We start from the raw sequence: 60,948 nt of genomic DNA on the forward strand, positions 1-60,948 counted from the left end.
CCTGTGAATGTACCACAAATAACGTTGCACTACTTGTTTTCTTCAACCTTGAATACCTCTTTTGTACAATATTTTTCCATCTTATGTAAAAGTACTTGTATAGGGAAGTGCGGGGCACAAAGTAGCGCAGAGTTTTAAAGTATTTGCTCAGGCCATGGGATGCTTCCGGGGTTTTCACCACAGTGTCGGCAGACGTCTTTCTGCCAATTATTGTAAAAGTTTGGCAAAATTTGGATGAGAAACACGGGAGAAACCATTTTTACAGAATAAAAGTACTTTTTATTATACTCTCTCTCTCTCTCTCTCTCTCTCTCTCTCTCTCTATATATATATATATATATATATATATATATATATATATATATATATATATATATATTTTTTTTTTTTACTTCAACTTTATTGTGTTTTTAATAAACATGGTTATCAGCAATGGTAATAGCAGAATTCCTTAACGTTGACTTGGTTCAATGTGTATAGCATGGTTGATAATATGAAACAACAAATAATAAATTACATATGTACTCAAACAAACACACTTATATGAATATATACATATATGCACACAGAAACCTGTAAATAAGAGAAAATAACTATATACATAACGTCAGAGAAGTACATAAATGAAAAAAGTGTCTACTAAAATTATTGTAAAACAGATCAAACAGAAAGAAAAGATAGTTTGTTGTCACCTATATCCTGAGACATCATAATTGTTTCTCCTACGTCGTTAAATTAAATCACTTAAGTTTTAATAATTGAGATCAAATTGTCATGTATTTGGTTCCAATGAAGAATTGTTGAAATCTTTGCTCTGTTAATTAAGGCAGTGGACTGTTCTAGTCGAATAATGTCTATAAAATAGTATAATCATTGCTGAACTGACAGGAGATTAGGGGTGAACCAGGAACTGATGATTGTTTTTTTTGCAGCTGTTAATACTGAGAAAAAAAGTTTGTTTTTGATTCAAAGTCAGGGTTACTGAAGAATCATCATTCAATAGGAAAAGGCAAGTTTCAGGATCAATGGTTATTTTCAAAATTTGCGACAAGATGGTGGAAACGTTAACCTAAAAATTGTAGATTGGGAGACATGCAGAAAACATGAAAAAAGCTACCCATGGCCCCAGTATTACATTTAACACAACCAGGTGAAGAATTAAGTTTAATTCTTAAACATTTTAGAGGTGATTAATAGATTTTATGAACTTCATTGTAGTGTATCAATTGGTGGGCAGGATTTTTAGATGAAACTGAAATGTTTTGCCAAATTAAATCCCAATCAAAGCTGTGATTCTGCGCTCCAAGCTCTCTGTCCCAAATCACGGTAATACCAAGACTTCCACATTTCTCTTTTATAAGATTGCCATAAATAAGAGAGACCTTGATAGATTTCCCCCTAAAGGGTTTAAGCCAATAGTCCACTGGATGAGAGGATAAGGGTCTATCCCACGGAATCCCTATATTTAAAAAAAAAATTAAATCTGTGAAAGTATGGAGGTAAAATTTTATATTGTTGTGATTACTAAAAGATGGAACCATTTTGAAAGGTGTAAAAAACACACAGCTAACCAGTTTTGAGAAAAACATGATACAGCGGGGTTAGTTGTAACAGGGTGTTACAAATGAGCCACATACTGTTGGACATCAATTAAACAAAACAATTTTTGAATTAAGAGATTAATGTTGAGAAATTTCTCATGATGGAGTCAGACACAATATTCATTCTGTTTCCACTGCAGCATGACTTTATATTCTATACTGGACATTATTTCTGTTCAGTGACAAGACTTAAGTCTAAGCAAAGTCAGACCTTACTGTCCTGATTAAATCATTAAAAATCAACGCATGATCATTTTTTATTATGGTAAAATAAGCGTAATCTAGAGGCCTTTGCCTTTCATATAAGCCACTTCTGATACCAAATGATCAACTAAAAGTCAACTTATTATTTGTAGTTCCTAAAACCTGGAGAGGCGATGAGACTTTTGTCAGGTAGTTTATATACAATGGTGTAAAAAAAGTGTTTGATTCTTACAGATTTCTTATTTGTTTTTGCATATTTACCACACTTTAATGTTTCAGATCATCAAACTAATTTAAATATTAGTCAAAGATAAAACAAGTAATCACATCAGGCAGTTTTGAAATTAAGATTTTGATTTGTGTGTGTTGGACTTGCCTTGACTAGTTTTGGAGCCTTTAGCCATTTTTGATATTCGGGCAACACTTGATGAAAAATCCACTGTAAGCCTAAAGAACAAACTATAACAATATAAAAGTCAATAAATATGCTTAACTTGAAGTTTAATACACTTTGAAAGAAGTTGTTGAGCAAAAATTTTATTCACTTAAAATTAAAATTAATTAAAATGTAAAATTTTATTTACTTATTAAACTTAAAATGTCAAACTATGGAAATAAATGAACTAACCACCTTGCTAAAAGCAACCAAGATATTCCCAACTTGTTCACATGTCGGACCAGTTCTCTGTTGCTTTGAGGAAGTAGTTTAGAAAATCAGACAGTTAAAACAAGTTAAATATTTACTGGCAAGAAAAAATCTTTTCAAATGACTGTCATGTTTGGACCTTTGAAAAAACTGAAAATGTCCTACTCAAACCTATACAGTAAATCAAGTGTTGCACTGTTTGTTCCCACATTTCATGCCAAGGAACAGGTTTCCATTGTTTTACTTGGGCTAGCTTTGCTTCCTTGAGTGCTGTTTATAAGTTGTTAAACCACTTAGCACAACTGTGAGGTGAATTTCATTGGTCTACTTTCACTTCTATTTACCTTCTAGTCTGAAATTGGACAACAAATACTTGTGCACAAATCAAACACTATGCTTACATCAGAATGTCCATAGAAATGACCAAATATCAGACTTGAAGGCAGCCAACAATTAAAATGAACACTTTAATAATAAGAAAAAGTCTGAATTCTGGTCAATCACATTCTTTATTTTATGTTTTAATTACAAATCACATTTTCACCATTTACAGGATCACCATGATAATTGAAGGGCAAAGATGCACACGAATTTCACCATTTCTTTGTATCTGGCAGATGTATATTGTCAGATAAATTAGACCAATTTTTGAAAGTCATATTTTATTCAAAATAATCATTAAAAAAGTCTTTAGCTTCTGTTTTGTTGAGTTTTACCACAGAGAAGAAATCTTTAGTAACTTGTTAGCAATATGGATTCATCACAACTGAAGTATTATAAACTGCTGATACTATGTAAAGCACACTATGCATATATATATATATATATATATATATATATATATATATATATATATATATATATATATATATATGTAAGATTTAAGTGCACTCAAAAATCTCTTGCTGAAACAACACAATTCTTGAGATTTCATCGGGACAACTTAATTTTTTGATGTTCAATCCACATAAATTTTGTTAAAAGTGTTACGTTAACTTAATCAATTTGTGTTGGGACAACATGAATGAGTTGTGTGGAACCCTGCATTTTTTAATAGTTTGGATTACATAAAAAGTGTAAATCAATTTCATTTGAAGGAAAGCGAAGTTGTTGCTCACTAAACAAAGATTTTATGATACATGACAAATGTGATGTGTTATTTAATGCACTACTGAAAAAAAATAACTAACCATTATTGCTGTTTCTTAAAAAAATGTATAAAAATATGTTCAATTGTTATGAGTACATACAATAATGCCAGAAACAACATGTGAAGTCTTATTACGATAACTGTATTTGATGAATGAATGTAATTATAAAATAGATTATTATGTTATATTCAGAGGTAACATATGTTTAAAAGTGTACCTGACATTGAAGAACAGACATATAATGCTTCTACATATATAAAATGCTTCATATATTCATTTTAATGCTTCTAATTCTGGGCCCCCTATAGTAACTTTCTATTTTCCTAACTCCCCTGGATCTGGAAGTACATCTACATACTGAATTAAAACTTCAGTTTGGAAAAACACTTCGATATGGCAGTCGTGTTTTCACTCAAAAGTAAAAGTGTCCTGTTTGTCTCATTTGAGAGAAGCAGAACTATGGAGCAACTAATAATTTTGAGCTGCTAATAGGTGAGAAATGGTGAGTTTTGCAGATGTGGAAACACTGCCATCTAGTGAAGGCGGGTCACAAAAAAATACATGTATTATGGGAGATAGTTGCAGGGAGGGGCAAGCTCGGTCCAGGAAAGTGCTAAAACTGTCTTCAAGAGCACTAGAAAACTATAGGAAAAACTATAGGAAGGTGTGTTTGATTAGGGTTGGAGCTAAACTCTGCAGGACACCGGCCCTCCAGGAACGAGTTTGTACCTTTCCTGGATTCAGCATATGGTTTAAACAACATGTATGGACTTTTGTTATAATGCTGGGTTTACATTAAATGCGAAGCACTGCATCGCTCTAGATTACTCAGGGAATGTTTTCCGCCTCATGCAAGTTTTTCACTCAAGTTGAGTGAACTTGTGCTGAAGAGAAGACTGAAGTAAATTCTGCTCGTTGGCGGGAAACACTGTGCGTATTCTGCGTTAATTTGACCGCCCAGTTTGCATTGACATTGACATTAGTACTTCAGTTTGCATTTGGTATGAATTATATGCTTTTGCAGGCCACATAAGGTTATACGGTCTTGAGTTTGACACGTGCAAAAATTAAATAAAGTGATAATACTATTTATGTCACCATCTCAGTATAACCGGCCTATTGAGGAAAGTTATTTTATAATGTACTGTTGTACATCATCTGAAAATGAGTCTGTCGAACCCAAAATCAGAAAACATCTAATCAGACACACACTATATCCTTTCATTTACTGTAAGTCATGGTTTAATAAAGCCACATGGTTTCTGTGTATTAGAGCTCACTCAGCTTCCCACAAGCTGTTAGAGCCCTCAGCTTCAATCCTCCAATCTCTCCTCTAATAAGTCCACAATCCCAGCTCCCAAAACCAGGATCCCCTCTCCTCTCCTTCCCACCACACCACACGAAAACCCCAAAACATTATGCAAGCATTTCTGAAGTGTGTCTCACACAAGTGAGTGGACTTTCAAACCACCTCTAGATTCACTGTTCTCACTCCATATGCACCGGACACTTGACTCCATCTTACAAGGACTTAATAGGAAAAACAATGTTTACTTCTTGTGAATGTACCACAAATCATGTTGCACAACTTGTTTTCTTCAACCTAAAGCACAATGTCTTATTGTTCTGTTTTATGTAAAAGTACTTCTATAATCTGTCTTAGGTTATGAGGATATTTTAAATATTTATAAGGTACAGCGGCGGCAGACGGAAAATTTTGAAGCGGTGACATCTGTATGTATAATTAGTAGTGTTACGACCCTGGTCCAGGGTCAAGGATGTTCCTGGTAATGTCCGAGGCTCAGACACACTCTCGCAGTTCAAAACTAGATTAAAGACCTGTGTTTTTAGTAAAGCATACACTCTGTGCATCACATAGCGGTATGATGTATAAATGTGCTCCACGCAGGTTTTTGCATCTCTTTTATATACACTATGAACAGCAGCTAGGCTAATTATTATCTTTATTCTCTATTTCCACCTGGGGATACTCATCCCGAGGCCCCCAGAGATTATGCAGAGTCACTGAAGCGATCCAAGACCTGTGAAGAGATGATCCCAAGGTTTCCATAATCCCGGACCAGGCCGTATCCTGAGCAGCAGCAGCTGTGGTGGTCATGGTGGAGTAGAGAGCATGAGTCTGATTCCTGTGAGACTCCAGGGACAGACGAGTCTTCACTGACATCCAGCGCTCTCCAGCCTCAGGTGACTGCAGCTCCGCACAAGTCTTTTGGCTATAGGGGAAATGGTCATTCCCAACTGTGCGTGGTTTCTCTTGAGGTTTTTATCCTTCACTTTTGCCAATTGGTGAAGTTTTGTTCTTCGCCACTGGCCTGTTTGGTTTGGGACTTGTAGAGCTGCACATCAATGGATTTGCTCTTCAGTGTTTGGACTCTCAGTAGTGATTACTAAACCACACTGATCTGAGCTAAACTGAACTGAACTTAAACACTGAACTACACTTTTTCAATTCACTATAATCTTCTATGTGAAGCTGCTTTGACACAATCTACATTGTAAAAGCGCTATACAAATAAAGGTGAATTGAATTGAAAAAAAGGATGTAACATAATAAAACACTAGAAAATTAAATTTACTTTTAAGAACCCTTGGAGTCGGTCCGTTTTTTTATTGGCTTTTTTTTCTAAACACCCAAAAAGGTGAAGCTAAATACATTGGAGAAGACCCACAGAAAAATAATACACAAAAATATCCCTAAACACCTAAATGAAACCAAATACAACTAATAAAACAACAGAAATAAAAATATAAAAACTACTGTTGTCTTCCTGACTATATATAAAAACAGGAGAAAATATTTGCAGAAAAGTGTGGCTTCCAACTCTAACTGCTTTTCACCGTTTATATACGGAGTAGAGTATTTACAATAACAATAAACAAACCAAAAAAAATAACAAGGGGAAAAAACACAGATGGACAAACGACAAACAAAAGTCAAAATTTACACACACGCACGCACGCACGCACGCACGCACGCACGCCAAAAACAAGAATACCACTTGCAACACCAAATGCCAAACCCACAACAAATGCAACTCACTCTCCCACTCCATTTCCTTTTTTTTTTCCTTTTTTTAATGGAATGGAAACGGAAATTCTTCCAGCTCCAAAGTATCTTAAATAAAGCAAAACTGTAACTGTGCATCTAAAAATAATAATAATTCAGTCACTCTAAGATAAATCTACTTTGTCAATGTTTAATTTCAATAATCCTGTTGTAAGCAGTAGTGTTTCTCTTTACAAAGTGTGGCATCTTTTTTATTTCAGTCTTCGGGTTTTGTGTTCTGGCCTCTCAGGTGTTTGTGTTGTTCCTGATGGTCCTTCTGTCTGTGATTGTCCTGTTGATGAGGAACCCCTTGGCCTCATGACATTGGTCCTTTCTGTTGAAAGGCTGGGTGGTGACCTTGTGGTTGATAACACATTCTCTGTGGTAACACAAGGCTCATCTGTCACTGAAATTGTTGACACACAAGCAAAGAAACAGCACATGTAAAACTTGTAAACTCAATAAATCACAAACACATAAGTGTCTGGTAAATATTTAAAGTTATGCCTTACTGAATGATGGGGGTTGTCCTTCCATACTAGCTTGATGTGAAAACGATTTACCTAATAACATGAAAAGGAGGTAGACAAGCCCCATCAGAGGAATAAATCAATTTAGTCATGTAGGTTTTAAATCTTACTTGAGTACTTTCAGTTCATAGGTTAGTAATAATCTGTTCTTTAGAGTGTGTTTATAGGCTAACAAGCAGTTTGTTTATAATGTATAGAAAAATAATAATCTTCTCTTAGGGACTGTTTATAGACTAGAAATAATTTGTTTTTAGGGTTTGTTTATAATGTAGAATAATAATAATAATCCATTGGGGTTTGTTTATAGGCTAGTAATAATCTGTTTTGTTTATAAGCTAATAATAATCTGTTCATCGAGCTGGTTAAAGGCTAGTAATAATCTTGTGGCTTATAATGCTTTATATTAGACTAAATGTCTAAAACCACTAAGGGCTCTATTATACACCTGGGGCGTAAGACGTGTTTGGTGTAATTTGTTGCTATTTTCAGATCAGCGCAACAGTAATTTTCTTGTTTTGCACTCATTGTTTAAATAGTAAATCCATTTGCGCTACTTTGTGGACTCTTTGGTGTGCTGGTTTAGAAAGGAGGTGTGTTAAGGCGCATTGTTGGTGCTTTGCTATTTTGAGGAACTGAAATAGACTGCGCCATAGACCAACTAAAGCTAGTCTAAAGTCCAGCGCAGAGCATAGTTATGCACCTATGCAGGTCCAAACACTTCCACATCGCTTAATACACAAAAGATATACAACAATACGCAAATATCTTTACATATGAAAAGAATTAAAATGTTACAAAAATTATTATTTATTTCAGAAATATAAAACTACTGCCTCCATGCCTTCTTCACCTCAGGGGGCTTTTTGAGTTCATTCATGATTGCATTTGTATAATGTTATTATTATTAGCAGAAATATTTATTATATGCATATTTATATTTGTTTTAATAAAAACAAGTTTAGATTTGTCTATTTGTCGGGTTTTGGAGACACATACATCACCATATAGGGGATAAGATTAGGATGTGTGTTTGGATATAACTGTGTTTGACCACGCTTCATTATTATTGTTCATTTATTATTATTATTCATACGCTGTCCTCTGTTCACTTTTAGATCTCTCCAGATTTTTATGATCTTACAGGGCAGAAAAGGACAAGATATTCTGAAAATCATGTAATTTAGTATACTGTATCTATTCTACACAAAAACATGGAACAAAATAATAATATACATCAATAATTAAACCACAGTGACTCTACAAATCTACATGTTTACATTAATGTAGAAACGGCTTTGAAATGTTAAAGTAATTCTTACAATTCTACACAAACATATGCAATAATTTAAGAAAGGAGATAGTGTGTGCGTGTGTGTAATTGACTTGCCTGGATTAGTTTTGGAGCCTTCAGCCATTTTTAATATTCGTGCAACTCTTAGACAGATGAAAAATCCACTGTACGCCTGAAGAACAAACTATATAAAACTTTATGAATATCTTTAACCTGAAGTTTAATGCACAGTGTAAATGAAAGCTTAAATTGTTGAGCATGTACGTAATTCAAATCTTTAAAATGAACTTCAAATGTCAAACTACGTAAATAAATGTACTAACCTCCTTGCAAAAAGCTTGGTGTTTGTCTCAGCTTGCTGTCAGGTCTGACCAGATCTCTCTTGCTTTGAGGAAGTAGTTTAGTAAATCAAACAGGTACTTTCCTTTATGATTTGCATTAAACCGGTTTTACAACATCAAGTTAAATATTAAAAAGAAAAAACAGCTTCAAATTACTCTGTCGTTTTTGGAGATTATAGCAAAATAAAACAAACAAAAAAAACTGAAAATGTACTACAGTGTCCTATAAATCAAGTTTTGTACAGTTTGGTCTTACGATTCATGCCAAGGAACAGGTTCTCATTGTTTCACGTGGGCTTGCTTTGCTTCCCAGAGTGCCATTTGAATAGTTGTTGAACAGCTTTGCATAATCATAAGGTAAATTTCATTGAAGTTTACTTTCACTTCTATTTATCTTTAGTATGAAATTGAACAAATATGTCACGATCACCAGCGATCATACTCCCAAGATTGCAGGATCTCACACACATTCACATGGACTACAACTTATGGACTACATATTCAGTCATGCCACACACACACCTGCTCCAAGTTATCCATTGATTAGACTCCCACAGCTGATGCAGCTTCTGGACTGATTACACACACTACTTTAGCAGCACACACTCTCACTTCCTGGCCGAGTCTTGTTACCTGTAAAGTGTCAATTCAACGTGTTTTCCTTGGTCTTGGTTCTCTGTGTTTTGACCTTTGCCAAGTTTGTCTGTTTGTCCATGTTCACTGCCTGCCTTCCGACCTCTCGCCTGTTATAGTGACCACGATTCTGGATTTTCCTTTATTCATCTGTTTGCACCTGTGTTGACCCTTGCTTGCCTGACTACCGAATAAACCTGCGCTTGGATCCTAACGTTGTCTCTGTCACTCCATGTGTTACAAAATACTTGTGCACAAATCAAACATTAGGCCTACATGTTCATAGAAAACACCAAATATCAGACATGGGGGCACACAACAATGAAAATTTACTCACTATTTGCTCTCTCTCAAGTGGTTTTAATCCTTTATGAGTTTCTTTCTTCTGTTGAGCACCAAAGGAGATATATTAAGGAAAGTTGAAAACCTGTAACCATTGACTTGCATAGTAAAAACAAATACTATGGAAGTCAATGGTTACAAGTTTGGAACTTTCTTCAAAATATCTTCTTTTGTTGTTTAACAAAAGTTTTCATAAAAAGTTTTAAACCACACAAGGGTGTGAAAATGATTACAGAATTGACATTTTTGGTGAACTATGCCTTTAATTTTATTAAATATTCACCTGTCAGACTGACAAAACTTACATGATATTACTGTCTATCCATCAAGTGTCAACTGTTGGACTTTCCCCGAGTACCCCAGGTTCAAAGATCAGTCAGAGGCTGCAAATAAGTTTAAATTAATTTAATGAATCAAATGGATAAAGCATACAGGGCCCTGCTCTGCAAAAATGCTTTTATTACTTATTTTTTGTCTTGTTTCCAGTGCAAATATCTAACATTTCTTAAATCAAGAAGAATTTTATAGATAAACAAAATATAATGTCTTGTTTTAAGAAATAATCTGCCAAAATGAAGTGACTTTTTCCTTAAAACAAGCTAAATAATCTGCCAATGGGGTCAGCAAAATAATCTTATGTCAAAAGGAAAAACAAGATTATTTTGCTTAACCCATTGGCAGATTATTTTGCTTGTTTTAGGGAAAAACTCACTTAATATTGGCATATTATTTCTCAAAACAAGACATTATGTTTTGCTTACCTAGAAAATGCTTCTTAAATTAAGAATTTTTAGATATTTGGACTAGAAACAAGACAAAAAAAAAAAAAAAATCTAAGTAAGAAAAGCATTTTTTACAGTATTTATCGCCACCCAGGGGCACTTCAGTAAATAAGACCCTTCATCCAGATCAGCCGAATCATCAGTTGTCAGGCAGAACAAATAATATGCAGAGAAAAAGTTACACACACACATAACAGAAAACACAAGAGAGAGTGAGCCTGCACCCTCCCATCCGTGCAAGATGGAGATAGCAGCGCAGCCTAAAAGAAAGAATTGTAACATTTTACTGATAACAAGTTCTCAGAATTTACTTTCTCGGTTATCAATCACTCGAAGCCACTGCTGTTATAGAGCAAAGTTATATGAGCACACAAAGTTCATACTGTATATTTGATTAAAACAGGATTAAATTATTAATGCATAAAACAAAGTTAGAAAACATCATAATTCCTTCACAACACTAGAGATAAACTCAGACTATATAACAGCCTTATTGTAATATGTTGTTTTTTCATCCAAGAAATAGATGCTTTCTGACAATATGGATTTTATTTAGAGTTTATTTTATGGCAAACACAATGAGGCCAGAAAAACAAGAAGAAAAAGCTCATATACATTGTTGTGTACAACAGATTGAAACCAATTCTTGGTCAAACTAATTCTTTATTTTGTAAGTTTTCATTACAAATCCCATCATCCTCATGATCATTGAAGGGAAAAGATGCACATGAATTACAGCATTTCTTTGTATTTGATAGATGTACATTGTCAGATAAAATTAACCAACATTTGAGTCATATTTCATTCCAAATAATGATAAACTTTTTAAGGAGTATTTAGCTTCTGCTTTGCAACCCTGAGCACTTATAACACAGAAAAAAAAGCTTTCAATAACTTGTTAGCAATATGGATTCATCACAACTTAAGTACCCTAAACCGTGCTTATACTATATACAGCACACTATGCACCCATAATGTGTATAAAATGTAACATTTTACAAGCAGTTTAGTTTACATAAAAAGTGTAAGTCAATTTCATTTGAAAGAAAGCTAAGCTGTTGCTCACTAAACAAAGATCATAGATATATACACTAGATATCACAAATACGGACCCTGAGCATGCATCAATACTGCCACCATATTTGTACAGTGCTCCCCGGACAACAGTCATTCAACCGCACTAGTCAAGCCAACGTGAAGATGCTGGACTTTAGTGCTGTGTTCAGGTGTAATAACAAGAAAACAAAGAAATCAAAGCATAAAGGCAAAACATTTCATATGTAAGATTTCGTTTATGATTCTGAACTTTTGTGCTCAACAAGTCACGCTACTGATGATAATACAGTCACTTACTGCACTGAAAATCTGGCTAAGTAGCTCCAACTTGCACTAAATACTGGGTTTATGCTAGTTTTGTTGAATAAAATAAGCAAACAATGTTATGAAATATGACAACAAGACGCTGCGTGCCAGAAACTTGTATTATTGTCGGCTAAGTGAAGTAATGGCTAGTTTTTGAAGTAACTTACTGTATAAGGGTGCCTGATAACATAACAGTGCCTGCGCCTAAATGTGCATACCGTCCACCAAATTATTGAATATTAAAAATGTTATATACTATTTAAATCAGAAAGGTGGATATGCACATTGAGACACAGGGATATCGATGATTCACAAGAGTCGTTCATAACGGAGTTTAATTCACAAATGAATCACTCTCTCTGTTAGAATTAGAAGTGAAAGCAGGAGAGGGGATCAGGTTTAACAGGGTGGGAGGATAATACATTTCCATGCACACAAGCACACGCTCTTTGTCGGCAATGCCCGTGCGATCACTTATCCATCAATGCAGGAAAATTATGTAAAATTATAATTTTAACAAATATTTGTATACTGATCACCGGGAAACCTCCCGATCATAGATATATGTGTATCAATATCTCTGGCTCTGGATGGCCAGCGTCCTCCACTGCACCTTGGTCCCACATTCGTTTCAAAAGAGTGCTACCCTGTACCAAGATGGCAGCTCTATTGACGCATACCTTTCAATAGTCAACAACAGCGTAGGCGACATCTAATGTAAATATCTATGAACAAAGATTATATTATACATGATAAATGTGCTGCGTCATTTAAAATACATTATTGAAAATAATAACAAACCGTTATTTCTGTTTCTCAAAAAAAGTTTATAAAAATATGTTTGATCGTTATGAGTACCTAGGATTACAATAATGCCAGAAACAAAGTGTGAAGTTTTCATTAGAGCACTGGATTTGATGAATTATTGTAATTATCAACAGATTATTATGTTTTATTCAGTGGTAACACTAAAAGTGTAACTGACATTGAAGAAATGCACATACAAAATACTTCTACATACAGTATATTAAATGCTTCTACATATTAAATGCTTTTACATACGGCATAAAAAATGCTTCATATATTCATTTTAATGCTTTTTCTAACAGTTTTTTTTCCTACTTTATGGCTTTGTGAACAGCAATACTAATAAAAATAGTGAACTGAATTTTCCAGATGAATCCAACATAAAATAATAAGAGTACAAATAAAAAATACCAAACAAATAACCCGTTGACTGTTTAATATACAGTTCATCCCCAATGAATCTGTTGTGAAAAGCAGTGTACGCTTCATGTTTAATTACTCACTGCTCAAATGTTTGTGCTTTCTTGGGTCACACTTTATTTTGATGGTCCGTTTGTGAACTACACTGTTCTAATTTACTATGAGCTGCTTTGACACAGTCTACATTGTAAAAGCGCTATACAAATAAAGGTGAATTGAATTGAATTGAATTGCATCAACATGTCGACTAATTCTCTTTAGATAAGGTGGGGGTTAGGGTAAGTTGACATGTACTTGCAATGCTTCTTATAGTCAGTTAAATGTCTGTAGAAGGAGCAGTATCAACAGATATTAAGCGGACAGTCTACTAATAAGTGGACCATCAAAATAAAATGTTACCCTTTCTTATGTTTATGATGTGTCTGATTTTTCTGTGTCAGTTTTTGCGTCTGTCAAGGATTGCTCTTGCTCTGTCACATCAAGCACATTTTGTTCTTGAGCCATTGCTTCCTCTGAGCTCTCTGGAGCTTGTGCTGTTTGCTGATCTGTCTCACTGTCAGTGTTATCTTCTATTGCGGATGGATTACTGCTCTCTCTGTTCACTGTAATATTGACACAAAGGAAAAAAATAAATAAATAAATGTAAATACATTTATAACGAACCACAATCACAAAAACATTTGCAGATGCATTACATAAGTGTATTGTCCATGTTGACTATTTTGTTTGAGCTCTCTCTCTCCCCCCTTCCATTTTTTTATATCTACATTAGCTAACAATAGCATTTTCAGTCTGAGAGCCTTATGTTAAAGTTTTGGTTGTTTGATTTCCTGGTAACCAGTAGACAATTAATTGTGGGGGGACTGATTTATTTGACCCATATATTGACTAGGGTTTACTGAGCTAATGATATTACAATAACATAAGCCACACAAAAATGAGCAATGATTTAAAAGCCAGAAGCAGTGTTGTGGGTAACACATTACAAGCAACGTGAGTTAAGTAATACCATTACTTTTCTAAGTAACAAGTAATAAATAAAGCAATGTAATGTATAGTAATGTGTATTTATCTAGCGCATTTATCATATATGGCCATACACCCAAAGCTCTATACAATCATAAGGGGTCTCTCTGCACCACCACCAGTGTGCAGCATCCACTTAAATGATGTGAAGGCAGCCACAGGACAATGGTGTCAGTGTGCTCACCACACACCAGTTAATGGTGGAGTGAAGAGACAGTGATAGAGCCAATTCAGTGGATAAGGATTATTGGGAGGCCATGATGGGTAAGGGCTAATGGAGGGAATTTGGCCAGTACACCAGGGTTACATCCCTACTCTTTTTACGAGAAGCGCCATGGGATTTTTAATGACCACAGAGTGTCAGGACTTCGCTTTAACGTCTCATCCAAAAGACGGAGTAATAATATTTGAGGATCTGTTTAGTTTAATTAATTAGCTTTTAGGGCGTCACAGTGGCGCAGTGAGTAGCACGATCGCCTCAAAGCAAGGTTGCATGTTCTCCTATTGTTGGTGTGATTTTCCTCTGGGTGCTCCGGTTTCCCCCACAGTCCAAACACATGCGCTATAGGTGAATTGGGTAAGGTAAATTGGCCGTAGTGTGTGTCTGTGTGAATGAGTGTGTATGGATGTTTCCCAGTGATAAGTTGCAGCTGGAAGGGCATCCAACATATGCTGGATAAGTTGGCGGTTCATTTCACTTTGGCGACCCCTGATTAATAAAGGGACTAAGCTGAAAAGAAAATGAATGAATGAATGATAAGCTTTTAAAAATAAAATCGCTGAATTAAAATTAACGTTGTCGTGTTGAATCCTGTACTCAATGAGAGAATGCAGGAGTGGAAACACACAGAAACCAAGATGGAGGAGCCTTACATTTCTGCAAATTCTGAACACATCAAAGAAAGGGAAAAGGGGATTACAGTCTCAATGGAAAATGATTTTACTTCACTAATAAGACAAAAGGTACAAATGCATTGCTTTAAACTTTCATTAATCTGTATGTACGGCATGTATAGCTCTGGGCTTCTCAGAAGTTCTCAGAAGATAAAATTATCCTACATTTTTGTTTATTTATTCGTGGGTTTTGTAATGCAACACATTACTTGTCATAAAAAAGTAACCAAGTAACGCAAGTAGTTACTATAATGGGGAGTAACTCAATATTGTAATGGATTACTTTCAAAAGTAACTTTCTCCAACACTGGCCGGGAGTCTCTAAATTTGAAAATTTAGACCCCTCGGTTTACTCTTTTAATTGATGCACTGTTTACATGTCCTGTAGAAACGACAGTAACTTCCTGATGGCACTTTGCCATTAAATTACTGTAAATCAATTACAGCAAATTTACATTTACAGCACCATTTATCTGGCTGTTTATGTATTTACAGTATTGTATATCTAGTTTCACAATGTCCTACTGTAAGATGCAGTTCATATTGCAGTTAAATACTGTGTCACTTGTGAAGTTTATTTATAAACTAATTTCAAGAGGATCACGTGCTTATGATTGCTAGCGGCTGGATCCGCATTATCCAATTCACAATGCACCAATCAGACAACTACTAAACTACTACAAATTCCCTGGGTTACATTCCACCGCTATCTTCGTTTTGAAGAATCCCCCCATCCACCCCTACTCCTCCTCCTTCCTAGATGGGTGACACGGTGGCCCAGTGCTTAGCACTGTTGCCTCATAGCAAGAACTTGTCTGGTTCCAGGCTTTACCAAACCAGCAGACATTTCTGTGCGGAGTTTGCACTTTCTCTCCGTGCTCACGTGGGTTTCTCCCGGGTTCCCTGGTTTCTTCTCATAGTCCAAAAAACATGCAACTTAAGTTAATTGACTAATTTAAATCTGCACCATAGACATGCTTCGAGTAAATAGTTATCTCTTTGGAGCTCAAACTCCCCTCCCGCCTTGCAACGGGAGGGAGCTCCGGGCTCGAGGATCTTATGAGCTCAGGGTCTCTCCCGGGACAGCATGCCAAACAAGCTTTATAATCAATCATCAGCTAAATGTGAACTCTTGAAACAAAAATTACCAAAAGATGCTTTTAAAAATTTTTTTTGCTCTTGTATAATTACCTTGAACTCTGTCTAAGTGGATCCTCAGCAGATCTGTTAAAACTCTCAGCTGTTCCATTAACTGTATCACCATTGTATTGTTATCCACTGTGATAATAAATCACAAGATATTAAAACTTGTCATTTAATATAGTATATTAATACGTTTCAAATTATTATCACAATATGAAATTTTACATCTCTGGTTATTATAATGATATAAAAAAAAACATTTCTTTATAGTTACTGAGACATTGTACGATTTTAAGAAGACTATCACACAAACACACACACTCCTCATTTGAAGTCATTTCTTACAGATTGGACGAATTCCTTCTGTACTATTTCTGCGTATGTGTATCCAACCTAAAATTGGAGAAAAGTAAAAAAGGCAAATAAGGACATATGCTTATTGTTTGTTTATAATTTGTAATGTGAAAACCTCACAATGTTTTACAACCTCATTGCAGCCACACCTGAAAATTTAACATTGTTAAAATTTGATCCGCCAAGCTTAGTGTGAAAAGAGAGAGAACTGTACAATGGAACACCCTCAGATATGACCTATATATTTTAGGACCTACTAAACCTTAACCATTATTTATGATTGTGAATTGCATTATGGAACGTTGATCCCTGCTCTGTCGACTTCTGATATTGAATATTCAAATCTACAATTTAACAAAGGGACCTTTATCGACATTTTTGTAGTTTGAAATAAGATGTATGTAGAAAAATAAGTCTGTAAAATAACAGAAAATGTGCTGTGTGAAAATGTGTTTATTACAAGGTTTTTGTAGCGTAATATACAACACCAGCCCAGACAATATATCACTTTAAACTATTAAAAATGTTCATAAACGTCACGTCCCTTTTTTGAACTTTTCAAGATTAAAAATTGCTAGAAGAAACAACAAGGTCCTATAATGTAATTATAGGGGGCCGGATAAAAACATCAATCACAAAATACAGAAAAGTGCAAATTTATGGATATTTTTTTTAAAAGAGTGTGATCAGAAGCGGCCAAAGACCAGTCAATAAACTGCAGAGATTAGAAAACAAAAGCGAGATGCTACTGCTGCAGTTTTAATGTCTTACCTCTGACTTGAAAGTCAACTTTTCCTGTCAACAAATGCCCATCATAAAAAACTCTGCATGTGTATTGTCCTGAATCAGACGGTTGAACATTTCTTAGAGTCAGAGACACATTTCCTCTCTCCAGCTCCCGGATGGACAGACTCACTCGGTTTTCAAAATCATTATTTAATATCTCCGTCCGTCCATTTCTATACTCATAAATGAGTTTTTTCCATTTAAACCATTTGATCGTCATGGACACAGCACTGGTTTCAGGTGAGAGATGAACAGGTAAGGTGACGTCTCTTCCAGGGTCAGCAGATATGGGGCCAATCGAAATTACAAGATTATTGTCTTCAGCTGGAGAAAATATAGAAATATATTCTCAAGAACATGAATAATCCCCATCACAGCCCTTAGTAGTCACTAAAGAGTACTTAAATCACAAATATCTTTTTTTTCAACTTAACCCTTATGTGCTGTTGGGGATGTTTCCATCCACTCTGGAGTGATTTTGAAGCTTAATTTGGCCACAACTTTCTCGGTGTTTCAGCAAATGGAATGATTTTTGGTGACAAATCTTATTTTCAGACAAATTTTGGGGAAATGCTTTAAAACAATACACTCTAGGCAAATTGACTACCCTTTCGTTATGTTAGTGGCAGTTTTTGACCCATTGACTTCTATTATACTAACATTTTTGATTGCAAAGCATTGACAGCATATAATTATGCATTCCTGATTGTTGCTGGTTTTTCCAGTTGGGAGCAGTTCAATATATATACACATAGTAAGTGTATTTCTGCACACACACACACACAATAATCTGCTGTTTTACTCCATATATAAGCCAGAAAGATTTTTGCACAGGCTTATCGAAAGGGTTAATGGTATAAAAATACAAATAAAAGGTCAATACAAATTACAAATTGTACCTCTTCCTAACACGGAAAACCACCAACAATCAAGATGCATGATTATGTGCTGTCATGGCTTTGCTATCAAAAAATGTGATGCTGGAAATTAATGAGGCAAAAACAGCCCTCAACATAACAAAAGGGTAGTCAAATTGAACAATTAACAAGGGTTAAACTATGTAGCATAAGAGTTTTCTATCAAGAGATAATAGTGTCACCATTTAAAAATCAGACTATGATGCAGCATTGTTAGTGTGAGCAATTAAAGCAAGAAATATACTTACAGACGACAGAGAGAAAAATGTGTTTCTTCAGTGTTTGACCTTCATGGCTGACCTCACATCTATAGGAGCCACTCTGTGATGGTTCGACATCTCTAACAGTCAATGAAACATTTCCAATGCCTAATTGTTTAGCTGAGAGTCTCAATCTATTCATATAGTCTACAGACATGGACACCTGTTTATTCGTATAACTACAAACCAGATCATCCTCTCTGTACCATCTGATCTCCATTGAAACAGCACTGATTGGTGGATCAAGATAACATGACATAACAGCATCAGCTCCAGTATGAGATTGAACAAAGTCAGATGAACAAGCTAGAGAAAACTCTGTGGAAGAGATGTTCACATTTGTATATGGGATTTATTTGTATGTAATAGGGATTTATGTACAGTTGAGATAGAGCATTTATTTACTTGCCTTGTTTAGTTTTCGACTCTTCTTTAGTAGCAGCCATTTTTAATCTCTGGACGTCTGAGGTGGAGAATTCACTAGAATGACTATAGCAATAAGTGTTTCCAAAACGTAAAGCTGTAATATCAACATCAACAATGTGAGACAAAATTAACAATATTTATTTGTGCTAATCAATATTTGCCAACCCAAAAATGTGAAAACTTACTTTAGGCTCGGTGGTCTACAATAACAAACCCCCTCTGTGAGCTGTGACTCCACTTGATGATCATGAAAATGCTGCAAATTAAATAGTTTTCTCATTAAAATAGGAATGCTCACCCAAAAAACTTAAATCCTGCCGTCGTTTAATGTCCAAAAACTCTTCACATTTAAATTAGGAGAAGTTTAAATTAGGAACAAGTGTAAGGTGTAAGAGGTTATGACAAAACATGTCTTTTTGACTCAAGAAGATCCATACTGACTCCAAAGGCAGATACTGATAAGATCAGGGCCTGGTGTGTGGACTTTGGGGGTTTTACGATGTGGTCACATGTTGATTGGTCAGTTTGAATGTCTCAGTATTTGGGCTTTAGTCACATGGTCAAGAACGATACAAAATAGGTGGTAAAACGCTGCTCTGGCTCTTTTCTTTTCCTGGCCTGTCTTTTCCTGGTCTGCTTTCCTCCTCTGCCCTCTCCTCCTCTGGAGTCTAACTTCTGGGCCTGCTCTCTTTGTCTCTCTCTCTCCCTCCCCCTGTGTCTCTCCTTCTACATCTGGTAACTTTAATTTTACATTTAAGCTGGGTACAATTTATATCATATGCTTTTATCATTTCATATTTTATCAACGCTCTCCCACATTTATAGCTAATAATACTGCCCTTATTTCCGTTTTTTGGTGTAAGATTGCAGAAGAATGGTTTGACTAGAATGTACAGTTTTTTACCATCAATACTGATAATTTTTTAGTCATTCGGCAGAACTACAGTTCGAACAGCTGTGGTTTAAAACCCAATCCTACAAAGGTGTGTAAATGAAAACTGGATTTTCAAGTAATCATGAATAATTATAGAATTATAGGAATATTTCACCCATTTAATCATTTTCCTTCGGCTTAGTCTCTATTTCAGAGGTCGCCACAGCGGAATGAAGCACTATTCCAGGATATGTTTTGCACAGTGGATGCTCTTCCAGTTGCAACAGGTATATTTCAATAGTATTAATATTATTCAATCATTTATTTTCCTTCAGATTAGTCCCTTTATTTATCAGAGGTTACCACAGCGGAATGAACCGCCAACTTATCCACCATATGTTTTACACATCGGATACCGTTCCAGCTGCAACCCAGTACTGGGAAACATCCATACACATTCATTCACACACACTACGGACAATTTAGCTTATGCAATTCACCTATTTCGCATGTGTTTGGACTGTGGGGGAAACCGGAGCACCCAGAAGAAACCCATGCCAACATGGGAGAACATGCAAACTACACAGACAAATTCCAACTGACCCAACCGGGACTCAAACAAGCAAGCTTCTTGCTGTGAGGCAACAGTGCTAACCATTAAGCCACCGTATAGCCTATTATTATTCATTTAAACAGATAACCAGGATGCGAATTATACATTGACGATCAAAAGAGGCCAAAATTTTCAGTGATATATTAGTTTGTGTAATGCTTTAGTGAATCAAATGCATGTATTTATTTAAATTATCTAATTTATTAATGAAACATTTTTTACGTTTTCTGGGATATTTACCCCCAGTTTCACAAACAAGGTTTAAGGCTAGTCAAGATTAAATTGCATGTTTGCGCTGTCTCAACTCAAAATAACTTGCGATGAGATGTTTCAAAATACGTCAGTGTTATTTTTTCATCTCCAGGTGCACACCGGTAATATATTTTTCTAAGGCCATTTTTATAAATGTGGCTTAAATAACCTAATTTAACTAAGGCCTAGTCCTGGCTTAATCTAAGCCTTGTTTGTGAAACTGGGCCAAAGTGTATTTTGACCTACAGTATCCTCTGATTAGCTATTTCAGAGATTCCTGTAGGTCAAACTATAAAATCTATGTGTCTAATTTGACTACTTTTAGGCTATATCTAGAAACTTTATATCTATTTTAGAAAAAAAGTGTCTTTTGAATACTTACAATGTCCATCGGTGCTCTAAATCTGCCGGTTTCAGACTTATAACCGATTTTTTTCTTGCATAGACTATAGGGGTACTATAGGTATTTTTTTATTATATATTTTTAATTATTAATATTATTATTTAAGATACAGATCAAAGCAAACTATTTCTCACTATTTAAAAGACTGACCCCCTACACATGTTGTTTTGATGTCCTTTAGGGGGATCAAGTATTAATTAGGAGGGTCAATACCCCCCAAACCTCCCTACAATTTGCATGCTGCAGATAAATATGCCATCTACTAGGAAGACATAACTAGACAACAGACAAACTTTACGCCCTAGACAGGAGAGTATGACACAAAATAAAATATGCAGTCATACAGGTTACTGATCCATTTGAACAAAACACAAACTGAATTTCCGTCTCAACGTTTGGCTTTTTTGAAGTGACACAAAGAAAGAGTAATATTTTTATTTGACAATCATTTCAGCTTCACTTACTACACTTTAAATGCTTCTTAATGATTTGGGAAATGTATATTTATCAATATATTTTTTTCACACAAAATCAAGTCAATTAAGTAAAATGGCACTTATAGCATGTATACAAAAACATCCCATAGCATCTGAAATCAAAAGTCTATTTCTACACATGAATCACTTCTGAAAGATTAATCTCAAAACAGCAAAGAGAAGATGTTTTTTTACTTGCCTTGGGTTTTACAATCCTGTCACCAAGTCCAACTGGGGAACTGAACACAAACATGAATGTTACAAACACAGATATCTGCACCTGACAGTGAAACCAGATTTTCAAGTCATGCATTTAACATGAAATGTAGGATTGGTTCTTCTGAAATGGAATTTACTTCCCTAATAAATCCCTGTGCATTAAAAAACTTATCTGGGTTTAGATCTGATGACTGCTTTCCAAAAAGCACAGCCTGCTAGAAAATATGACAAACATGAAAAGAGAAGAAACTGTCTCTGGAATTATCCAGTATAGAGGACATTTAGGTGATTTTCCAAACTTTAAAAAAAAAGCTGCTGGACTCACTGTAAGAGAGATCTAAGGTGTCCTTTTAATGAGGACCAGTGTGTAACTATATATGTTAGAATACTTTCACACCTTTTTCTAATAACAAAATTGCATAACAAAACTATAAATTTATGCATACAGTGAGCAGCATGCATCTGACCTCAGTTCACTTGAATGTAACGTATCGTATTCTTATGTATCATCCGTTTACATTCTGTTACAGTAAAAACAATTCTGGAAAGCAGTAGTACAGGTCTTCACAGCCAAGGCTTTGCAAATGCCAATTCAATTCATCTTTATTTCTATAGCACTTTTACAATGTAGATAGTTTTAAAGCAGCATAACAAAACTTCACCAATTGACAAAAGTAAAGGAAAAAACCTTGAGAGAGACTCAGTTGGGCATGACCATTTCTCCTCTGGCCAATCTTTTTGTGCAGAGCTGCAGTCTAGGCGCTGAAGACTGGAGAACACTGGACTTTCAGCTCATGGAGAAGCTGCAGGTTGAGTAGGTCACCAGCCGGTGTTCAGGCTGGCCCACGGGATCAGTGCAGAGACTCGTTTGGCACTGGTGTCTTTCGGGAATCAGTCTCATGCTCTCAACTCCTCCATGACTGACACAGCATCTGCTATGGAGTCCTCTAGAAGTCCTCTATGTTTGGCATAATCTCAAAAATCTCTAGAGACCTCGGGATGAGTATCCCCAGGTAGAAATAGAGAACAAAGAAAACAATTAGCGTAGCTGCTGCTCATAGTGTATATAAACAAGAGATGTTAAATATCAATGCAAAAAAAGAAGTGCTATAAATGAAAATAACAGTTATATAGACAAACATGTAAAGCATGTGAGTGTTTCTAACTAAATGTCTGGTGCATTAAGACAGGAGGAATGTGTCCTAGGTGGTTGTCAAGTCCTCTCACTTGCATCGAGCACACTCATGCATCATTACGTTATGTGATGCATTGAGTGTGTTTTACTGAAAAGATATAGGTCTTTAATCTAGTTTTGAACTGAGAGAGTGTGTCTGAGCCTCTGATATTATCAGGAAGGCTATTCCAGAGTTTAGGAGCCATAAATGAGAAGGCTCGATCTCCTTTAGTAGACTTTGCTATTTTGGGTGCTACAAGAAGCCCTGAGTTTTGAGATCTTAAAGAGCGGGTTGGATTGTGTGAGACAAAAGCTCAGTTAGATAAACAGAAGCTAGATTATTTACAGCTTTATAGGTAAGAGGCAATATTTTATAACTTATAAATACCACTGGAAAACACAATAACTCAATAGACTTGAACTAGACACTTGATATATGAATATATATGAAGTCAGAATTATTAGCCCCCCTTTGATTTTTTTTCTTTTTAAATATTTCCCAAATTATGTTTAACAGAGCAAGGAAATTTTCACAGTATGTCGGATAATATTTTTTCTTCTGGAGAAAGTCTTATTTGTTTTATTTCGGCTAGAATAAAAGCAGTTTTTAATTTTTTAAACACACTTTTAAGGACAAAATTATTAGCCCCTTCAAGTTAAAAGTTAAACTTAAAATATCTAGTCAAATATTATTTACTGTCATCATGGCAAAATTAAAATAAATCTTTGGGGGGGGGGGGGGGGGTTATAATTCTGACTTCAACTGTATATAAAGAGGGCCTATTAAGAGGCTTGGGATCTTTATTTAGCACATAAAAGTGCATTTTGCTTAACTGTAACCAAGCAAGGTCTCCAACACTTGAACAGTTCAAACAACTTCTGCAATAAACATTATTATAATGAATTGTGATTGGAACAGTACACTTACCACTCAAGAAATAAGGGATGGATGAAGGATTTCTTTCAAAGAATATGCCTTTCTGACCACCTCAAATGTATTTTCATAAAATGTATAACTGCGCTCATTATCACAGCTGGACTTTGATGTTAGCGTATTTACTTTATTTTTATTAAGTTTTGGTGCTTGAAATCAATATATAGTGCATATGTAAGTTCACCCTCACAAATATATCTTTTAAATCGATATTTTCTATATAGGATGCTTTACAATATTATATTTGTGCATATACATTACATTAGTTAGCCAAATCTAGAGATTATAACACAACAACTACAATAACAATGCAAAAGTTCGCACACAGAAATATGTACAAAATTTTTTAAAAGAAAAAAATAGAGAGAAAGAAAACGTATATAAAATGTAGTTGTAATTTCGAAGTAATTTATTTAGTATACTCTGCCTGAGTTTTGCCTGAGTTTTATTGTATTATTCTATTTCTAAAGATGTTCAGTGACTAATATATGATTGAAATAAATATTTCTGCTTAGTAAATCTGTTTTGTTCAAATGCACCAAAATCTATGACCTACATTCACTGAGAAATGGATAAAAATATATTTTCAAAAAGGGGTGAGCACTGTAATTCATTCATTCATTTTCTTTTCAGCTTAGTCCCTTTATTAATCACGGGAATTAACCACTAACTTATCCTTCATATGTTTTACGCAGCGGATGCCCTTTCAGATGCAACCTAGTACTGGGAAACAACCATACACACTCATTCACACACATACACAACTGACAATTTAGCTTACCCAATTAACCTGTAACGTTACCGCATATCTTTGAACTGTGGGGGAAACCAGAGCACTCGGAGGAAACCCACGCGAACACGGGGAGAACATGCAAACTCCACACAGAAATGCCAGCTAACCCTGTCGAGGCTCGAACCAGCGACCTTTTTGCTGTGAGGTGACAGTATTTTAAAAATAATAAAAATATGACATTTAAAATAAACATTTGAAAGTAATTTCACTCTTTACTCTTTTACTCTCTGTGTCGCGCGCTTCTTGTTGCCGAGCAACCGTCTAACAAACTTCAGCTTGTGTTGTTTACACGACACGAGGAGAGAGGCGAGTTCCATAGAGGGCTAGCTTCACTTTCTGTTGAATATATTACAGCCTTTTTACTCTCATACATTCACATCCTTTCCATAAGTAAGTTTTTTCTTGACTAAGAGATATGGTAAATATTGCTGCGAATTAGTATTGACGGCTGCTAATAGCTAACGTTAGCTAACTAGAATCAACATCAGTCCGCTGAAACGAGACAGGAGGAGTGCAGACATTCACAAGCAGACTGCTGATTTCTAAATTCTTATCATTGATGAAGGATGAGCGCTGGTCGGACTGTTGAGGGTGCGGGATGTGTGACCTGGTGGGGATTTGGACCAGCTCGAGACCTGCTGAACACAGGTAACGTTAACTTAATTTAAACAAGACTAAACACCAGACTAATCTCTAACGTTAAACTTAATATACTGTACTACAGTAGTGAGAACTAAAGAACTACTGAGAAAACATCACATGATAAAAAAAAAACCCATAACAAACCATTGATTACATATGAAAAGATGAATATGACTAACGTTAAAGCTTCAGGAAAAAGACCACCTTACTGTTCAGTCAGGTTTGTTTACACACAGGTGTTGTGCCGATAAATGCACCCCCTCACTTTAATTCCCAGTCCACATTTAAAAAATCTAATTAGGCCATAATTGATTAAAATGCAAAATGATTATTATTTTGAAGGATAAAGCGAGGATAAGAAGTGAAACGCATTTTAAAACGCACTAGGTTTACAAATAAATGTAAAATTAATAATATTGACTGCAGTGTAGCCTAAAATGAGGCTTTTTGGTGGGTTTTAATCAGACATTTAGGCCACATGGATCACATAAAATTGTTGTTGCTGTTTTAAACTAAATCACAGATTAAACAATTTACTTAATCTCATCGGTACTGTATTTAAAGTTCATTCATTTATTCATTCATTCATTTTCTTTTCGGCTCAGCCCTTTTATTAATCTGGGGTTGCCACAGCGGAATGAACCGCCAACTTATCCAGCACATGTTTTACGCAGCGGATGCCCTTCCAGCTGCAACCCAGTACTGGGAAACATCCATACACACTCATACACTAAGGACAATTTAGCTTACCCAATTCACCTGTACCACATGTTTTTGGACTGTGGGGGAAACCGGAGCACCCGGAGGAAACCCACGCGAATGCATGGAGAACATGCAAACTCCACACAGAAACGCCAACTGACACAGCCGAGGCTCGAACCAGCGACCTTCTTGCTGTGAGGCGACAGCACTACCCACTGTGCCACTGTGTTGCCCTGTATTTAAAGTCAAACTATTGATTTATATATCTTCTGTAAAGGAAGAGTTCCATTCATAAAACTCACCTCAGTCACTCTCATTGTTGTCATAACTCTGTTATTAATTTTAAAATCATTTTCAGTTAATAGATGCACATTCAGAGGAGGTGCATTTACGGCAGGGTGCGCCTCTTGGCACAACACTGGCATAGATAATTTCATTGACAGACTTCTTTGCTGTGCTTTAATATTACTATTTATTTATTTATTTGAACTGTTATTCACCTGTTTTCTTAAATAAAATGTATTTAATTTACTTACAGTAGATATTTACTTGTTTTATTTTTTTAAACTCATTTTGCTGCTCTGTGTATTAAGCACATTATATTGGAAATAGTGTAGAAAAAGAAAATATGTATTTGTGTTTGTTGGAACTTTGCTTAAACATGAAAAATATGAAAGAAAAAAAAGCAAAATAAAAAGTAAAAAACATCACATGGATTAGCTTAACTAATTAAACTCAAATGTATGAATGTGTGTTTTACATGAATTCATAATTATTTTGTTAATGTATTTACAGACACACACAGAGTGCGGCCACATGGAGAGCTGAATGTTTTGCTGGTGGGTAGTGGAGACCCCAGACACATCCTGAAGACTATCACTGGACTCACACACTCTGATACACTACATGTGTGTAAATTATGAATTAAGTCCCTTTATACCACATAATACCACATGACCTAAATCAATGCTTTTGCTGATTAATAATAAGATGTTTGGCTTGTCGCAGGTTTGGGTGATTGAGAACAGTATGGAGGTTGTTGCCAGACAACTATTACTACTGTATTTATCACTTCTGCCCCCTGATAAGATGAGTGTGCACAGTATGTACCTTTATACGTGACTTTTTTGGTGCTATTTTAACGTTTTTAATAATGTTGCAACTGCAGTATTCCCAATAAAAATAAATAAATAAATATAAACTTCAAAATAATAAATGTATAATAAAGCAGTTAAATAATAATAAATCAACTGAACACTTTACAATACGGTTTCATTAGTTAATGTATTTACTAACATGATCAAGGGATGAACAATACTTATAAAGCATTTATTAATCATATTTCAACATTTACTAATGAATTATCAAATTATACAACATTAGTTAATTCACAGAGTTATCCAGAACTATTAATGAATGTCATTAACTAATGTTAACATACATTCACTGGCCACTTTATTAGGTACACCTGTTCAACTGCTCATTAAGGCCAATTTTTAATCAGCCAATCACATGGCAGCAACTCAATGCATTTAGGCATGTAGACATGGTCAAGATGATCTGCGGCAGTTCAAACCGAGCATCAGAATGGGGAAGAAAGGGGATTTAAGTGACTTTGAATGTGGCCAGACGGGCTGGTCTAAATATTTAAAAAACTGTTGATCTACTGGGATTTTCACACACAACTATCTCTAGGGTTTACAGAGAATGGTCTGAAAAAGAGTAAATATCCAGTGAGCGGCAGTTCTGTGGGCGCAAATGCCTTGTTGATGCCAGAGGTCAGAGGAGAATGGCCAGACTGGTTCCAGCTGTTAGAAAGGCATCAGTAAATCAAATAAGCACTTGCTACAACCGAGGTCTGCAGAAGAGCATCTCTGAACACACAACACGTCCAACCTTGAGGCAGATGGGCTACAGCAGCAGAAGACCACACCAGGTGCCACTCCTGTCAGCTAAGAACAGGAAACTGAGGCTACAATTCACACAGGATCACCAAAACTGGACAAAAGATGATTGGAAACAAGTTGCCTGGTCTGATGAGTCTCGATTTCTGCTGCAACATTCGGATGGTCGGGTCAGAATTTGGCGTCAACAACATGAAAGCATGGATCCATCCTGCCTTGTATCAACCGTTCAGGCTGGTGGTGGTGGTGTAATGGTGTGGGGGATATTTTCTTGGCATACTTTGGGTCCATTAATACCAATTGAGCATCGTGTCAGCACCACAGCCTACCTGAGTATTGTTGCTGACCATGTCCATCTCTTTATGACCACAGTGTACCATCTTCTGATGGCTACTTCCAGCAGGATAACGCGCCATCTCATATCATCTCAGACTGGTTTCTTGAACATGACAATGAGTTCACTGTACTCAAATGGCCTCCACAGTCACCAGACTTTTGGGATGTGGTGGAACGAGAGATTCGCATCATGGATGTGCAGCCGACAAAACTGCAGCAACTGCGTGATGCCATCATGTCAATATGGAGCAAAATCTCTGAGGAATATTTCCAGTAGCTTGTTAAATCTATGCCATGAAGGATTAAGCAGTTCTAAAGGCAAAAGAGGGTCCAACCTGGTACTAGTAAAGTGTACCTAATAAAGTGTTAGATGAATATTTCTACAATAAATGTATTGTTCATTGTTTGTTGAGGTTAATAAATACATTAAATAACATTTACGAATGGAACGTCATTGTAATGTGGTACCAATAAACGTTAAAACATTTATATATTTTCTGTTGTTGCCAAGGGAAACGTGTAGGAAAATATAGGATATAATGCAATAAAAAAACTCAAGAAAATACGAAAAGCCTTTAGTTTTTATAGACCTAACAAAATAAAATAAAATAACACTATTATAATAAACTAACATATTACTTTTTATTAATTTCCTTTTCTTTTTAAAGTTAGGGAGAGCTATAGGTCTGAAAATAACGGAAATATCTATTTCAGTTTTTGTACCCTAACAATGCAGCATCCTGCATATATGTTTGCTTATATAGTCCCGTGAATCTAGTTTTGTGTTGTATTTTCCAGAGAAGACTGAAGTGTTTCTGGAGGTGTTTGGAAACTCAGAGATCCGCAAAGAGACAGAAGAGAGTGTAAAACAGGCCGCAGCTCAGCTCTCCATCTCCATCACTGACTCTCTGTCCACAGACTCTCTCAGTCACTCCTGCCTCGACACCAGCTTACTGAAGGTCCAACACACTCATCAAGCATATCAACAGTCAGCTCAGTGTTATTCACAGGGTTCCCACACTTCTTGAAAGCACTTGAATTTCAGATATATGGATTGAAGGCCTGGAAAAGTACTTAAAAACAAACAGGTCCTTGAATCAAATTTGAAATGAAATTTGTTTATGGTGTTATTTCAGCATTTGTACGGTGCTGCTGTCAAAAACAGAGGTAAAATATTATCAATTATTACATTAAAATCTCGTACAAGAACTAGGACAAATAATGCACATCTTATCAATATTTCAGAAACCCCATTTGAATAATACCAGTAATGAATTAAAAATAAATTTGAGTTGACACATTTAAAACACCATCATTACTCTGACATTTTAATCTAAATATTAAGTGTAAGTGAAATGTTAAGTATAGGAAGAACTTTCATGGTGCTACATATGCTGGGGGAATTTTAAAAAAGGTGCTTGATTTGAAATGAATGGTGAAAGTTCTTGAATCTGCTGTTCATGAAAGAGTGGGAACCCTGTATTAACTCCTCTGCTGTTTCCTCATAGTTTAAGGAGAGAGATGAGCTGGTGCGGATCTTTAAGCTGTGGGAAAGGCCTCCGTCAGCTCCAGGCAGTGTTAGTAAAATGTGGGACGCTCGTGTTCGGCAGCATCTGGGCTCTCGATACGACTCTCGACAGGGAGCTTTCGACTATGATCTCAACATGAAGCTACATCAGAAAGGAGTATGGAACACATATGATGCTATTATATACTGCTTTACTACTCACAGCCAATCAGAGAAGTGCAACAGAGCTCAATTTACTGCAGGTTATGATGAAATTTGATTAAAAAAAAAGTTAAACATTAACAAGTGATAGGATGCAAATAGTTTATCTTTTAGTTAAAATCGTCACTTTAAAATTAAATTATGAAGCAGATTAATTATGAAATAGGAAAAAGAAATAAAACGAAGAGATGAGATTTAAAATGGGTCAAATTAAGTGAAAACTATTTCAATTATTATAAGATAAATAAGATAATTCATTTATTTACCCTTCAGCTTAGTCCCTTATTCATCAGGCGTCACCACAGTGTAATGAACCGCCAACAATTCTGGCATATGTTTTACATCTGCAACCCAGTGCTGGGAAATGGCTATACACACTCACATTCACGCACACCCTTATACACTACGACCAATTTTATTCATTCATCTTCTTTTCGGCTTAGTCTCTTTATGAATCAGGATCGCCACAGCGGAATGAACCGGCAACTCATCCAGCATATGTTTTATGCAGTGGATGCCCTTCCAGCCATAACCCAGTACTGGGAAACACCCATACACTCTCATATTCACACCCACACACACAACGGACAATTTAGTTTATTCAATTCACCTATAGCGCATGTGTTTGGACTGTCGGGGAAACCAGAACACCCAGAGGAAACTCACGCTAACACGAGGAGAACATGCAAACTCTACACAGAAATGCCAACTGACCCAGCCGGGACTCGAACCAGCGACCTTCTTGCTGTGAGGAGACAGTGCTAACCACTGAGCCACCGTGACACCCATAAATAAGTTAATATTTATGTTAAATATAGTATAAAAACATTATGACTTAAAGGGGAAATGAAGCACTCAGTCAAGTTTACCTTATTTTGTACATTGGATTCCACTTTAATGAAAATATATTAAACAAACTCGATTAATGTAATCATTTAGCAGAAAACGGCATGTTTTACTATGGATTTTAGACCTAGGGCGCAGCCATCTTGGAATGTCGCTGTGTCTGACGTCACGGGGTTGGTTGCGTTTCTCCGGCTGAACAGAAACAAAGGAAGTAAAGGAGACTGTAAAGCTTAATTTAACCCAATGCGTGAAGTTGTGGACGTGGAACTGCTGCAAATACAAGCATCAGATGTGTGTCTAATATAAAAGTATATATATTTATTCTATTTTTCCCTTTTAATTATCGATCATTTTATGTGCTTTGATTCATTCTCTGTATTCGATGCCTGACATCCTGTCTGGGTTTCCACAATGATTGTAACGGACTGAACACAGAGACTGGACAGCCTAATTTAACCCAATGCATGAAGTTGTGGACGAGCACCACAGAGCTGCTGCAAATACAAGCATTTAAGTGTCTTTTTCTTTTGTTAATACTGTTCGCTTGATGCGCTGTGATCCTCTCGCGCTGCTCCTGCACTGCCTGATGAGGGCATTTACATTCAGATTAATGCAACAATTAAAGTCATACAAGACTTCACACTTTACTAAGTCACATCTGTGTGGGTTTTGTCAAGACATATTCGCTGATCAACTCGATCTCTCAACGTGTATGAAGGATAAAAACTCGCCAAAAGAAACACCGCGCAGATCTCAGTTTGGTTTGAACCAACACGAGCAGAGGTGAGGGAGGGGCTGCAGTGAAAAGTGAAAGTACCCGCCCAAATTACGTAAGTAGTGATGCTGCCTGGGGTCTCAACTAGGTCTGGTGGGGATGTAATGGGGAAATAATGGGGGGACATACATCTGATTCTTGTATTTGCAGCAGCTCCACGTCCACAACTTCACGCATTGGGTTAAATTAAGCTTTACAGTCTCCTTTACTTCCTTTGTTTCTGTTCAGCCGGAGAAACTCAACCAAGCCCGTGACGTCAGACACAGCGACATTCCAAGATGGCTGCGTCCTAGGTCTAAAATCCATAGTAAAACATGCCGTTTTCTGCTAAATGATTACATTAATCGAGTTTGTTTAATATATTTTCATTGAAGTGGAATCCAATGTACAAAATAAGGTAAACTTGACTGAGTGCTTCATTTGCCCTTTAAGTAAAATATGACATTAATATGAGAAAATTAAGTCAGTTATTACATAAAAGATGAAATTTTGGGATATGGCTAGATAGACATCAAAAATAAAATGTGACAAAGTCCTAATTATAATGATATAACAACTTGAAATGACACCATAAATCATGATCATTAAATAAATGACCTGTAAATGAGGTTTTGTTTAAAAACTGTGAACATTGGCATGTTGATTTTGATATAAAATATTTGAATTAGGACATAAAAATTATTATTTGATGGAAAAGGCAATCATTACTAAGCCATCCATGACAAAAAAATCTAAATAATTTCTTTTTAAGTCATAATTATGAGAAATAAGTGTTAATTAGAAAAATATATTGATTTCACAGTTCAACCTGCAATGAACACATTTTCCAGCAATGATTATTTCTTATCATTTTGAAGTCTTCTCATAATTATTAAGTTTTCATAATAGTATGAAAGCAAGATCTCACTGCTGTTTAACAAAACTCTGTAATTCTCCTCCATCAGTGTGGCGTCATCAACAAACATCAGTATGCCAAATGGAGAGAAACGGGCGTGGCCTTTGAGATGAGGGAGGGGCTTTACCAAACAGCCAATCAGAGTCTGCTTTCAACTCGAGTCTTCAACCATGTGAGTGTTTTGAACATTTTGACTATCTACAGTAGCAGTTCATACACATTCATTATATACATTTAAAGTCAGAATTATTCATCCTCCTTTATATTTTTGCCCCAATTTCTGTTTAATGGAAAGAGGATTTGTTTAATTACATTTCTAAACATAATAGTTTAATAAGTCCTTTCTAATAACTGAATTCTTTTATTTCTTGCCATGATGACATCTATTTATACATCTATTTGACTTGACATTTTTCCAGATACTAGTATTCAGCTTAAAGCAACATTTAAAGGCTTAACTAGGTTAATTAGGTTAAAGTTAGGGTAATTAGGCAAGTCATTTAAAATGAATATTACTTAAGGGGGCTAATAATATTGACTTTAAAATGGTTTTTAAAAAAAAAGTAAAACAGCTTTTATTCTAGTCAAAATAAAACAAATAAGACTTTCTCCAGAAGAAAAAATATTATCAGACATACTGTGAACATTTTATTGCTCTGTTAAACATCATTTGGTAAATATATATATATATATATATATATATATATATATATATATATATATATATATATATATATATATATAAAAAATAAAAATAAAATTCACAGGAGGGCACATTTACACATTTTCCACAAATTTATGAATTCACATTTATTCAACTGTGTGTGTATGTGTGTGTGTTTACCAGAGAGGAAATGGGGTTGCTTTACGAGGATACTGGGGCGACATCGTCTCCAGCCCATATCTGTCCTTCGGCATTGAGACAGAAAACAAAGAGCTGCTGAAGAAACAGAATAATCATTATGTGAAGGTGAAGAACACTAGTTTATTAATTCATATTAAAGTTACAGTACTTGTTTGTGCAACTACAGCTTTTAACATGTATGTTATATTCTGTATGAAATCAAAATATACAATGTTTATTTTGCTAGCTCACATTGTTATTCTTAAGGTGAATAATTACTCAGTCCAAGTTCATCCACTAAAAAATTTAGTTTGTTTAGTAATCTTCAAAGAAAATCTGACCAATTGCTTTCGCGTTTGGAGTGGTGGTCCTTCTGTTGACGTTAACCCTAGGGTTTCCATAGCAATTGCATATAAATACCCCCTTTAGTTTGCTATGAGGGAATGATTTGCAAAAACAAAGCCCCGCACCCTTCTCAATATTCAATTTAAGTTGGAACTGGAAGCACATCAACATTCATTCATTCATTTTTTTTTTTGGCTTAGTCCCTTTATTAATCCGGGGTCGCCACAGCAGAATGAACCGCCAACTTATCCAGCATATGTTTTACGCAGCGGATGCCCTTCCAGCCGCAACCCATTACTGGGAAACCCATACACACTCATTCGCACACGTACACTATGGACAATTTAGCTTACCCAATTTACCTGTACCGCATGTCTTTGGACTGTGGGGGAAACCGGAGCACCCAGAGAAAACCCACGCAAACGCTGGGAGAACATGCAAACTCCACACAGAAACGCCAACTGACCCAGCCGAGGCTCGAACCAGCGACCTTCTTGCTGTGAGGCGACAGCACTACCTACTGCGCCAGTGCGTTGCCGCACATCAATATACTAAAAATAAATATCTAAGCAACTTCCAGTTCACACAGGCTTTAAAAATACATTCCACTAATGTTTAATGAACTGCAGTGATATTTAAATAGTGATTTACCTCTCTCTGGTCATCTGTGTCTCTCAGACGGCTCAGGATATTTCTGAAGTGAATGTGCTGGAGTTGTTTGAGTGTCTCGCCACTAGAGGGAGATCTCCACCAAATGAAGATCCACCAAACACCTCCGGTTCCTGCTCTCAATCCACAGATAGTCTCATAACTCAAAACTCACAGAATGATCCATCTGCTTCTCAAACTCAACCTGAGGAACATCCAGCACAACAGACACCAGAGCTTGGTAATGTCCTATTAATATCAAACCAGTTAAAGGAGTAGTTCACTTCAAGATTAAAAAGTTCAGCCACTTGTCATCCAAAATGTAAATGTCTTTGCTTCTGTGGACATTAAGTAATTATGTTTCTTTGAATAAACATGCAGGTTTTTTCTCTATATAGTGGCTTTTACATGGTGCTCAGTGTTTTGAACATCCAAAGTCAGTTTCATGATGAGGATTAAGGGTCTTTTCTGGTGAAACAATCATTTATTTTCTTTAAAAATTAAAAAGGTAACCACACAAGTTCTGGGATGCAAATGTTTTTACCAAATTCTTTAAAGTACTTCTATTGATACACCTGCAAACAAGTGGACTTGAAACCCCCCTGCTCTCCCCCCACTGAGCATCATGGACAGCATTGTGGCAGCAGTGGAGTCATTCAGGTTCCTGGGCAGCACCATCTCTCAGGACCTGAAGTGGGACACTCACATTGACTCCATTGTCAAAAAAGCTCAACAGAGGCTGTACTTTCTTCGTCAGCTGAGGAAGTTTAACCTCCCAAAGGAGCTGCTGAAACAGTTCTACACCTCCATCATTGAATCAGTCATCTGCACATCAATAACTGTGTGGTTTAGCTCAGCTACTAAATACGACCTCCAAAGACTACGTCGAATAGTTCGGACTGCTGAGCGAATCACTGGTACAACCCTTCCTACTCTCCAAGAACTGTACTTATCCAGAGCGAGCAGAAGGGCTGCAAAAATCACTGTGGACCCCTCACACCCAGCACACTGCCTCTTTCAACTTTTACCTTCTGGTCGACGCTACAGAGCACTGCGCACCAGAACAGCCCGACACAGAAACAGTTTCTTCCCTCAGGCAATCCATCTCATGAACACTTGATGATAATAATTGCGGAACCAACATCACTACTTGCTATACACTTTAATACACATATACACTTATTTAACAACACACTTTACATGCCAATTTGCACATTACAGCTGCACATATAACGTATATAGTAATAAACATGTACATACACTTGTCAATCTGTATATTTGCACTCACTACTTCCATTTAAAAAAATATATATATTTATTATCTGTTTTTTGTCCTGTTTCTGTAATCCTGTTGCACTGTAGAAGCTCTGTCACCAAAACAAATTCCTCGTGTGTGTGAACATACCTGGCAATAAAGCTCTTTCTGATTCTGATTTAAATTAAAATAAATAAGGTTTAAGATCTATATTGTCATAAACTCTTCTTGTTTTTTTTTGTAGATTTGCTGAACGTGAATGGAGTGAAAGTGTCATTTCTGTCTCCAGACTCACTCTGCAAACCTCCTCTCAAACACAAATACAAGAACCTGTTTAAACACCATCTTCTGCTCAGCAAGGTAAAGGCTGTTCATAAACAGGAGATCTGAGTGACCATCATAAGTTATGTGATGCTAACACAATGTGTCTGTGTTTTCTCAGTATGGTTCATCAGCTGGATTCTGCTCTGAGAGAGATCACAGCGCCTGATGCTGTTCTGGTTATAGAGTTAGCAACGTGAGTCAAATCACACAAAGATGGGGAAAAAAAAACACTGATCTAAAATAACTACTTACAAAATGTTTACATTAGCACTGCACTGAATGCTCATGATCTCTGTGTTTTCCTTGTTCAGCTTCCTACTGGATCTTTCAAAAGAGCAAGTGTCTGTTTTTTCTGACAGAGTGAAGGAGATGGCTGAAGAATCAGGATTTCTTCCAGCGCACAACCGCTGGCAGTGACATATATGCAGTATTCACACAGAAAAAGGAATGATGGTACATTTTATATACCTCATTCAAAAATGTATAGAGAATTTAACATTTTTTGCATATATAAAAAAATCTGTAAATTATAGTACAAGCATTATAAAATAAAATAATTAAATGTCATTTGCTTTAAAAAGTACATGAAATTACATTTACATTTAGTCATTTAGCAGATGCTTTTATCCAAAGCGACTTACAAATGAGGACAAGGAAGCAATTTACACAACTATAAGCTTTGTAAGCAAACATCAGAGCTTTGAATTTGATGCGAGCAGCAACTGGCAGCCAGTGCAAACGGGTGAGTAGCGAGGTGGACATTTTGGGTTCATCAAAGACCACTCGTGCTGCTGCGTTCTGAAGCAGCTGAAGAGGTTTGATAGAATTAGCTGGAAGCCCGGCTAGCAGAGAGTTGCAATAGTCCAGTTTGGAGAGAACAAAAGCTTGAACAATGAGTTGAGCTGCATGTTCAGATAGGAAGGGTCGGACCTTTCTGATGTTATAGAGTGCGAATCTGCAAGATCGAGCAGTTCTAGAAATGTGCTCAGAGAAGTTCAGTTGGTCATCAATTGTTACTCCAAGGCTTTTTACCATTTTGGATGCAGTAATGGTTGCCCCATTCATCTGGATTGAAAAGTTATGGTGAAGAGTCGGGTTGGCAGAAACTTTAAGCATTATGAATAACAAATACAAAAGTGGCAAAATGACAAGTGAGACTTTTAAGTGTCAGTCATTTTTTATGAAAAAACACAAATAGGTGAAGGTCAAAAGTAATATGGTGCAAAATACAGAGCCACTTAATATGAGAAATGACTACTTCATCAGCTGAACAAGCATTTGTTTCACAGTGGCGTTTTCACTAATCACAACTCTAACTATTTTATTACTATTACTTTAGTCATTCATTCATTTTCTTTTCAGCTTAGTCCCTTTATTAATCTGGGGTCACCACAGCAGAATGAACCGCCAACTTATCCAGCATATGTTTTACACAGCAGATGCCCTTCAAGCTGCCCATCACTGGGAAACATCCACACACACTCATTCACACACATACACTACAGAAAATTTAGCTTACCCAATTCACCTATACCACATGTCTTTAGACTTGTAGGGGAAACAGAAGCACCCGGAGGAAACCCACGAAACATAGGGAGCAGGGCCGGAGTGGGACTCCTTTTCAGCCCTGGAGTTTCAAACCTTAGACCACAGTTCACGACTTACTATATTACAACAACGTCATTTCCAATTCATTTTCTAATGACACTATCACATATTTTTGAAGAAAACAGCTGCTTTAGAACTTCAAATGTTCCAACACCCAAACAGTATTATATGTCTTAACAATAAAAATGAAAAAATAAAAATAAATTATTTACTCAGGTGAGGTTCGATCACAAGCAGTGTCGTAACGCAATGTGCTGACCACTGGACCACAATGGCTTAATCTTTATTCCCCTCTTGTTTTATTAATGTAGTGAATCATCAGATTTTCATTAAGCAGGTGTAATATTCATTAATATTAATTATTCCAATTCTTATATTCACTAAGGTGCCGCTGTTTGATAGTTACATCATTATTAACCTGCAGGCTGCATTTTGCTAACAGGGCTGAGAGAAAAATAAATAAAAAGAGAGGAGCTGCTGTAAAATAACGAATAAAAATAGTGAGGCTATGGTCAAATGAATGAATAAATAAATGAAAAAAGTGTGACTGCTGAGAGTGCAAGCAGCTAGGGACAACCGCCCTCGCTTGCAAAAAAACGGACCGGCCCACCGGAAATTATCCCGGTCCTCCCGATTAGCCAATCCGGGCCTGAAAGGAAAAAACATGAAAACTCTACACAGAAATGCCAACTGACCCAGCCGAGGCTCGAACCAGTGACCTTCTTGCTGTGAGGCGACAGTGCTAATCACTGCGCCACCATGACGAAAAATTTCATTACTAATCATGTGTTTTCGAAAACTATCGTTAGCCAACTAAGGTCACAAGTTCCGCCGTTACAAACATAGTTTGATGGATTGACAGTTTCCAAATCCAGGAGGATGCCATTTCTGCCTCGCTTATCTGAGCCAGGGCGAGCCGTGTCCACCAGGAGTGAGAGCGCACTCCACTTGGAGCGTGCATCCTTTTGGGCATTAGCACGCAGTGCCTCTCTAACAGACATTGTAGAGCTGCGGGCTGGGCGACACCTAATATATTGCAAGATTTTTCATCTTGAGGGGAGCCGATTTCCTCATGTGTGCGGGAAACCCCAGTATCTGACTTAGCGGAGGAGGCAGGTGCTGGTCAGCCCGCGTTCTGGGTATAGGTGGCCGCTATGTGCGATCCCCGCTGGGCGATCCCATATGCTCACTCAGCCACGATGTAGTCCCCCCCCCCTCCCAGGTGGACCCTTGTCTTCCCTCCTCGCTAACCATCTTTTTCATATGTGTACTCCTACTTCTCAGGGCTAGTCCATATGTCTTCTTGCCACCAGGTTTCCCCAATTGGGCAGCAGGTGGCATCCGCAGCATCCTCCCTATCGGGACTGCACGCTTTCCCAACGTACTGTTGTATTAAAAAATCCTAGAATTAACTAGATGCATTACGACTTCTTAGAAATATATTTATATCTGTAAAACTTCTGTTGAATTGGGATAAGTAAAGGCCAGGGAACACGTTGGAAGACCGCGCCTCTGGTAATACAGGTGCGCTTACGCTCTTGGCTTGGCATAACCTTTCATCAGGGACAAGGTAGGTTCAATCATGTGGCGTTTTCCATACATTTCCCATAGTGGGAAGTTTCCACATAGCATTGAAGTTCCCCTACCGAAGTGGGAACGCTCCAGTTACTAAAGTAACCCTCGTTGGCCCGAGGGGGGGAAAATGCTTTGTTCCTTCGCCACAATGATTGCCCCTTACCTGTTGGCCGTGAAAGTCTCTTCAGCTAGAAAAGGATGCTAAGCTTGGCACCCGCTGCACTTTTAGTCCAAATTGATTGCAAGTAGCGACAGCTACTTGGATGATTGGATTGGATTCTGACGAAATCCCCATAGTGGAAGTTTTCACATAGCATTGAAGCATTGAAGTGTTTCCCAGTTATGGGTTGCAGCTAGAAGGGCATCTGTTGTGTAAAACATATGCTGGATAAGTTGGCAGTTCATTCCACTGTGGCGACCCCTGATTAACAAAGGGACTAAGCCGAAAAGCAAATTAATGAATGATTACATGCTTACCACATGTTAAATCACACTTTTCATCCTTTACACCAGTGTTTCCCAACCCTGTTCCTGAAGGCACACCAACAGTACACATTTTCAACCTCTCCCTAATCAAACACACCTGAATCAACTTATCATAACATCAGAAGACACTCCAACACCTGAAGTTAATGGGTCAGAAAAGGGAGAATATGTACAAAATATGTACTGTTGGTGTGCCTCCAGGAACAGGGTTGGGAAACACTGCTTTAGACACAAAACAGTGTTCTTGAAATAGTAGTGGATCCGGATTGAATTCTCTCTGGGTCTGGACTTGTTCATCAGTCAATATGTTTTAACCTTACAGTATAAAATAGCTACAGAATCTTGCAATCTTTCTCTGTTTGATTAGGCCTCGTTTGTGTTCTGTCTCTTCTTGGCCTCTCTGGTGTTTGTGATGTATCTCCCGCTGATTGTGACGTCCTTTCTCTTTCTTGTGATTGCTCAGTTTGGGGGGGTCTCACTTGCTGAAAACTCTGAGTAATGCGAACAGTTCCTGGTATCCTTTCCTGGACTTCACTTGTTCTTTGATTTGCTGATGTTCTTTCTCTTTGCTGTCGCAGTAATTGAAACGTCAGCTCACTATTCCCTTCTCTTGTTTGTCGTGTGTGTTGAGCTTGGCTCTCTCTTTCCACTGCAAGATGGCACATGATCAAGAAACAAGCAAGGACATTAAACTCACCTGAAAAAAGTTTTGCTTTCTAGTACAATGCAATACCTTTACCTGGGGTACTTAGAGAAACTCTATATTACTAATTCTAACTGGTGCAAATAAACTGGTTTCTAATAGACAAAAATAGAACACTCGAAAATATACAATCTCTAGTTATGTGTTTTGTGTTCAAATTAAAATAAATGTTAAAAAGATTTTTTGTATAAAGATAATGTGTCAAGGAGGTGTCCACACAATCCAGACTACATATATATATCTATATATATATATATATATATATATAGATATATAATATATATTATATATATATACCTAGAATATATATACACATATAATACATACCACATACATATACATACCATACATATATATATACACATATATAGACATATCTCTGTATGATATATATGTAAATCTGATACAAATTATCCGTTTTACCTACTGTTATTTAATTTTACTGTATATGCAGTTCTCAAAGGCAAGGTTAACACACCAAAATTCTGTATGAAAGAATTGGAAGTTCTTACCTTCCAATAACGGTGTCTCTGTTCTGCTTTCTTCTTCTGCCACTGAAATTCACAAGAAAAACCCTTTTAGTTTTAAACATAACCCCCAGCATAAATTACATACAATAAAAATTTTTACAAAAACCTTAATTAACAGTATTCTCTCTCCTCGAAAAAGTCAGACATTGACATTTCAAATATTTACTGAAACATTTCATTGTGTTACAACAAATGATCAAAAATGATAATCATGTAATAATTGTGTCTTACTGAGGGGCCGAATTCCATCATTGCTGTTAGAAAACGTCTAGGTGTAGGACCTAAAATTGAAGTAAAATTTGTATTAAAATAAATCAGTAGCAAGTTGCAGTGTTACATTACATCCATTCATCCATTTAGCCATCTCCAGTAAATTAATTGCAGTTTATTTGCATGTCATATATATGTGAAAAAAAATCCCATTTACACACACACACACACCAATGAACCATTAAATTATAACCACCTGCAGCACAGGTGTCAAATCCAGTTCCTGGAGGGCCGCAGCTCTGCACTTTAGCTTTAACCCTAATTAAACACACCTGATCAAACTAATTGATTCCTTCAGTTCTGTTTGAAACCTACAGGTAAAGGTGCGGTCACACTAGAGTTTGAGCAAGCAAAATTCTGTAGTATTGCGCTGCAAAGAGGGGCAGGATTAAACAAGATGATTTTACATTTTTAAAAAGCGAGCGATTGGTCCATATTTAAATAAATAATACCTGCCATGAGTATAACCACATTCACCATTGGGAGGCGCTATAATCTGGTAAGAAAATTTTGCTTTCACCATCTAAAATAAATAGTTATCCAACATGTGCGCCCGATAGCTCCGCCACTTCGCTTTGTGAGCAAAGCTGGCGGTTTGTTGAGTGCTTTAGTGTCCCACACTCAACACTTGATTTTATCGGCTGAATGGAGTGCGTCATCCGGGGTAATTAAACTGCAATAATTATTTTAGAGTTTGCAGTGTGACGCACTACTTACAACTATTTAGACTATAAAAATGGCGTAGAAATAGTGCATAAGTATGCGATTTGGAACGCAGCTTATGGTGTGGTTTATGTGTATGTTTATGTGTTTCCTCGTTACCATTAGTTGATTGGCTCATCGGAGCAGCTACAGTGTTGAGTTGTTAAGCTGCCTAATAAGGCCACTGTTTTTTATCCTTTATTGCCAGTTCATTGTTGCTCATGTCTTAAACTTCTCCATTCAGGGCTTTCTGCATTCAAGTTCGTCTTTGAACAATCCTGTTACCACTGGATCATGTGTGACTTAAGAGTACTTTCTGGTTTATCTGGTTAATTATCTACAAACTTCATCTACACCTTCTAGCCTCTTCACGCACAATTGGATCCTGTGACTATTTTTTACTGTAGGTTGTACATGACATTTCAGATATTTACGGAAACATTTATTTGTGTTTATAGACCACTTCCTGCCACTCAATCTAGTTAAAATTTTTTTAAATGCAGACACCTCAATGACGTAATGTCTTACTGAGGGGACGAATTCCTTCCATGCTGTTAGAACGTCTAGGTGTAGTTGCAAGTTGCATTATGCATTAAGCATTATGACCACTTACAGTATAACCAGTGAGAACTCCTTTGGCCTCAAAAACATTAGCCATACGCCAAGGCATCATATCACAGAGGTGGTGATAGATTTAGAATATACCATAATGTTAACAGCAATCTTCCAGTTCCTATAGAGTGTGGGGTGAAGATGTTGTGCAAACTTGTGTTTGTGTCTTGTTTGAATTCATGTCAGGTAAATTTGAAGGTCAAGGGAATAGCAAAAAAAAAAATAATAATAATTTTCAACAAACCAATCATTAATAATTCTGGCAGTCAGGCAGTGCACATTATTGTGTTGCCATGAATGTGGGCATTTGGTCCACTACAATGTTGAAATATCTGACAGCTGTCAGGATTTTTATTCCTGTTGTAATAACAAGGCTAAAAATGTCTCAAGAAATTGGAGGGTCGAAATCCAGTTCTAAACTACACCTGTGCCATTGCTTGGTTGCTTGTTTCTCTCAATTGGGGTGGTCATAGACATAATCAAAATAAAGACATGTAACTTTAAGGATCTTTAGCCCACTGCAGAGGGGATGGCGGTGCTGCCTGCCAGGGTCCTCTACCTAAATTACCCCACATTACCTTTGTTAGTAGATCTAAGAGGACTATATAGAATATCCTAGAATGAGTAAATACGATTCTGCCTTCTAGAATTGCTGTCAGTCTCCTCTGTCTAATGACCAGGACTGACCAGCTTGTGAATAAGGCCGGGACACAACAAGCTGACACCAGACAACTAGCGAAAAAACATAACTGTGTAGTTGCCTCGCGTTGGATTGCAAACTGGACCAAAAAACCTGCAAATGAAACACACCAAATGGAGGAAAGCTAGCTAAAACGAGAGTCGCTTTCTGCAGCTGCGCAAGAGGACGGGTCTTTCCACACTACGGGGGTGCAGTATAAACTTTTCTTGTTCATGCAAAGGAAACCGCGACCCTCCGATGTGCACAGACAACAGTGGTAAACAAAGCAGCGGTTAGTACCCATTATCACAGTAAATGTCACTCACCACGGAGGAATTCACTCCTGCAAATATGTCTGATAATCTAATAATCCATATTGTTTGCAAATATTTGAGGAAATGTAGCAAAATTAAAGCCAGCCTCTTTGTGTTGCCTTTTTGACTTGAATTGTTTACTCATACCTCACTTTCATTTACATTCACTTGCGCTCTGATTCATTGCTGAATAACCAGTCAGAGTGGCTTTCGTCAACTGCCGGCAATTCGGACATGCTAAATCGGGGTCATTGATCTCCGAAGTTAACTTGAGAGAGAGACTAGTGGAGTACACCAACCAACCAGCCAGACAAAGCGCAACGGCTGACTATTGACTTGGGTGTGTCCGGCCTAAGAGATTGGAGACTTCAGTCAGTACAAGATGGCGAGCTTAAACAAATTTTTATTCTTAAGAATAACCCCCTTGAAATGTAACATCTCATTTTTCAAGGGGGTCTCTACATACAAAGCTGGTTATAGGAATCCGGAATGAATGAGTTTAATTACAAAGACAAGTTATATTAGAATAATAAATATGAATATAAACTCATTAATCAATAAATAATAAAAGCTTATCCTCGTTAAAGTTAAATTGAAACATTGTGAACTAAAGATCGGTGAACCTTCATCCCACCTGCGTACAACGCCTTTGGACCAACTAGGTGGACCTAAGTAAATATTATTAAAATATTTCCATAAAATGTATTATTTAGCACTTCATTTACTGTATATGCAGTTTTCAAAGCAGAAAACACCAGGGTAGGGTTGCACCAGCTGTCGTAGTTCTTTCTTTCGTACGTCCACACTAAAGGCTTAGTAACTACTACTGTAGTTAGTTTGTAACTAAAATTTGTTATTACCTTTGGTAGCGCCACATGTTCTAAAGCAAGCGTAGTTAGTAGATCGCTACGCTCTCCGTAAAGTCATGCGTACTTGCATTGTAATAACGTAATAGGCAATAAAAAGCATTTATAAATTGTTAAATTATATATATAATGAAAGGACAATAACATTTATATAGTAGACCTACATTACGTTACCGGTCAGTCAGTCACTAACAAGATGAGCAACATACCTGCATCGTTGAGCCCTTGAATGCATGCAAAATACACATGACGTTTTATCAAAACATTAAACTTGAAATTATTTTAATGACCTACACATGAAAGAAAAGGAAGAAAACTCGGTCTATAAAAAAATTACTCGTTTTAATTTATGATTAATAAAGTAAGATTAAGAATTTCTGAAAGAAATGTAACTCTTCTTTTCACAAAAAAAATACAAAACAAAACGCGTAAGATTTGGGAGGAATTCAAGGCTCATTCTTCAAGGAGATCATTCTTTATTATCATCGCGAGCTTAATGTAAACTAATCTCACTGTCATCTCTTTTCTAGTGTTATACATGGGGGCAGAGGGGGGGGGGGGTGCTGCCGTAAATATTTAGTTGGAACATATTGTTACATTTAAATTAGGTTCTGTGGTGTAGTAAGTTGAAACTTAGTGTCCCTTTAAGCCACTACTAGGCTACGTTTTAACTTACACACTGCTGGTGCAACCAGCCCCAGAATTATTTAAAATTCTCACCTTCCAATAACAGTGTCTCCGTTCTGCTTTCTTCTTCCACTAAAATCACAAGAAAAACAAAACCTTTTAATTTGACATGTAAACCCGTCAAAAACAATAAAAATGTGACAAAACTTTATTACATTTTTGGCCCTTAAACCTTTAACACACACACAATGGTTTATTTTTGTGAATTGGGGGGACATTCTAATGATTTTATACTGTCTAAAGTGTACTTTTTTTTGTAATCGCCTCACCCCAACCCTACACATAACCCTAACAGGAAACTTTGTGCAGTTTTTTTTATCAAAAAAAATAAATAAATCATTCTGTATGATTTAGAAGCCGTTTGTAAAATGGGGACATTAGCAATGCAAAGGTAATACCTGTGTCATAACCATGCCATTATACAAGTTTGTGTCCTTATGTCTCAAGAACACACACATACACAACAACGAGCATGTAAATTGATGTCTTACTGAGGGGACGAATTCCTTCAGTGCTGTTTGAACGTCTTGGTGTAGGACCTAAAACTGTAGAAGAGAAAGGTAAATCACAGGAAGTCTTTATTATAAGTTTTACAAATATAAATCAATCTTAAAACTTGCTTTATAACAGTTATAAAAATGAGACTTACCATACATAAGTACATGTTTACACACAAAACAGACTAAATATTGAATGCACTGCAGCATCCATGTACAGTATCAAACTTAGGCATGCATGCATACACAAATTTAATTATATAAAAACCTTTTTGTGCCATGTTTGTATATATATTTATGTCAGTGTGTGTATGTACGGGGTTTGGACAATGAACTGAACACTTACCTATTTAGTGATTTTTAGGTTTCATTCCTAACTGATTCCAACTGAATAATAATAATAAGCAGTGATAGTGTGGGCTGCATCCAGCCATTGAATATTTTCTTCCTAAATGTTTGATTATGTTTAACTAAATGGACCTATAAATTATTACCTGCTAGATCAATGCTTTGAGTCTAATAGTTTAATTTCGTGGCTAGTAGCCATGAAACAAAGCAGGATAATGTACTTGTAGCCAGTGTGTTCTCGCAAACTAAAGCCCTTCAGTCTTATTCACCAGCGCTCATTAGCCTGTCAGGTTCTGTTAAAAACAACTGGCTATACACATATTATCTCTTACATATAGAATATGAAAATATGTATACAATGCTATATTTGAATTGCTGTGTACCTACAGTATAGACCTTTTTCTTGGCTGCATGCATGGAGGGTGCCGTAGCAACCAGCTTCTTCCGGCAGTATGTTTAGAACTTCCGTTTACAGCGTTTACAACTGGCAATTTGCGCTTCGAAAATGGGTTTCAATTGCGTTTTAAGTGGATTACAGAGTGTTTTTGTGACACACAACTTTGAAAGGTGTGTGTTAAAGCCGTTGATCTGTCAGAAGTGTTTCAAGTGCGAGAGAGAAACGGTCCCCTAGTTCACGTGTCTGCTGTCAGAAATACAGTGTGTGTGTGTGTGTGTGTATGTGTTCCCGACCTGTCAGCTGTTAGCTCAGCGGCTCTTTAATTCACACACACACACCACTTCACTGCATTATAGAGCAAACCAGATTATTGGCATGAAACTTAACAGGTATGCAAGTCATGCAATTTACATAAATGACCAATAAACGTGGATTACTGATACTCTGCTGGCTGTTCTGCATGTTGATTCTAATCGGGAGCAGTTTATGTTTCATTTAGTTTGTTTGTGTGTAGTATTTACCACGGTTTGTTTTTTCTGTAACCGAATGTGACTGTTTACACGCATCAGCTGCTGACCGGAAGTTCTTAGCATTCTCCTTGCGCATACACGCAAAGCATAATGGGTAATTTTGTGTTCTAAGAAAAAGGTCTATAAGAAAGTTATAAAAGGCATAATACAGTTTTATCACTGTGTATAATAGTATTGATGAAACTTTCGCCCAATTAGCTTTATACTTAATATTAATCAGGGGGTTGCTTTCAAAAGCTATTTTATATTTGCATTGTCTTTCAGACGTACCAACAGATGTCTCATCCTCTTTCCTTTCATCCTTTTCAGCATTTTCCAGTGCTTCTTGAAGTAGTTTAAGAGTGTCCTCTGGTATGTTTGTTTTTTGTTGCAGATGATCTTCATGTATCTCCCTCAGCATATCCTGCAGGTTCTTTAACCTCTTATCAATCTTTTTTCGATGTTCTAAAATGAACCAGTAGTCAATCAAATTTAAAGGAAAATGAAAAAGGTAACATGTACAACATACATTTATTTAATGGCTCTCAGAAATACATGATTCTGGTTGGTCATCACAACATTCCAAGGTATGTTATTCTTCTTTAAAAGATAAACATTAGCAGTCAAACAATATACATGATTACTCAATGCAGTAAAATGTTTTTCCACATATAAACAACAGAAATGAGCTAGAGAACAGCTGTTAAAGTTACAGATGCAATTATTATATCTTACCTCTCACTTCCAGTTGAACTGTTCCTGTCTGCAGACACCCATCATGAAACACTATGCATAAATAGTTTCCTGAATCAGACCGTTGAGCATTTCTTAGAGTTAGTGAAACATTCCCCCTTTCCAGCTCCTGGTTGGACAGACTAACTCTATTCTCCAAGTCACTGTTTGTTATCTGCTGACGTCGGTTTCTGTAATGGTAAATGAGGTTCATCCTTCTGTACCATCTGATTTCCATGTTCTCAGCATTGATTTCAGTAGAGAGATGAACAGGTAAGACTACATCTTCTCCAGGCTCAGCAGAAACAGGGTCAGGAGGAACCACAAGACTAAAGTTTTCAGCTGGACATAAAATGGTTATTTTACATATGTTGCAAGGTTTCACAAAATAAAACAGATTTGTATGCAGCTCAGCCAACCCAATTTAATGTCTTGAATAGCTGTATATGTTTTATGGTTCTGTTTAAACTGTGGTTAAAAAATCCAAATGAAGCATTTTGGCTTATAGATTATCTTTATGTTATGTAGTTTCGGTTATGCAAAAACAAACAAAAATCAAAATCTGCAAAATACTTACACCTGATATGGAGAAAAATGAACTCTTTCAATGAATGACATTGATCATTGACCTCACAAAAGTAGAGGCCCTTTTGTAAACTTCTGACATCTCTGAGAGTCAAAGACACATTTCCATTGTGCAGTTCTTCCACTGAGAGGCTAGCTCGACCCTCATAGTTCTCCATCACCTGTCCATCCTTATAATGACAGACCAGATCAGCTCTAAACCACCATTTAATCTCCATTGAAACAGCACTGATGGCTGGATGAAGATTACATAAGAGAATAACATCATCACCAACGTGACAAAATACAATGTCATATGGGCAAACCAGAGACAATCCTGAAGAAGAGAAAACAGAAAAACTAGAGATGATTGTTGTGTCACTGAGTGAAACAAACTGATATTATGGGAGGATTTTTTTACTTGCCTTCCACAGACTCTGAAACTTCTTTAGCTTCAGACATTTTTAGAATTTATGCACCTCTCAGAAGGAAACGTCCTTGTAGGCATAGACAATAACAATACGAAAGAATGTGAAATACATGTCCCATATTTTTATGCAACCACTTTAAACCACAAAACAAAATTATTAAAAATAAAAAGATTAGTAAACAAAATTAGATAGCAGGATTAATACAATTCTATAGTCATTAATACTAAAGACATGTTTTCTTTTAAAAATAACATTTATCAACGACACCCATACATACATGAATCAAGCTTGTTTTGCAGGTTTTAGCCACTCAAACTGAAATCTTGGCGTTTCTAGCTTTTACTTTCACTTTCCCATATGCTCAAAAAACAATCGTTTTAACGGTTGTTATGAAGACTAGTTTACTTAAAACAACCATTTAAGGCTTGTATACTTACTTGCTGAGGTCAAAATTCCACAATCTTAAAAAATAAAATAAAAAAATAGGACATTTGTCACGAGGATGAGATTCATGTGCTGTCTAGAAGATGGCGCTCAGAAATCGAAACGGAAGTGGTCAAACTGCTTTTAGTATTATGATTATTGCAGTTCCAGGAACACAGAAAGCAAACGCCCATTTTTCGCACAGAATACAGAGATTCTAACGTAATTCCCCACTTTTTTTCCTGTAACTTATTTAATAAATGTTTTTATCCGCTTCATTTAACAGGGTGTTTATTTTAGGTAAAGGCTAACCGCACTTTCATTCCGTAAGTATATCTTTATGAGTTTATAGCAGGTCAAAATAAATACCCGTGTTATTTGTCCTTGTCCTCTACAGTACGACGTCAAAACTGTTGAATGTAATTTTATATATTGTGATTTAAACTCAGAAAGTGAATGACAGTCATAAATTAGTCCAACCAAATATATCTGTTAGACTGTTACAAATGAATCTTTATTTCATTCCAGAATATTAAAAAGTTAAGTTACTTAATATGACTTCCCATGTACAGTATCCTATGGGATGTGTGACAGACTTTAGACCTGATTTATTATAAGTAGAAAAAAAAAACAATGGTCAGTTTATGCAGTCATTTTACTTGATTGTAAACTTACTTGATCGCCAGTTTTTTCCCCCTGTCTAGGAAAATGTAACTGTGCATATGTATTTTTATAGCTTTTATTAGGACTTTGTTAAAAAAAAAAAATTTACTCAAGCGATCTGTGTGCGAGATATGTGTGTTGGTCTGATGTATTCAGTTCAAGCAATAAAAAAGCAAAAATAATATTAAATTAAAAAAAAAAAGTTTTTTCAGATTGTTCAATCTAAACAGATACCCTGTTAACGACCATCTTCTGTTACAGCAAGAGAAAACCAAAGAGAAAAGATCTGAGCACAATCAGGTGACCATTATAAAATTGATGCACATTCTAACAGAAGCCTTTTAAAAAAATAGTGCAGGGCCTTTAAGTGATTATTCAATGCGGTAAATGCTCTATTGACAAGGAATAACATCAAGGTACAGCAAAGGAGATAAGTTGCAACACAATACCTGGAAACTATGCCCTCTCAGACCATCCTCATGAAAGATTCCTGAATCTGAGTGCTTGAAACTTTCCTCTCTCCAGCTGCTGGAGATAGACAGACCTCCGTTCTCGTTAGTCTTGTGTTTTTGTTCCTCCGGTCTGTTATTAACTGTGGGATAAATAACCTCTGGCCCTTCTGAATCAATCTGATGTTGGACACAGTACTGGTTGTAGGTGGAGAGAAGAAAGCTAAACAGACGAACGGGTTTCTGGCGGGCCAGCAAATCACATTGGAAGCACAACATTAAAGGTCGTTCAGCTGGAGACAAAATAATTGTACATTCATTGTCAAAAATACAAATAACTCAGATGCCGTAACTCAGCTGTAGGCACTGGCCATCTTAAATACTTGAAAAATCAAAAGTTAAGTCAAAATTTGAAAAGTTAAATGTTTATTGATTCAATTTTAAGCAAAATTATGTTTTACTTAATTAAGTTTTAAAACAAATAAATGATCAATAAATGAAAGGGCAAATGGGTGATTCAAGAAAGTAAAAAATAATTATTAAATGCATTAATGAATATTAGTGTACTCAAATCAACACAAAATACCTATTGCTTTGGTCAAGATAACAGAGCAGATCTTAATAAAAATGCAAAACATTTTATAGAAGTAACAAAAAAAAAATATATATTATATATAAACAAAAATAGCAAACAAGACAAAAACAACAACAAAAAGTAAACAAACCACGGACCCACATCATAATCACAACCACTTGTGTGCTTGAAACAGTTTACTAAAAAAGTGACCTGTTGTTGCTTCCTCTTCATTCCATACGTACAAAAAATGGCAAGGAATGACGATTGCCAAAATAAGAGCGAGAGAGAGGAGAGAGAGAGAGAGAGAGAGAGAGAGAGATCAACGGCTGAACATTCATCAGACAGCAAGGCAAGGCAAGGCAAGTTTATTTATATAGCACATTCCTACACAGTGGCAATTCAAGTGCTTTCATAAACAGGAATAAAGAAACAATTATAAGAAATAAAAACAAACATAAAATGGTAAGAATAAAATAAATAAAAACTGATAAAATGTGTTATAAAAGAATTAAAAAGAAGAGAAAAACATAGTAGTCGGACGTAGCACAGTGCTCATTCAGTAAAGGCACAGCTAACACAGATGTGTTTTCAGTCTTGATTTGAATGTGCCTAATGTTGGAGCACATCTGATCATTTCTGGAAGCTGATTCCCGCACGAGGGGCGTAGTAGCTGAAAGCCGATTCACCCTGCTTGACTGAACTCTTGGGATTTTCTAATCTATTGATCCTAAAGATCTGAGTGATCGTTAGGTTTGTATTCAGTGAGCATATCTGTAATGTATTGAGGTCCTAGGCCATTTAGTGATTTATAGACCAGTAATAATACTTTAAATCTATTCTAAATGTGACTGGGAGCCAGTGTAAAGACCTGAGGACAGGTGATTTGCTCTGATTTCTGGTTCTGGTCAGAATTCTGGCCGCAGCGTTTCGGATGAGCTGCAACTGTCTGACGTCTTTTTGGGAAGGCCAGTGAGGAGGCCATTACAGTAATCCACCCTGCTGCTGATAAAAGAGAAACAAGTTTCTCTAAGTCTCACTGGAAACAAAGCATCTAATTCTGCAATGTTTTTGAGATGATAGTATGCTGATTACTACTTGCTTGATATGACTATTGAAACTCAGATCTGACTCCAGAGTCACACCAAGATTCTGACCTTAGTTTTGTTGTTGACCCTTAGAGCCAAGGTACGCATTCACCTTGAGAACTCATCTCTGTTCCCAAACGCAATGACTCAGTTTTCTCTTTGTTTAACTGAAGAAAGTTTTGGCACATCCAATTGTTTAATTTAATCAATGCATTGGCAGAGGGTGTCAATGGGGCCTGTAGTCATTAGGCGTAAGGCTAGGTAGATCTGCAGTGTCATCAGCATAGCTGTGGTAGGCTATTTGGTTCTTTCTCATTATTTGGCTCAGAGGGAGCATGATAAAGGTTGAACAGGAGTGGTGCCAGAATCGAGCCTTGTGGGACTCCACATGTCTGGGTGTCCACCCTGACCTATGGTCACCTATACTGACATAGTAACCTCTTCCTTCAAGGTAAGATCTGAACCATTTGAGGACCGTCCCAGACAGCCCACCCAGTTTTCCAGCCTATCCAGAAGTATGCTGTGATCGACAGTGTCAAATGCAGCACTGAGATCGAGCAGTACCAGCACTGTTAGTTTGCCTGAATCTGTATTTAGGCGGATGTCATTGATTAATCTTTATAAGGGCGCTCCCTTTTGAAAGGATCAGTTTTTAGGTGACGAGACATGATGCTGTTCTGATGCGTCACAGTCTGTCTGTGTTGAGCAGAGGGCCAGCGATAGTGTCTCTATCAACAGTGGGTGTTTTGGCTGCGTGGTGTTATCACTGTCCTTGGGTGATGCGTCAACCCCAAGTCCACTCGGGAGCTGATTGAGGTCCTGTGGTCATCCGGAAGATGCTAGGTGTGTATGTGCCATTTGGATTGAGGTCAGTGGCACATACAGCTGATGGATGATGGAGGGAGAAGAAGATATTGTCCTTTAGCACCTTTGCACCAGTTTGTTTGGGTGAAGGCCGTCTGATGTCAACAGTTGTCTTTGGTTCCAGAAGAGATGAAGTTGTCAATAAAATTCAGTCCTTTCCTGTTACATGCTTTCTGCAGCCATACATTTAGACCAAGCAGCCGTGAAAACATGTTTGTCCCTCTTGCAGGGAGTGGCCCACTGATGAACGGCTGAATTTTCACTCTTTCACTGTTTCCAAGAGCTCACAGAAATCTCTCTTGAGCAGTTCTGACTGTTCCTTTCGAATATCATTCTTCCCCACATGGATGATAATCCGTTTTGCAGTCTTGTGCTTTTCAGAATTTCCTTAAGTTCTTTGTTTACATCAGAAACTGTTGCATGAGGGAAGCAGTATGTCATTGTAGATTTGCTCCTAAAATTCCTGATTATTGAATCTCCTACAACTAGTGTTCTTACTCAGGTGCGATCGGAGCAGAATGCCGCTGTCTAGTCGGCCTGAGCCTCTGTTCCATGCAGAGTAGCTGCTGAGTCATGCGATCTCTGTCTGACTGCATTTGGGGATTCTTCACCCATATTACTCAGTACTTCATATCTGTTCTCAAGCTGTATTTGAGTCCGAGCTGTATTTGGGGTAGAGGACGCTAAGCGGCAGCATATGATCTGACCCCACGAGTACCCTTTGGTCTCGCACCTTGTTTATGCCAATGCTCATTTTCAACAGCTTTAATCTGTTTTTCAGTGCTCGAAATAGTGGTAGGAATAGATTTATGGGACTCACCGGCTATTTGCTGTGAGTGTCCACAATGACGCTGCAGTTCTGGTTGGATCGCAAGTAACTTTGTTTCAAGAACTGCAATCTTTTGTAGAAGTTGTGGCAGTTTGTACAGCAGTGAGAATCTGAATAATCCGATCCAGAGCATTTTCACAGCCGTGTTTTCCCGTCTCAGGAATGTGAGCAGCTGATAGCCTGGTGGCGGTGAGGATTGTTTAGACGATAATTCCCCTCTTTGTTAGTAAAGCTATATTCCAGAAAGTTTGTAGAATCGATGCTGATCTTCAAGCTGTGTCGTTTGAGCACTGTGCTGATAGGCTCAAGTTAAAAATTAGGGTTAAGATATAAAAGCAAGTGAGCAGAGAGCGGAGCAGTAGGCAAAGACGTCCGAACAGTAGCGAAGCAGGAAGTGAAGACAGATGAGGTAAAACACTGCATTACTGAATGTGTACTGAATTTAATAAACAAATGTTAACAAGTCCTTGCTCTCAGTTCGCCCATTTAAAAAATGTATATTTATTACCACCCATGTCTGTCTGTGCACGCATCATGTGCATAACAGTCCTCAGACAAAACAGGCAGATTGTCTGTGAGTGACAGTAGAAGATGAGCAAAGTGTGGATGTGCTGTCCTTAAAGGACATTTTATTTGGAATTTTAAATGACATATTTAGTTTTTTATTCTTAGTTACAAGAGAGTTACAAATGCTAGTGAGTATATAAGCGGAAATAAGTATATCTTGATGACAAATAAAAGACATGGCATTTTTATACAACCTACATTGTTGATTGTTATCTCTCTTTCAGTATGACGACTAGTGAAAATTTAATTATGAGAATGTGGAAACGAGATTAAGACTTAGCAGGAACGGACAGGTCAGGGTGAAAGCTGTTCTAAACGGAAAGTGGGAATAAGCAGTGCGAACAGTCAGTGTGGAATAAAATGCATTGAGGGTGGGACTGAAAAATCAGGTTATGCTATTGAATGGTAATGGAAATAGAAATGTGTAAACCAGCATTTGGAATAAAGAGTCCAACAAAAAAAAAAAAATCACTTTTATCACAAACTGACTGGAGCTGACAAATTGAACATGAAAAATTGTAAATGATTTAAAATGCTTTCCCGGTACTGGGTTGCGCCTGGAGGGGCATTTGCTGTAAAACGCTGTCGCGATCCCTGATAAATAATAAAAACGAATGAATGAATAAGACAAGTTTGTCTAAATATGATTTTTTTTTCTGTTACATGTGTAGACTAAATCAGCTAAATCAGGAGGAATAAGAAGTAGCCTACAGTATACATTTAACTCTCTTTCCTCATATCCTTGTGTTCTGTCCTCTCTTTCTTCTACCTGTGATAGGACAGCCAATTTAAGTATCTCTCTCTTGTTCTTAAGTGAGTTGAAATGTTTCTCCAGCAGTTTCTTGTGTTTGTGGAGATATCTCTGGTGAAATCAGTGGTTTTGGCCATCTTTCTCTGAACTCTCTTAGCCATCCAAATAAATCCAAATGATCTCTCATCTGCAGTATTCACACATAAGAAAATAAGACTTGCATAACTTTTATCAAATTAAAATCACACACTTAAATATAGCTATAACCCATTCAACTCAAAAGCAAACAAAACAAAAACATAATTATAATAGTGGTAATCAATGTGAGTAAAATGTATCATACTGTTTTTATTTTTCTAGTGATATATTGTTAAAATATTTATTTCTATTATAAGTACATAACAGCAAATGCAGATTATACACCCACCTGAGCTATTAAGTGAGTGATGAAAGCCATCATCACTCACTGAAGACACAATCATTAAGAGTTAACATGTTTTTCTTCAGCTTATTAACATAAAACACAACTAAAGATCAACATGAAGTCAGAACAACAAAAGTCAAAGATCATTTACATAATTCACTACTGTTCAAGTAAAGAAGGAAAATATGTTGAGCATCTTACTATGTGCGAGCTGCACCATTACTATGTGTGTGACCTAAAATTGAAAAGCAGCAAACAAAATCAGTCAGAGGAACATTTATTCCAGTGTAGCTTTACACCTTTTCAATTTGACTTTATTTATAGCCTTCGTTATTTAATACATCAAGAGGATTTCATTCTTGCTGTGAATATCTATTATGTAAAGTACTGTACTAAAAATCTGTGAGAAGAGTGTATGATCAAAGAGGGTCTTCACATTGTTCATGAATTGGATTCAGAAAATTATAAGATATCGCTTTTAACCCCCTAATAGTTACTTGGAGCTGCATGTCTTAATCAGTGAGCTATAGTATCTTACCTCTCACTGTAAGGTTAACTGTTGCTGTGAGCTGGCATTCATCATGAAGGACTATGCATGTGTATCGTCCTGAATCAGACTGTTGAACATTTCTTAGAGTCAGAGACACATTTCCTCTCCTCAGGAAATGCTGTTGGATGGACAGACTCACTTGGCTCTTATAGTCACTGTTTGGTAGTTTCTTTTCATTAAACTGATAAATGAACTCTGTTCCTCCTAACCAACTGATGTTCATGGTTTCAGCACTGGTTTCAGGTGATAGACGAACAGGTAAGGTGATGTTTTTTCCAGTTGGAACGGACACTGGTTCAGGAGGAACCACAAGACTGAAGTGTTTATCTGGAAAGAAAATACATCTACTGTCAAATCCCCATCACCACTGCATATATATCAGCATTTTCTTTCTGCATACAAGGACGTTGGTATCACAAACCTATTTTTGCTTTAAAGCATCCAGCTAAATCCTGGACAGGCTAAATAAAATACAATATGTGCATCTATCTGAAGTTGATTTTGCTGTCTTAATTAAACAATACATTACATTGGTGTATAAATTGTCAATATTTTGGTAAAACAATAATAAGTATCTTAACTTGCGTGAAACCTGCAGAACACTTACAGCTGATCTGAACAAAAATATGTTCAGTTATTGTTTGATTCTCGCATTTATAGAGTCCTTTCTGTGATCTTGCAATGTCTCTGAGAATTAAAGACACATTTCCAGTGTGTAGATCTTCCACTGAGACTCGCTCAACCCTCATAGTCTGGATCCACTGTCATCTGACCAGCTTCATAATGACGGAATTGAAACAGCACTGATAGGTGGATCAAGACGACATGACAGAACAACATCATCTCCAGAATGAGAATGAACAAGGTCAGATAAACAAACCAGAGAAAGCTCTGTGGAAGAGAAAAGAAACAACTACCATAAACATTATTTCACTGTAACTTTAGTAACACACACATCACAGATCACATTTTACTTTGCTTACTTTCTGGCACTTTTCTTGTTTCGGCCATTTTTAACAATTCTGGATGTTTGAGATAGAAATCCTCTTAACCTAGAAAAGAAATCATGACAGAAAGATTTTATGAAATGTCACATATTCTAACATAACTACAACTCTGATTCAAGACGAGATGGGATGTTTTTATAAAATGAAATAATGTGATTTGATGATTCTCTTGAACTTTTATTTCATCGCCAAACGCACAAAGAATAGATGCTGATGTTTCACTGAGTAAATCAATTGTTTTCTGTAAACAAACTCATTTTTGATTTCAATGACTCCAACACACTACAAAAATTTTGGGACTAAGACACACTGTTACATCAACTTTCCTTACAAGTTACAGTTTCTTTGTTTGGAAATTATTTGTTTTACAGATTCTTGATTTTTGCAATTTTCAAGTTATGTGGTAAATATGTGGTAAAATAAATAGGTCTCAGCTGGAAAACAAACAGTTTAAGTTTCAAAACTTAGAGCTACTTCAGTGTAGGTGGCAACATGAACGTGTGGCTAAGAAATTATAGTTACCTATTTACTGTTACTGTTTATTTTTTTATATTTGAAATCTAATTCCAGAAATACTACATGAAACACTTGAAAATGCAATAAAAAACAATTTGCATTTACTGAAAATTTTATTAGCGTCACAAATTTATATTCTTAGAAGTAACTGATGTTAAAAAATATACTTCAACTCCACCTCTAACCACAACTCAGTTTTTGAAATATTTAATGGTATTTGAACAGCAGCTTGTTATGATAGTTAAGTGAAAACAACTACATATCTGACTTACATTTAGTGTTCTCTTCTGTATTCTCCATGGGAATTCTTTGGTATTTTTATCTGTAACATTCAGATTCACACACACACACACACACGCACACACACACGCACGCACGCACACACACAAAAGAGAATTAATTGAAAAATGAGAAAATTATGGAATATTAAAACACTCAAATGAATGAAACCACAAACTAAAACACAGCTACAACCCATTCACCTACTGTAAAAGGCAAACAAAACTTATTTTCATCTTGATCGTAAAATCATCATGTGGGCCTAATAACAAATTAGCCATTTGTAAAATTCAAACACATTACTAGCCCTTTTTAGACATCTTTTCTATGAAGTGAAAACTAGGGTATCACATGCTAAGCCCCAAAATTCGTACACTCTCACAAATGTCACTGGAAGCTAACTTTTCAAAAGTTCTAAGGTCTAAAATTTAGGTCTACATAGTAGTATCGAGAAGAAAAAAAACAATAGTGTTGCCTACCTGTTGATTTTTCTAGGCTGTAATATGTACTTTTAAGGTCCAAATGTGGAGGCTTTAGGTTAACCATGTGTGTTTTAAATAGATATCGGTGCAGTGTCAGCTTGTGTTGTACCGTTATTTAGGACAATGTATGCTACATCGGTTGATTAAAGCTAATAGGCACATGACTCCACCATTGTTGACTTTTAGCAAATTAACTAAGTTTTACCTTGACATATGAATCTCATTTTTTGGATTTAATTTAAAAGGGAACCTTTCTAATTCGAGATTTTAACATCCAGATACCAAGTCTTTCCTTAGTTTCACTTTCACTTGTCTGAATGCACGGTGCAAACAAAGATTGTAGTTGCCGTCTAAAGGCTAGATTACCTTTATAAAATCGACATCAAGGTGTTACTAAAAATGAGTGCGTTATATGTAGGCTTTAAAAGAAATGCATACTTACGTGTTACTCTAATCCCGAGTTATGCAAAAACTACACCTGCTAGAAGATGGCGGCAGCCTCTGCAAAATCCTGTCAGACGACGCCTGAAGAATTAGCCACTCCCACGGAGTCTTGAGTTGACAGATTACATAAAACGACACGGAAGAGCTGAGAAAGAAATACAGTTTAAGACTTGCATAAAGATTGCTAAATTTTATAAACCATATCTATATCCACTACTTACGAAATTGTGAGATCAGCACAAAGACCAACACTAAAAATAAGTAATAATAACCCTTAAATCAATAGAAAGCACCGCAAAGAACTTTACACAAGCAGATCATATAACTATTTAGGCACCGTAGTTAAATTACTTATCCATTGAAAAATGTAAAGTGATTACTGATCATTTTAAGGTATTTAATTAGTTTTGTACACTTGCAGTTATTCTGCATACTTGTATAAAAAATATAGTGTGCAGAATAGTCAACATTACATTTACCAGACAACTGCACATGCTTAAGAAACAATTAATTGATATAGAAATTCTTGTTTAATTATATATTTTTTTCTTTCAGTTTTTTCTCCTTTGCTAAGCTTTCAAATTTTTATAAAGTTACAAAATATATTTTTTTTAAATGTTCAGGAAGTCAGATGAACATTTATTGTATGAATCATTATGTAATTCATACATACAGTAATTCTCTATTATAATTTGTTGACTCCCTAGAGGTGGCAGGGTGGCTCAGTGGTTAGCACTGTCAACTCACAGCAAAAAGGTTGCTGGTTTGTGTACCGGCTGGGCCAGTTGGCATTTCTGTGTGGAGTTTGCATGTTCTCCCCATGTTGTTGTGGGTTTCCTCCGGGTGCTCCAGTTTCCCCCACAGTCCAAACACATGCGCTATAGGGGAATTGAATAAACTAAATTGGCTGTAGTGTATGAGCGTGTGTGTGTGAATGAGTGTGTATGGATGTTTCCCAGTCTTGGGTTGTGGCTGGAAGGGCATCCACTGTGTAAAACATATGCTGGAACAGTTGGCAGTTCGCTGTGGAGACCACTGATAAATTAAATGACTAATGCGGAGTTCATGTTGTGAAATGTCAAGTTTTGAGAAATCCCAGAAAAATGCCTAAAATTACAGGCAAATCGGTGCCTGAAATCACATGAGTGACGATCACATAGTGTGAACTATCAAAGTCGAGATCTGAGATGAGTCGCCAACACCAGTGAGATATTTGACATGCTAAATATCTGGAGCTGTCGGCGATTCAAATCATGCCGTGTGAAATGTGTTCTGATTGAAAATAACATCGGCGATTACCTACAGCCAATGACAGATCATGTTAGGGGAGAAGTTAAAAAGTGCTGATATTCCCTTTTTTTGGACCCAAGAATTGGAGGAAAACTAGAGGAAATTTGACAGGAGCACCTGTTTGACAGGTCATCTAAGCAATATCACAACTGGGTCGATAAAGCAAAAAAAGTTGAGGAGAAATTGCTAATTCCCTTCAAAAGTCAGGTGAGCAAAATAAGTTAATGTTCGCCCCACTAAAGGCTTCTTTCTCATTATGTAGTTAATAACAAAAGATATATACTATGTGACTGTGTTGTTTCCATGCCACTTCTCGCATGTGTTTGGTTGTAATATGTAGTTTGGACAAAGTTGACGGCAATTTTTCCTATTGTAATTCATGGCAGTGTGAAAACCCTTATCGCCAATCAATACTGCAGCGTAAATAAAGCAGCAACGAAATACTAGCCCAGATAGTCATGCAGTGTGAAAATATCTGTGACATGACTACTTTGAAAATTATGCAGTTGGAACTCCGCATAAGCTGAAGGAAATTAAATGAATGAATGAATGACTCCCTTAATACAAAAATTGAAATAAAAAAGAGAAAAAATTAACAATAAAGTAGTAAAACTCTTACACGGGTCTGTGCAATTTATGCTGTAGAATAAAAAGTTTACTCAAGAATAAAAAATAAATAAATAAATAAATAAAAGACATCGGAAAATCAAATAGGATAAGTCACCAGCAGCAAAAGGGTCCTGTGGGGTTTGACAAAACAAATAGACACAAATCTATTCATGTTTGTGAGGTCAAGATCAACTTGGAAAACAAACACACAGACGCAAAGAAAAGATTGACTGTTTGAAAAAAAAAAATTAAAAAGGAACCAGTATTCTTGGTCTTTTTCCACCTGCCTTATCTCTCAAAACTTATGAAGAGAAGTTTGTACATCTGTGTCTATTGCATGCGAAGTGCCTGATTGCTATTCACTGGAAAATTATTCAAGGTCCATCTCTGTCACTTTGGATTAAGGAAATGTACAGTATTATTGTATAGCAATGGAAAGACTAGCTTAATCAAACAAAAAGCGCACATATTTTACAAGATTTAGGACTTCTTCCTTTGTTTTTTAGATGAGAATGGACTGACCATTGAGTTACACCAAACAATGTGATCATACCATGCAAGTGTTTAACGATAGTTGACTGTGTTTATTCATGCACTGTTGGTTATGACTTGTATTAATATATTTTTCACTTTCATTGAAATGTATTTGTGTTGAACGGTAAT

The 60,948-nt window shown here is 36.5% G+C and overlaps 2 protein-coding genes and 1 long non-coding RNA gene across 3 annotated transcripts; 1 reads left to right on the forward strand and 2 right to left on the reverse strand.

Annotated features, from left to right (window-relative positions):
• Window positions 1-11,231: 11,231 nt before the first annotated feature.
• On the reverse strand, window positions 11,232-48,999 carry LOC130218954 (uncharacterized). Its single transcript, XM_056451241.1, has 18 exons — window positions 48,914-48,999; window positions 48,471-48,542; window positions 48,059-48,382; window positions 47,485-47,823; window positions 47,041-47,214; window positions 45,490-45,543; window positions 45,032-45,070; window positions 41,100-41,149; window positions 40,851-40,892; window positions 40,234-40,284; window positions 38,413-38,536; window positions 25,195-25,356; window positions 18,967-19,077; window positions 18,546-18,875; window positions 17,366-17,704; window positions 16,586-16,633; window positions 16,289-16,375; window positions 11,232-13,779 (listed from the first exon to the last, which is right to left on the reverse strand). The coding sequence occupies exons 2-18, from the start codon at window positions 48,505-48,507 to the stop codon at window positions 13,589-13,591; spliced, it is 2,502 nt and encodes an 833-aa protein (XP_056307216.1). The 5' UTR covers window positions 48,508-48,542; window positions 48,914-48,999; the 3' UTR covers window positions 11,232-13,588.
• LOC130218241 (dynein axonemal assembly factor 3) lies at window positions 25,034-36,449 on the forward strand. Its single transcript, XM_056450368.1, is given in 12 exon segments — window positions 25,034-25,369; window positions 26,861-26,973; window positions 27,074-27,167; window positions 29,104-29,264; window positions 29,814-29,990; window positions 32,600-32,722; window positions 33,398-33,520; window positions 34,418-34,628; window positions 35,887-35,978; window positions 35,980-36,002; window positions 36,085-36,159; window positions 36,278-36,449. Coding segments are annotated over 12 exon segments (1,380 nt in total). The 5' UTR covers window positions 25,034-25,287; the 3' UTR covers window positions 36,384-36,449.
• Window positions 49,000-56,419: 7,420 nt separating the features above from the next.
• Window positions 56,420-58,494, reverse strand: LOC130218536 (uncharacterized). The gene is made up of 4 exons (XR_008835954.1): window positions 58,385-58,494; window positions 57,454-57,503; window positions 56,642-56,710; window positions 56,420-56,549 (listed from the first exon to the last, which is right to left on the reverse strand). It is a non-coding gene; the product is annotated as an uncharacterized LOC130218536 (long non-coding RNA).
• Window positions 58,495-60,948: the final 2,454 nt, after the last annotated feature.

The sequence above is a fragment of the Danio aesculapii genome, chromosome 24 (assembly GCF_903798145.1).
Source record: "Danio aesculapii chromosome 24, fDanAes4.1, whole genome shotgun sequence".
Taxonomy (NCBI): domain Eukaryota; kingdom Metazoa; phylum Chordata; class Actinopteri; order Cypriniformes; family Danionidae; genus Danio; species Danio aesculapii.

Coding starts and splice junctions, on each gene's coding strand:
- LOC130218954 (XM_056451241.1), bottom strand. CDS start 48,507: ATGTCTGAAGCTAAAGAAGTTTCAGAGTCTGTGGAAG. Junction 47,215..47,484: donor AGTTCAACTGGAAGTGAGAG/GTAAGATATAAT, acceptor GGTTCATTTTAG/AACATCGAAAAAAGATTGAT. Junction 25,357..38,412: donor CAATCCATCAAACTATGTTT/GTAACGGCGGAA, acceptor TGTGTTCAGCAG/GTCTCGAGCTGGTCCAAATC.